This window comes from Acomys russatus, chromosome 8 (assembly GCF_903995435.1).
Source record: "Acomys russatus chromosome 8, mAcoRus1.1, whole genome shotgun sequence".
Taxonomy (NCBI): Eukaryota; Metazoa; Chordata; class Mammalia; order Rodentia; family Muridae; genus Acomys; species Acomys russatus.
In genome coordinates, this window is record NC_067144.1 from 23,203,328 (window position 1) to 23,275,416 (window position 72,089).

The 72,089-nt window shown below is 39.2% G+C and overlaps 1 long non-coding RNA gene across 1 annotated transcript; it reads left to right on the forward strand.

The window, feature by feature from the left end:
- Positions 1-17,990: 17,990 nt before the first annotated feature.
- LOC127193100 (uncharacterized) lies at positions 17,991-47,795 on the forward strand. The gene is made up of 3 exons (XR_007831085.1): positions 17,991-18,049; positions 42,215-42,392; positions 47,700-47,795. It is a non-coding gene; the product is annotated as an uncharacterized LOC127193100 (long non-coding RNA).
- Positions 47,796-72,089: the final 24,294 nt, after the last annotated feature.

The following is a 72,089-nucleotide window of genomic DNA, read 5'->3' on the forward strand; positions in this document are numbered from 1 at the left end:
CTGTTTTCTTTTATGATGACAATTAGTTGATGGGAAAATACAAAACAAGGTTTAGATCTCTCTTACTCTCCTTTCTATTGAAGTGATAAAATATTGACTAAAAACAGCTTGGAAAGGAAGTTCTTTGTTTCTTTGTTTGTTTGTTTGGCTTATACATCCTAGGTCATGGTGCTAAGCAACTCAAGGCAGGAACTCAAATAGTAACCTAAAGGCTGAAACTCAAACAGGGCAGTGGAAGAGTACTGCTGATTGGCTGGCTCTCCGTGGCTTGCACAGCTTGCTTTCTGAAAAATATACAACCCACAGTCATCTATCCAGGGTCCCTCTCACTCAATCATAAATTAAGAAAATGCTCCACAGACGTGTCTATAGGTAAATCTGATAGAAGTATTTTCTCAGTTGAGATTCTCTCTTCCCAAATCGCTGCCTTTTGTGTCAAGTGAATGAGAAATTAACTGGTGTAGGACCCCTTTACATCTCAGATGCCTAAGCCAAGAGCTGACTGTAAAATGGGTGTTGGGTGAGGCAAAGGTGAGTTGTGGGAGTGCCTGGAACAAGCGACTAAAAAGAGTTACCTATCTTCTAAGTAGCATTAAATACCTATCGTTTGCAATGGCAGGTTAAAACATTATTGATAACCCTGTTTCTTCACCACATCATCCCATGGACATGAAGCATCTGATGATGCCAATTCTACTGTCTGTGTCTGGAAGATAACACACTGGAAACCTCATGGCACCCATAAAACTGAAGCTGTTCATGCATAAAAATACATATGCTTATTTTTGCATGACCTTGCAAAACAGCACTGTCATCTACAGAGTTCACATTTGAGAACTGCACAGTTGCATTGAAAACAATCACAACCGAATTGCATAATGATGGAAGTCAACTCAGGATTTGGTGCCACCTTTCATACATAGGTACCCTGGGACACATGCAGCCCTTGGGCTGAGGGCTAGATACCCCCAGGTTACCTAATAGAGGCATTACAGCAGCAGTTATAGCAAAGGGAAGCTACTATCTCTGTGGTTCCTGAATTATAATGAAAAGGAGAGAGAAATAGCTTTTAAGGAAAGAATGATAAGATAATCTAATGAGGAAATCGCTCCAACTGCTCAGCATTCGTGTCTATTAGTCACTGTTTGCTTTGTTTTTGAGTTTGCTTATGATTCAGCTCAATAGTTTCAACCTCTAACCCCATCATCAGTCTTAGTAGTCATCCAGACTAGTTCAGTACTAGAGTCAGAGTGAGCCAACCCTTCCAGGACAGAAGGCAGAGAAGCCAGAACAGAGGCAGAACATTCCTTTATGTGCTTCAGCATACAACAGAAGCTAGTCTGTATCTGTTGGATATAAAAAAAAGTTTAACATGTAAAACATGCCAACAAAAGACACAGATTCACAAATAATTGCGCTTACTGAACCTGTTTCATGAGGAGAAAGTGTTACTTGGCAGGAGACAAGATCCAGTGTACTAGCTACACCCCTAATTAAACTGTCCCCTCCTTTCAGCTCTTAATGAGATCAACTGCCAGTTCTTCTTATTCAGCCAAAACAGAAAGTAATCTGTTCTCCCTGTGTGTCTCCTGGATCATCGAAACTACGCAGTGATAAAACCACAGAGAATGCACAGTGCTACAGCTTTCCAGGTGACCGTTCTCCCACTTCCCACTGTGGGACTTAATCAATAGGGACAAATATCCCACAGAACCTTGCTCTTGATGTCATCTACCAGGTGTCTATGGCTTAGGCTGCTGCAATATCAAGATCTAATATATCGAAAAGGAAGACAGCCCAGTAGCTCCAGCCTGGAAAGGCCCCTCAGTTACCATTACTCGGCTCAGAAATGCTGCCCCATGTGTGTTTGCTTCTTATTTGAAATAAAGCTTTTTCTTGTTGTCCTGTGGTACCTGTCACTAACAAGAAAAAAAAGCCTGAACACAGAGGGTCTGACCACACAGCCAGACCTCATCTACAGCTTGACAGTCACCAAGCAACTTCTACAAGCCAGGAATTTTCAACAACGTTTCAAATGGAAATGTATAACAACTCAGTACTGGCACCTGAAATACTCTTATTCAGGAGAGGTAACAAGTAAAATACACAGATTTGTGATTGAAGGGATGTGATGAAGGCCTGGAAATATAGCTTAATTAGTCCAGGCATGAAGAACTGATATCTACCCCTAGAATTTACATGAAAATCTAAGTACTTGTTTGTAATCCTTGTGCTGAGGGAGAAGCAGCAAGAGGATCTCTAAATCTCTCTGGCTAGTCAGCCCACTTATCAGCCAGCCTCAGCTCCTAGGGAAAGACCGATTTAAAAAACAAGGTGGGTGTAGTCTTCTGTCCTCCTACCCTAGATCTCCCCAGGTCTGATCTCCACCCTTATATCTTTCTGCATTCCCTCTCCTACCTTGTTCCCCCGTTCTTCAACCACTACCTCTGTCTATTTCCTCTTCTGAGTGAGATTTAAGCATCTTCCCTTGTATCCTCCTTTTTTACTTCTTTGGGTCTATGTGTTGTCCTAGTTTTTTCCTGTAGTATTTGGCTGAAATGTGCTTATAAGTAAGTACATACCATGTGTGTCTTTCTGGGTCTGCGTTACCTCACTCATGATGATCTTTTTTTTTTTAGTTCTACCCATTTGCCTGCAAATTTTATGATTTCTTTGTTTTTAAAAGCTAGTGTTACATTGTGTAAATGTACCACAGTTTCTTTATCCATTCTTCGGTTGAGGGATATCTAGGTTGTTTCCAGACTCTTGCTATTACAAATAAAGCTGGTATGAATATAATTGAGCAAGTGTCCTTGTTGTATGGTAGAGCATTGTTCAGGTATATAACCAGGATTGGTATAGCTGGGTCTTGAGATAGAGCTATTCCCAATTTCCTGAGAAAGTGCCAGAGAAACTGTGGGTAGGGACCATATCTGCTAAAAGCTTGATAGGTAAGTTAGAATAGGCCTCTGAGAGGATATGAGTGGAACTATAGCTGAGACTCCTAGTAGCAGGGGGCCATAGAGACTGAAGAGGGCACCCTCTAACTAAACAAGAGTCCTAATAGAGGGAGGGGAACACAAACCTACCCACAGAAACTTTGACCCAAAAATTTCCCTGCCTATAAGATATGCAGGGATAAAGATAGAGCAGAGATTGAGAGAATGTCCAACCAATACTTGGCCCAATCCAAGACCAAACTCATAGGAGAGAGTCAACCCTTGATACTAGAAATGTTACTCTGCTACACTTGCAGACAGGATCCTAACAAAGTTGTCCTCTAAGAGGCTTCACCCAGCACTGCTTTGAAACAGATACAGATACTGAGAGCCAAACACTGAGTGGAAAAGTGGGGGGAAGGAGAAAAGGGCCTGGAGGAGACAAGAGCTCCACAAGAAGACAAACAGAGGCTACTAACCAGGGCCTAGAGGGGCTTGCTGAGACTGAAGTATCAACTAAGGACCATACATGGACTAGACTTAGAACCCCTACAGAGAGGTAGCAGATGGGCAGGTCAAGAATCATATGGGACCTCTAGTAAGGGGAGTGGGGGGCTGTCTCTAATCACTTTCCCCTGGTGGGACTATCTTGCCAGGCCACAGGGGAAGAGGACATGCTCAGTCCTGATAGGACTTAATGAACTGGAGTGGATATGAAGGGGGGCTCCCCTTTTCTTAGGAATAAGGGTAGTGGAGCAGGAGCGAGGGTGAGATTGAGAGGAGAGGAGAGGAGGGATGGACTATGACCAGGATGTAACGTGAATATAAACAAATCAAGAGAAAAGTGGATGGCTCCTGAGGAATGTCATTTCAGACCACTGTTGTCCACATACACATCCACATCTACATGTATGTCTATGGACACATGTACATGGTCACTGCATGAACCCACAAAACAGGCATGCACGAATGCCTATATACACACAGAAACATGCAAACAGATACGCATGCACACATACATACACAAAGAGAGAAAGAACAAGAGAATAGATCAATAAAACAGGAGGAAGAATAGATGATGTAAACTATTGCATATTTGAATACTTAGTCATGAGTCTAAAATCTCTAATCACTGGAAGATATTCTAGAATGATCCACTATAACTCTATATTTTAGAGATGAGAAGAAAGATAAATTGATCAGGATTAAATATCTTGTATTCATTGAGAGAATTTAGAATCAAAACAGCCAATCATAGCTCAGGACATTTTTTTTTTTAATATAAATTCAATAGCCAATAAAAAAATTGGATGAGTGAATGCTAGGAAGAAACGTTACACAATAACAAGTGAACAATTAATCAGAAAGCTCTCTAGTCCCCCTCAGAAGTACAGTTTAGCCAGAGGAGAAGAAAACCTACTTTAAACAATATTTGCTAGTAGGTAATAAAATTTAATGTCGATTAAAATACTTCATTAGGCTGAACTCATTTCAAAATCTGTCCTCAAGAAGAAAAATAAATCCCATAAATCTAAACATTGCAAAATAATAAGGCAACTATTGACCCAATGAATGCAAAAGAGTTTGTAGAAAATTTGAACATGTGCACATGAAGTCAAAGCGTTATTTATCTACAGCTACTGTAATTAGCAGACATGTATTTGCAAAGCCGCTACTTTTGAAGAATGCACAAGCCAAATAAATACCTCAAGGTTGGAAAGGACAACATTATATTGTGCTTGGACATAAAATCTCTGGATTCAATAGTATACACCAAACTCCCTGTGCCTGATATGACATAAATAAGAAAGGGAACTCATTTATGTAGAATTATAAATGACAAATCTTAGTAATTCAGAAACGAATAGTTATCATTGTTCAGATGCCTCCATAACGCAGTGGGTACCTGCATATTCTGTCTGAGCCATCCACATCTTTCCTGTACCCTATACTCTAGCCATAATGAGTTAAAGTTCCCAGAGTCTGTTTCTGTTTGTTTGTTTGTTTGTTTTTTACCACTCCAAGCTGATGCTCAAACCCATTTACTGCCCCTCCACTCCCTTTCCTTCTATCCTGTTGCAAAGCTTTTCTTTTTCCTTTTGTCCTAAAGTCGTGAGTCTCTTCTCACGACTGTTGTCCTGGTCCCTTCTTTGTTCCTGTATTTAGGCTAACTTTTCCTCAGTGATATTCAAGAACACAGAGACATTCCTCCTTTCAATTTTTAAATACTGACCTATAAATTGCTACTTTTTCACATTCATTGACTAGACCCTACATTTTTGTAGCCATTATTTATTTGTGCAAACGGGTTTCTGTTCTATTTCCTAGGCTGTCCTAGGAATAGTCAAATGGTCATCTTGCTTTAGTTTCCTGAGTAACTGAGTTATAAATGTGTGCTACTGTTTCAGGCTTAGTCACTGCCCCTGAAGGGCAGGGCGTACTTCTCATGCTGGTTCTAAGAGGAGGTCATGATGGGTTCTGGTCTTGGGAGAAAGATGGCTATAGTTAATAGGCTAGATCATTTTGAAGCTCCTAAGTCAAGAGGCTACATGTGTAGGTTTATTTCTTTAACAGCCTTAACAGCCTTTGTTAACAATTACATAAAATAACAAAATGATCAGGAAAGAGAGAGAGAGAGAGAGAGAGAGAGAGAGAGAGAGAGAGAGAGAGAGAGAGAGAGACAGAGACAGAGAGAGAGACAGAGAGAGAGACAGAGAGAGACAGAGACAGAGAGAGACAGAGACAGAGACAGAGATAGAGACGGGGCATTCAGAGGAGGGAAGTTGAGGGTCCCCTCCCACACCACACCTCGGCACCTATTCCTTTTTATCATCTGAAATGAAGAGGAGCAATTCTCTTCCCCTGTCATCAAGCTTATTACCAGATCATGTGCTGTGAGCTCTTAGGCATCTGCCTTGGGACCTGTCACAAGCTCTGGAGAACTCACTGTGATGTGTGGGATTCAGGAAGCTTTGGAAAATGTTATGTTATATGGTCGTCATTATCCTTCCAGCGGAATTGATGACACTTGAGAGATGAAAAGGAATAAGAGAAAATGAAAAATAAAATTAAGAGAGATGCGGGGCTGAACTCACTTTTTCAGAGGCAGCAGCGGGCTAGTGATGGACTACTAGTACATGGGTACAAATCACATCTAAATGAAGTGTAGAGCAGAAGTTAAATGGAAAAGTTCCTTCAGCCAACCATAGGAAGAGTCAGAATCCATACTGAAACTCATAAAACCTGAAATAAAGAGAAAGACAAGTAACTAGTATATCTACTAATATGTATCACACACACACACTCATATATATGTATATGTGTGTATGTATATATGTGTGTATATCCATAGGCTTTAAAATGCCTTTAATAACTTCCCAGTTCATATGCACAGTGATTAAAAAAGATATCTCATTGACACTGTAAGAGTTTGAATCATTCCCAATTTTTGGCGATGTTTTATCAATTGTGCATTTTCCATTTTCTATCCTGAGTTTAATCTTTTACTTAGTGGGTGTTCTATTGTTAAAATTTTCCATTTGAGAACATGAAATGTGTGTCAAAGAACAGTTTGGAATGCAACCTTAGTTAGCCAGATAATCTTAAGTGAGTACTCATTCGTGCTGGATACTTGGTATCTATTAGTACATGACACTCAGACTAAGTCATGTGCTCATGGAGTTTATATTCCACTGGCATGTGTATTCATGTATGCCTGTGCTAATGTGGCAAAAAGCATATCAGGGGTAAATCATGATGTGTTTTAGGAAGCGATGTAAGGATTGTATAAAAATGAGGCACGGATAGAGTGCTTGGTAGGGGGTAAATTGCATTACGGATTAGAGTGGTTGGGATAGTTTTATTGATAGATGGCATTTAAATGAAGGTGTCGAGATGACAGAAGACATGTCATGTCAGGCTCTGAGAATATGATGCAGAAATATCTAGAGAGGTGCCGGTGCAAGAGATCTGTGGCAGACGCACCTCTCTTAATCTTGAGGAATGTCAGGGAGGCTAGTATATACAGAATAAAATTAGAGACTGGTGAAAGGTGAGGTCAGAGAGAAAATGGCATTAGTCAGAGGGACCTTACTGGCAGGGGCCTTCAGCTTTTCCTCTAAGTGAACTTGAAAGCCATGGAGTTCTAAGACTGCCTTTATTTAGCACCTCTGGCAATTGGGCTGAGAAAACAAACAAAACAAACATGCAAACAAACAAACAACACAGGAAAAGACTTTACAAGCAAAAGAGCTATCAGGAGGCTGGTATTAGTGTAATAAATTAGCATGAAGATGGCAGCTCAGAACATGATAAATCCTTTGCCTCACAAACTGGAGAGTGCAGAAGACTCTCACCAGCAAGGAATTAAGCAGTAGGTTGTGTTTTTTCTGGAGGCCCTGGGTAGGGTCCATTTCTTTGTGTTTTATAGCTCCAACTCCTGGAGACTATCTGTCATTTGTGGTCCAAGATTCCCTTCCAGAAATTGCACTCACCATAATCTCTACTTCTCTCCTTCATCTGCTCCGACTCCCTAGTGACTAGCTTGGGCCTGCCCAGGCAATCCAGGATAATCTCTGCATCAAAATAAATTTAACTGAATCAGACCTGGAAAATGTCTTCTTTGTCATAACAATGTCACAGGGTGAGAACTCAAGCATCTTTGGGCATTATTCAATCATAGGGCTGTTGCAGAAACCCAGGCACATGATGGTGGTTGCCTAAGCAAGAAAGTCACAATGAAGACAGTGGGGAGGGGGAAGGGCAGCAGTGGTTGGGTTTTTAGATAATATTTTGAAGGCAAAGCCAACATTATTTCTTTATGGATTATAGTGGAGGTGTGGAGTGGTAAATAAAGACATATGCAAACCCTGACACCCCAGTGATCCCTGAGGGTAGTGGTTCACTGCTATCTTCTAACTTCTGGGTTTTTTGTTTGTTTGTTTGTTTGATTGTTGTTTTTTTGTTTTGTTTTGGTTGTTTGTTTTTTGGTTTTTCAAGACAGGGTTTCTCTGTGCCACCTTGGCTGTCCTGGACTTGCCTTGTAGACCAGGCTGGCCTCAAACTCACAGCGATCTGCCTGCTTTTGCATCCCAAGTGCTGGGAAGGCTCTAACTTCTGTTTTTATAAGGCTTTACCCAGCACCCAACACACATTGGATTCCTAGTAAATATTCATGAACCTGAGCCTTTTTATTAAAAATAAGTTAGTTATATAGAAGAAATTTGCACTTTACAGAGAGAAAAACAAAACAACAAAAACATCTCCTAAAACAAGACAAAAATGTATCATTCTTACTTTCACTTTTAAAAGTTATTGGCTTCAAAAACTTATTTTAGGATAAATAATTTATACAATGTACATATACACATTATAGATACATTGTGTACATTATATTTATTTTATTTATATAAAATATATAATCATTGCATAATTATTTTATTATATGTATAAATATACATAGACATAGACATGTATCTATATACACTATATACATATTTGTAGACGCATCTTCATGTTAAAGGTCTTTGAAGTACGTTTTAAATTAAGATTTTGTCATATTTAGAGTCTTAACATCAATTTTAATAATTTTGATAGTTCCTTTAGTAGACACCTTATAATTTATACAATGAATCTCCTATTATTGAGTATTTAAGTAACTTTAAAATCTTTCTAATATAAAGTATGTAATCAGAATATTCTCAAATTCTACAAATATATCAGCTTTGGGAGTTCTCATTTTATATTCTTGGAACACTCAGAGTAGAATTACTGAAAAGAACAGAATATTCTTCATAATTTTGATGCAAAGTACCAAGCTGTTTGTAAAACAGATGCTATAATTTTATGGTTAAAATTCATATTTGAGTGTATAAGCATCTCTGAATTTGCCCACTGATAATGATTGTCACAGATAGGCTTCCCCATTATTAAATCAAAAGCAATGTCTTGTGAGTTTAAAGCTATTGGCCCCTTTTCATTTGTCAGCCATCTGTCATATATCTTTTGTGAATTCTCTTTCAGTATCAATATATTTTCTTTTTTGTATTATCTGAACAGTTTTGGTAACATAAAGTCTCAGTATATAAAATCTCTTTGTACTAAAATTGATTGTAAATTAGGAAAATTCACGCAGCTGTCTAAAAGACAACAACGGTGAGTGGGTTGAGATACATTCATCAGAATCAAGTGAAGTCTGTGGGTCCCCATTGGCAAGTTAGTTTTGTGGAGACTAGCTCTTTGAAACATCTGCACGGACCAGAAAAGAAGCAGAGAAGGTTTTCTAAATATGGTAAGATTGGACTCGTGTGTGTGCGTGCGTGTGTGTGTGTGTGTGTGTGTGTGTGTGTGTGTGTCCATCTGTGTGGCAGCGCATAAATGTATATATGCATGCTGGAGGAGGTGCCTTCCTCAGTTGACTTTCCACTTTATTGTTTTTCAAGCATGGCCTCTCTTTTGTCTGCAGCTTCCTGATCAGCTAGTTTGCCTGGCCAGCAGGCTCCAGTGAGACATGCTTAGCTTTTCATGCATGCACTGGACTCAAACTCAGGACCTCACATACACGCAGCAACACGTTCACCTCATGTTCACTTTACTGACTGAGCCATCTCCCTAGTACCTAAATCAGAGAGTTTGAAGGACTGCTTTCCTAAATAGAATTTACAAACAGAACATTATAAGTATATTTGTAAAGTGAGTATAAATACCCTTTCCCCAGTTTTTTTTTTGGAAATACTTCAAAGGAGATGTTATCATGAACAGTCATAAGTAATAAGTTAAGCATAAGGCAGTGGACTAAGGAATTTGGTAAATTGGAAAGAGAATAGAGGACATTGTGCATGCATGGGCAAAGACTAGCTTCTACTTTTTTTAATTCTTCAGTTAATACCTTTGGAATAGCGGCACATTAATACACCCTGAATTGACGCTATGGAAAGTGGTAAACACAGATAATGACTTAGAAACTTCTTCTCTGCAACTCGAAAAGGTTACAAATATGGACTCAAATCAAAATGAGATTAAACTGGAGAGAAAGTAAACTAGTACATCTGGGAAGAAATTGAACCAGCTTCGTAGTCCTCCTGAGAAATCTGGTGGAAGATCTGGAGCAAGCAAGTAGCTAAATCAAAAGAAATTTACAATATAATATTTGAGCAAAAAAGTCAACCAACGTGGTATAAGCTGCGAAAAGGAGAAATCTTAAAAAGCAAAGGAGAGAAATGAAACAGGAGGCAGCAATCAAGTCTATTCTTACAGTTTGGGAGGCAGCTATTGCATGAGACATTTTGACAATCAAGCCAACTAGTCAGGAAATGAGGGTGGTTATTTGGGAAGAAAAGGCTTTAATAAACAAAATAGACTCAGGGGACAACCCAAAGCCCCCCAGAGAGCCCTGCAAAGTGTGTTGATACTCTCTGCAGCTTGTCCTATTTGATAATTATTTGCTTTGGCCTTTGCGATTCATCCCCACTCCCCACCCCAACCCCCACCCCACCGCCCACCCCCACCCTCACCCCACCCCCACCCCACCCCATCATCCTTGTTTCTGTTGCTGCTGCCATGGCCCAGTTTCCCCGCCTCTTCTTTACGGAGTATCACTATTTAGCTAGTTTATTGGGTTTGTTCATGTTGTTGCTTCAGAGTAAAAGTGCCTAAAAGAATTTCACTCTAAACAGCAAAACATCTAATGGTAACAACAAAGAAAACTGTCCAGTATGCTTCTGTCTTTAAATTCTCCAACTGTAGTTCAAGTGCCATCTGTGCTAACTGCTGTGGACTACTGCCTCTCTGGAATTAGAGCGAGTTGTTTCTCACTTGTAGTTATAGTATTGCTTACATGTACTGTATTAATTAGTTACACTCTCCACCCAGTAAATTTGAAGCTTCTTCATAACCAGAAGCAAATTTTCTTTCATTTGATTTATCACTTCAATTTTCTTTTACAGCTAGCCACTATATTTTGTATATAAGAGGCACTTAATACATGTGTATTATTTGTGTAGCATTTGGTTAAACATGAAAAACTATGTCATTACCTCTACAAACGGAATTCCTCTTTACCAAGAGATTAAGGTCACGGGGACCCACTATTGAGGAGCACACACCTGGAGAGGGCAGAAGAAAAGAGCTACGTTTGCTCTTTGCCAGGCTCTACAGTAGTTTCTTTATATGCCGTTACTTGGGCATCTCTGTCACAGGTGCCCCATGTCATAGACACTGTTTGCCCCGTCTTGCAGATAGAAGCAGAACTAGCAATTAGTGGACAGGCTCTGTATATCGATTTTTCCTGATTCTAATGCCAATGCTTAAAGGAAGCATACTTTTGCTTGTATGTATGTAGCATATTTTATCCAATGCCATCTCTCTTGGTGCTCCATTTTCTGGCCCAGACATCATTACTGACCGTGAAAATGATTCCATTTCGGTGTGTCACCATACCGTAGGTTCTGTGCTTTCTTATTTTCTCTCATATTCTTCCCTGTGAGGTGTTTCCTAGGTTGAATGGGAAATTCACAAAAGATCAATGGAGTGGAAATGGTCATTTCTTTCATCAGTTTACCTGTGAGACAAAGCTCCTGGTAAAACTAACAGACTGAATTAAACTCCATTGAACCGAAATAGTTAAAATATATTAAAAATCTGTAAGAATGGGAATCACTCTGGTAATTTCAGGAATATCTCCAAATGTAGAGAATGAGTGACTTCAAAGTCAAGTATGATGATTTATATGGAAAACAATTTTGAATTAAGGATATCAACACAATCCGTTACTAGAATTTCTCACTCTTCTAAGAGAATTACAAATTAAGGAGCCAGACAAGAGTTTGGCAGCTTCAGACCAGTGCCCACTTGTACTGGGCTAGGGCCTTAAAAATCTTTAAGTTTAAATAATTGTTTTTAGGGCTTTCTCTAAGAATCCCTTCAAAAAATAAGTAAATGTATTGTTTTTCACAGATTTACAAATTGACGCTAGAGAAGGTTATGTAATTCTCATGAGAATCATCTGAGGGCTCATTTATCCAAAACATTGCAGAAATAGATCTTATAGTCATAATCCACTTCATAAGTTACAGAAAATGAATTAAACAAGTACGGTGACTTCCTCCACAAGGTTTGCAGTCTAGTATAATGTCTTCAAAACTGCATGCGATCTATTACTGAACTGTAAAATCAGTTTGGTGGATTTTGTTCATCCTGCTTAGTAATAGAGTATAGTAGAAATATTAGAGTATATTACATATAAAGATGAAAATCATTGGTTTGCAAATGGTTTATTTCAGCTATATGGTTATCATATATTTCTGCACTGTATTTATTTTTTCAGATTATAGTAGAATATAAAAGCTTTTAAAATACACACATGCATGCATATGTACATACATACATACATATATACATACATACACATATATGTACTTTATATAAGCTTATGTTTCCATATGGCTTTTTCAAACATCCTTAGTGTTATTTATCTCTCCTTCCTTATTCATCTATATTACTGTCTTTTCTCCTTCCTGATTTAAAACTCCAATTTTCACTTGTAATTACACCTCTAGAGCTCCGTCACCCCACCCCCTTCAGTGGTCTCTTTGTATTTTCTTGGATTCTATAGTTATTTCAAATTATACATATAAGTCTAAAGTTATAGAGCTAGAATCCACAATTAAGACAAAACAACACAGTGCATTTGTCTTTCTGGGTCTGGCTATACCATGTTCCGGTTCCATCCATTTGCTGGCAAATATCATGATTTCTCTTTTCTTTGAGAATATATATATATTTACATTATTCATTCAACTTAAAGACATATAGGTTGTTTCTATTTCCTAGCTATTATGAACCTAGGAGGAACGAACATCCACAAAACACAGACCATCTAACAAAAATCCCCATGCCAGACAAGAGAAACCTCCATTTGAGTTTTGAACATTAGTGTTCAAGAGACTCCTCAAAGCTACATAAGCTATTACTGTTGCCCTTGGTTGTCTCCCACAATTTGTAGGTAAGACATTATTACTTACCGTGTTATATACTTTAGGCACAGGACTTGGGAGAACTGAGTTCTTTTCCCTGAGAACTAACTCTCACATTATTTGAATGTGTTATGCAAACTGTCAAGGGAGAAAAGCAATCAATAGTCCTACCTAGCTGTAAAGCCTGGGAACCACAGCTTTGATCAGCATGGCAGGATATCTCTAAGGGTGCAAGGGTATCATTTATATCTTGGGGGTTGTTGGGGAAACCTGCTGTTGAAGGTCATCGTCCACCATGTCCAGATTACATTCTGAGCTTGGCACAAAATGGAGGACTCCCTCCTCCATCAGGGGCCTGACCTTGTTTGGAGAGCATCTCTAGGCACAGATGCCTAAGCACATCTGGAATATAACCTTTGACACAGTTCTCTGCAGCCACTCTCCCCTCCTGCCCATAGGATAATTAGGTATTGTGCTTACATTCACATACTAGGTCTGTGCGGCCAAAATGCAAATAAAGCACACGACGGGCACCTATCAGATGATGTACTGCATCTTGTATATTCTCTTCATTTCCTTTGAATAAAGTTGAGCTGTATCACTGAAGCTGCTCCCGGAAGTTATTCCATCACACTCATGCCATAAGAACCCTGTTTGCAGCTTTTGCTCCCTTTGTGCTGGGAACTAGTGGCCAATAACCCCCAGGGGATGGGGAGACCCACAGTGTGCAACCAAAAACTATGCAGTGGGACTTAATGCTCACCCAGTAAAAGGAAATTCCTGCCAAGTATTGTAAACAACTACCTGTGGCTAGAGAGTTCATAGACCCCAGAGGATGAGAACCCACTACCATTGTTTTCCTAAGCCAATGTAATTTCTAATTGTATATTAAATATTTATGCTTATATCCACAGATAAGTGTAGCTCTTCTCATGAAAGAAATATCTTTTGCAGCAGGGGGAGAATATCACAGAGATTCACATTTAGTCAAAATGCATGGCAAAAGTGACTGTGGAGTGCCTAGACACAGTTGATAACATCTATAGACTAGTGTCTATACCTAAGGCTCAGGTAACATTGCAGAAAAAAGAGAGGGGCGATTATAGGAATCCCAAGGACTGGAATGCTTACTGTCAGGCAATGCCTTCTCTACATGACAGAGTATCTGCAGCCATGACGTTTCAATAATATGTTTGCCCAAACAATGCCTGCAGGGAGATATCACCAGCAGACATGCCAACATACAGGGGGGAATTGTGCAATGTCCGACTCTTAGATAAAAATCTACCAGTCATCAATTGCTGCTGAGAGAGGGAGAATCAGTTTTCTTCAAGAAGAAGCCCCTGATAGGTTTATTGAATTCTAAGTGGTAGCCCTGAACACAATGTACATACAAGGACTACTTAAGGGACACACACACATCACATATCAGGGATTTGAAGAAAAAGAAGTCAGAGTGATAAGAGATTACATGGGAGAATTTTAAGAGCAAGGGAGAGAGGTAGAAATAAATGGTTTAATTATTGCACTCATATATGAAACTTTGAACACCAGCAAGAATTTTAAGATAAAAAAGCTTTCTTTGTTTTTCTGGTGGATTTGTAGCTTCAGTTAGTTATTATCACACAGCATCACACAGGTCACAAGCTAACACTTATGCGAGGTTTTCAGTGAGACAAACACAGCTCTATGTGCATTATTTGAAAAATAAAACCCTCATCACTATTCAACGAGGTGGATATTCCTACTTTCAAAGACCTCTTTTTACATTTACTTACCTGTTGCAGAAAATATAGAATGCTAATAATGTTTATTCTTAGAACCTGTAATTATTATGGTGGTATTATCTAGCCTGCTATCATAATCAATAAAAGACACAGATAACTGTTGTATTTTAGAACAAGCCTTATTTTATCTGGGGCTGGTCAGATATTTGCACCTAAGCTGTCTTGTTATCTCCCAGCTCTTATCCCATACCATCTGCTTATATCATTTCTATTAGGGTTACTTCCCATCCATAATTCCATAAATATATGCTTATGGTCTCCATATGGGCCACTTCTCTCTATTTGGATCCTCAGAGTCGATTCTTCCCAGCCCATGTGGTTCTTTATCTATCCCATGGTATCTCTGTCCTTTCTTTTTCTTCTTTTTTTAAACTTTTTTTATTAATTCATTCATATTACATCTCAATTGTTATCCCCTCCCTTGTATCCTCCCATTCCTCCCTCCCTCCTGCTTTCCCCCTACTCCCCTCACCTATGACTGTGACTGAGGGGGACCTCCTCCTGTATATGCTCATAGGGTATCAAGGCTCTTCTTGGTAGCCTGCTATCCTTCCTCTGAGTGCCACCAGGCCTCCCCATCAAGGGGACGTGGTCAAATATGGGGCACCAGAGTTGGTTTGAAAGCCAGTCCCCACTCTCCACTCAACTGTGGAGAATGTCCTGTCCATCGGCTAGATCTAGGTAGGGGGTTTGATGTTTACTGTACATATTGTCCTTGGCTGGTGCCTTAGTTTGAGCAGCACTCTTGGGCCCAGATCTGCCCATCATAATGTTCTTCTTGTAGATTTCTAGGACCCTCTGGATCCTTCTATCTGCTCACTATCTCCATATCTATTCAATATAGTTTTTGAAGTTCTAGTCAGAGCAATAAGACAATACAAGGAGATCAAGGTGATCCAAATGGGAAAGAAGGAAGTAAAATTATTCCTATTTGCAGATGATATAATAGTGTACATAGCCTTCCTATATACAAATGACAATCGCACAGAAGAAGAAATAAGGAAATCTACACCCTTCACGTTAGCCACAAGCAATATAAAATATCTAGGAGTTACTCTAATCAAGCAAGTGAAGAATTTGTTTGAAAAAAAAACTTTAAGTCCCTGAAGAAATAGATTGAAGATGACATGAGAAGATGGAGGGATCTTCCCTGTTCATGGATCAGGAGAATTAACAGAGTAAAAATGGCCATCTTACCAAAAGCAATTTACAGATTCAATGCAATCCCTATCAAAATACCTGCACAATTTTTAAAACACATTAAAAGGTCAATTCTCAACTTCATGTGTCCTTTCTTCTTCTCTGCTACTTGTCTCTTCCTACCTAAGATCCTTCTGTCTCCAAAGCCCTCAAACCTTAGCTCCACCCATCACCCACCATTTCTGCCCTGCCCAGGTGTAGGCCTTTTATTTAGCCAATCAGATAGGAAGGTACACAACACTGCTTAGGGTATGCGAGTGTCTGCTCTTAAAGACAGCAAGCAGACCTCAGGGAGCAGCACAGTTAACAATCAAATACAACGCACCAGACCATACTGTTCCAGTTACTAAAATCCAGTATTTTAGTATTTCATACTAATTAATATATCAATAGAGTTAAGTGCTATATTGCCCTATATGTATATAGCTTTCACTGACCGAATTTAACATCCACTTCCATAACTACTGCCATGCCTTTCCCTAACTTCATTGTAATATTTTATTTTAATTTTTTGAATACATTTTTAATGTCTTTCTGAGGCTAACCTCAAATTCTCAGGCTCAAGTGACCACTATCATCATTTTCCCAAGTTGCTGAGACTATTGATATACCCCATTGTACCTAGCTCTTAACTCCTAGCAACCATTTTACATTCTGCTCAATAATTTTTAAACTTTCCTAAATAGGAGAAATGACATTGTTCTTGTTTTTATGTGTCTGGCCCATTTCACTTAAAATAACGCCCTGCAGTTCTATTCATTTTCCTGCAAATGACAAAAATTAATTCTTTGGCTGAGCAATTTCTCTCTTGAAATATATATTATCTAGGTATCTGTTGTGGAAACCTAGTTTTATTTCAACTTTAGATATTGGAAGACTAAGAGATTCCCAATTCTAGAAACCTATATAGTGGAAGAAATGGGTTCTGAATGCAAGTTTGACTCGCCAGACCATCATTTTAATTATTTCCATGCTTTTTATTTGTTTATGTGATCAGGCCACTGAATGAAATGTTAAGAAGCATGTCCCTCCTTAGGGGGTGTATTTTATGTCTTGTGAGCGGAGAGGGCAAGATAGTTCTATATATGCTTATGTAAATTATAGGGATATTTTGTGATAGCAATGTCTACAGGATGTTGTGTGGACTGGCAGTGGAGCAAGAAGGATTATCTAACTTGAACTTCAGTTATCACCAACCGTGGGATATAAAAGGTGTGTGTGTGTGTGTGTGTGTGTGTGTGTGTGTGTGTGTGTGTGTAGGATGGAAGGTTCTGGTGTGAACTGGAATAAAGACTCCTGCACTCTTACTGATGAGTGGACAGAAACAAGGTAGTTGAGTCCAGGTGCCATGACCCATCATTGAAGAAGAAAAGCTTTGAAAATAAGCTTACTATGTTCCTGCTCAGGGTGACTATCTTCCCTAGGTTTTAGGTTCAAAAGTGCTTCTAGTCTATAGTACCAGTGACTCGGTATGGAACTTCAGGTAACATTCTGTGACTTACCTTTATGCTGTTCCTCTTGTCACTGTGATACTCATTAGAGACTATGATTGAAAGCAAGCTCTGCAAATGACGATGGTGAGATAATTATTGAAAATTCTATGAGGTATCGAGAACATGAGTTCTCAAACTTGACTGAAGAGAAGCATCATCTTGGAAGCAGAGAAGATGCAAAGTATTGACTATATGCTTTGAAGTGTTGCCTAATTGGCATATGCTAGAGTGCAGATAATAAATGAACATATTCTATTTGAATCGAAACTAGTATGGTATAATGAAAAATGACACAGCATGGAGGAAGATGGGTGTAGGGAGGTTGTCCAGTTAAGAGTCTACTCTACTTTTGTTACACAGAAGACAGAGTCTCCACCGTTCTCATGGGTGTTGACTGCAGGGATAATAATGGTTTGCTACAGTGGCATGCTCTTGGTTCATCAGTGTACCAGGAATAAGAGTGAGTAAACATGGACCTAGTTGGGGCACTCCAGGAGATGCAGTCATTGGGAGGTACTGAGACATGTTGACATTTACTGTAGTTGACTTGAAACAGAACATTTGCATTTGTTTGACCTTATCTATTTTTTTTTTTATCTTAGTGTCATCTGCAAAGTGGAATCATCCAGAAAGCTTGAGTCATATCAACATGACTACAGGTAAGGTATATTTCATGATTATAAGGAGATAATAAAGAGTATGTGAGAGAAGAAGGAACTATACATAGAATTTTAGATCATTTACTTAAATATCTCAAGTTTCTTAAAACTTGATCAATAATTCCTTCATCACACAAGCTATCTCCTCTCCACGATGAGCTTGGCCACAACTACCTCAGATTATCCTCAGGTAACCATTGTGGTTTCCTTACTTTAAAACATTCTGAGTACTCTCTCAGGTGAATCTTATGTGATCTCATAGGCTTGGTGATAGGATAGATGGAAATGCGGGTGGAGGTGGAGGTTGTGGAAAGGAAGTGGCAAACTCATCAGAAGATAATGTGAGAAGTCTTTAGAATAAAAAAAAATTACCAACGGAAACGTATAAGTGTAGATTTTTTTCTTTATTATCCATTGCCTTCTTTGTAGCTATAATCCATTTGGAAATATCCATCTTTCACCTTGAAAAAGACAGCTTTGGTTGTGCAGCTCATTGGTGTTCGTCATGCTTTTCATTGGTGTAGATAGGATTCCTGGCCTATTTCCCCTCCAGAATAGTCTCACCACAGATGTCTCAACTTCTGTACTGTTGTCACTTTGGGCTAAATACATCTTTGTTAGGGAAGGAGTATGCCTAATAGGATGTTTAGATGTATTCCCAACATCCATTAGATGTTATCAATATTCTTCATACAGTTGTGACAGTAAAAACGTGTCTTCAGAAATTGTCCTGTCTGGAGACACACAACTTCTTGTGAAGAACTACCACACTGTTGGGTCACTGGTTATTCAGCTAACCATTAACTCACCACTGTGTGCTGCTAACCCAATTGTACCCCTGAAGACTGTCACCACCCACTTGGAAGCATCATATCCATCCATCTGTCTGTCTGTCTATCTATCTATCTATCTATCTATCTATCTATCTATCTATCTATCTCAATACTCTGTTACTTGATGCTATTTATCTTTAACCTATGGCAAAATTCTCAAGATATATATATATATATATATATATATATATATATATATATATATATATATATATATATAACAGTTGTCTGTACTTGCTGAAAATATTGCCTCCAGATATGAGAGTAAATATATATCCTAATAATTATACAGTTTTCTAACAGTTTTTAAAACATGTTATGCATGCATTTTGTTGATGTGGAAGCAATCTTAATGCTCATGAAAACTGAAACCTAAAAGGTTAGTGAAGCCACGAAGCTGCGTCCTCCCCAGGAATGGCTCTCTCACCAGTAACTGCTTTCTTTGTATGGATCAACCTTGTGCTTCTGATGTGTCTTAATGTCGCTACATCTGACACAGCTAAATTAATTTCTTTCTCCTCCTTACAGATTATATTTTTAATTTCTTGGTTATAGGCATTGTTTTGACTCTTTGGTTTTGACGGCAGCTATATATTAATGAGGCTTCTGAATGGGAAATTGTTGATATACTCGTGGGTGTACTTCATTGATAGCTTCTTTGTGAGTTAGTTCAGCTAGGTAAAATACATCTGATTAAGGCTATTCATGGAGAACACTAACTGCTTTTGAGGCTTGAAGGTGACAAAGGCTTAATCCTTGACCAAAGTCTAGAAAGACTCCTCTGTTTCCTCCTTTGATTAGGCCTTGTCCTTGAGTCTTTTGCTCAAGATTCCAATTGTAGCATGGTTCCCTGTGAATCAACACAACCAGAAGCCCCCTCCTCAATACAAGATCTGATTTCCTTCATTCCCACTACTTCACTAAATAATAAAGGGTCACTCTGGTTTGAGCAAGAATCTTATTACCACAGCTGAGCAAGAAGTCACCCCTGGTGTTTGGAGTTGAGCTCCTGTTTTTTTGACTCTTGTTCAAGTTTAAAGACTTGTCACAATTTCTGGCCACTGTCTTAACTCAAGAAATTTTAACAGTTATGACAAGATGGCTTATTGCTGTGAGCAAAAAAGGAAAGGGACTTAATGAAGGATCCAGGCTTAGGGTGGGGAGCTGCATTTAATAAAGCTCAGTAACCTTTTAGGAACTCCTAGAGAAGACAAGAAAAATTAAACATCACTCAGTATTTGGCACACAGGGCTGGAGCAGAGAACACTTTGTTATTATTACATTGTGATAGATTTCAATGTAGAGTAGTGTAGCACAGACTATATGGATAAGCATGAATGGAGAAGACTTAAACTCTTTAAGTTATCTGAAGAAACTTTTTTGTCATAGACAATGCATGCAAAGTTGTACTCATCAACTTCTCATTAGCTTTAAGTCTCCATAACTTTGGTCAGCCACTCTGTGGTTAACACTGATCAATGTGAGAACTTCGTCTCTGCTCTGGCATGTAGACATATCTGCTCCTTACCGAGTCTGTGTGCTAATCAAGGTCCTATTGTGTTTATTGCTAAACCTGATGATTGCCTTACCTTTCTTATGATTTTGTAATGTTATTAAATACTATATAAGGTAAAAACCTTTTATTAAAATACACATAAATATGAAAAGAAATGGACTGTTAACCATAATATCTAAATTAAATGCTTAGGTAACACTTGGTACAGGAAAATATCACTAGAAAGAGAGTAAATGGAACAAAAGTTAGAAGAAAATATAAATCTGTAGGAAGATTTTGTATTTAGGTTGTTTTAAAAACAGTTATCATCATGTCCTGTTTTACTCTATAGAGAAATAGGAAAAACTGAAATAGGAAAGAATATCTAATTCCTGTGCCTGTTGGTTATGAAGAAGCATTTACCCACAATGCCATCAGCAGACGTTCGATGAGCCTTTTCTTCTCTGTGCCAACTAACATATTCCATTTTGGCTTTGTACTGTAAGCCGTACACATTTGTCACTGTTTTAATGCTTTCTTCACTTTGTGAGGTTGTACTTCTAGATGTTGTGTACCCCAAGAAAAGATGCTATAATGAGCATTTTTTTTTGTACACACTGTCCACATCCACACAGGGACCAAAATGGGAAACTTTGCTATTTTCCTCTGAGCCTTATTCTGGGATGAGCATGTGGGAGTGTGGGGTGTTTTGCCCTTTCTTCATGAGACTGAGGCCCTGAAGTCCTCGGCATGGCCACACCCATGTTAACAGCATATGTCCCTCAGGACCTCTCACGCTCAGGGCTTCCTCACACTCTCATACACCCAAAGGACTACAGTTATCTAATGACTACTAGAAAACAAAGAATCAACCTCTCCCAGGGATGAAGCATCTTACTGGTTGTCCAACACAGAGTGGTCGGCCTTGAAACTATATACACACCACCACCAAGAACGGACTCAGCAGGTTGTTGTTACATATATTTGTAGATGCACAGAGTTCGGCCTTGAACTATATACACAGAACGGACTCACAGGTACATATATTTGTAGATGCACGTACACGTTCACATACATAAATATTTATACATGTATACATGCATATGTGTGTGTGGCAGTTATTTAAAAAAGAGGCTCTCACCTTGAAAGTGAGGGGTGTGGGAGAGCTTAGTGGGAAGGTAGTTAGGAAGAGTTGAGGAGAGGAAAAAGAGTAGGAAAGTAATGTAATTCTATTTCAATTAAAAACATATTAAGGTAAACATAAATAAATAAAGTAGCTTATGCTAAAAAAATGTGACATTTCCCAGATAGTTGACTAATGCTATTTTTAATTACAAAATAATACAGCATGGAATCGCGGTGTTAATTGTCAAATGTTTTTTCTCACTGAAATTTAATGTCTGTCATTTAAGTGTTACAGTGAAGTGTTCCAGTTTGGGACCCTCACTCGCTCTCGTGTCCTCATGCTTGGCTAAACGTCCCCTTCTGCCTTATTTCTATTCTGTATGAAAGGGTCTCTTCCTTATACTGGGACATTAGTCATACTGAATCTGTGTGGGGCCCTCCATGGTTTTCTCAGTCTGCACAGGAAATCGCATTGTTCTTGTTGATCGTCTTTTAATTATTTTCTTTTTCTGTTAATGGTGTCTGTCGGAAACCTGCTGCAGCCTTTAGGCCTGCTTGCTTGTGCCTGGAGGACTCTGCCTCCTTTCAGCATTTTTGCCTGCAGGGGAAGTTGTGCTGGCCAATTCCTCTTTCTTTTATCTGGGGAAGAAGTACTGAAACTCCAAACTTTGAGAGAAGAGTTCTATCCATCAAGAATAGTTCATAGTCCCCGATGGAGTCCTCATGACTAGAACATCAGAACCCAAAAACAAAGGCAGCAAATCAAACAGCAGCCCCTGGACTTCACAGTGGCTGTGGAGATGCATGCCTGCAAGCAGAATGATTAGAATGTCACTGGTGTCCTTGGCCATTCAGCATGACTGAGGTCAGTCCAGGCTACCTAAAATCCTGTCTCAACAAAGCAAAACAAATAAAATAATTACCTATCTCGTGTTTGGAAAAATAGGAAAAGCAAGAAACCGTTTGTGCTGCTTGGAATTACTTCTTGGCTATAAATCACCAGGATGTGGTACTCACCAACCATATTTTAGAGCTCTGTAGAAGGATATTTGGAAAGATTTGGGGACTGTTGGTACATTCGGAACTAAGCGGAAGGGGAGGGCATTAGAACAACTATGACTGCCATGAGCAGATTTGCCCTTACCGGAGGTCTGTCTGTGCCACATGGGGAATTTCATAGGTGCATATGCAAGGAAAAAAGAGACCCATACATGAAAAGTATGAATGTTAAGGTATGATGTCCACATTCTACTGATTAGGAGTGAAATATAGTACAAGAATTATTTGGGAGTGGAGGGAATTTGAAACTATATAAAAATACCTTCTGGCTTTAGTCATCAATGGAAATAAGAGATAATTCTTAACATAGAAAAGAGAGACTGACTCAGGAACAAAAGAGCCTGAAATGGACTAGATCCTAGTCAATGACCTTCTGGTCAGCATTGTGGTTTGAAGCCATCACCACCACCACCATCACCACTATCACAGCACCGTCACCACCACCACCATCACCACCACCACCACCACCACCATCACCACCACCACCACCACCACCACCATCACCACCACCACCATCACCACCACCACCATCACCACCACCACCACCATCACCATCATCACCACCATCACCACCACCACCACCACCACCATCACCACCACCACCACCACCATCACCACCACCACCACCACCACCATCACCACCACCATCACCACCACTATCACACCACCACCACTACCCCCGCTACCACAACACCACCATCACTACCATCACCACCACCACGACGACGACCACCACCACCATCACCACCATCACCACCACCACCACCACCGTCACCACCATTACCACCATCACCACCATCACTACCATCACCACCATCACCATTATTACCACCACCACCACCACCACCACCACTATCACCACCACCACCATCACCATCACTACCACCACCACCACAACCCACTACTAGTACTATATCATTGTACCACGCTTCCTTCTCAGTGCTTGCAAGTCTGTCTTTTTCTGAAGACTGGTTTGTCAGTTTCATATACCGTTCTTATACAACTATTTTTCCTGCTAATGCCTAAACTGATTATGAGAAAATGTTTAGCCCAGTTGATGAAGGCCTGTTCACTTCTGGTGATATGGATTCAAATTTAGTATAAGTGCAAGGAGACAGGGAATCATTGTTTCCCATGTCCTATTCCAGTGACTACAAATGGCAGTATGGTAAGACATTCATTTTAAATGATCTGGTCACCAAATGTCTAACTTTTCACATTATTAATCAACCAAAGAAAAAGGTGTTAGGATACAAGTTATCTCATGGTGCAAGAATTTTCTTTTCTCTACAGCCCATGAGCTTAAATAATTCGGATAGAGGCAAATGTGTGCTAGCCACATGATCTCAGTCAATGGCACAATGTTTTTGAGTTATTTCTAAAAATGCATTTCTTTTGACTGTGCTTCAGCTGCTGAGGAGGGCTGACCTTTTATGTCCTCATGTTTATATTCCTATAGCTCCAGGCATACAGATTCCAATGTCTGCTTTCAGCTTGACAGTCTTCTGAACTTTAGAGTGTCTGCCCTGTTATCTGATGCAATCATTTTATGAGATCGACATGCTATGACTGGCTATGGCACTAACATTTTCACCTCTAGGAAATCTACATTTACAAAAATTATGTCTTTATGGTCCTACTTTCAGAGAGATTGCTATCTGAATGAAAATGGAGCAACATGACTAGTCTAATTGGTCCATCTGAAAGCATTTCCTTATGGAATTAAAGAACAGCTAAGGGAAAAATAAATGCAAGGTGGAGCTCACTTCCTTCTCAACAAGAGGCGAAGGTACATATCATTTGTTTTGATCTTATTTGATGTCATTATCCTTGAAAGGACATTATTATGTGTGAGAATGAAATAACTGTTTTACTATGAACTCAGCATACTACTTTTGTTTTGTTTGTATGCAGAATAGGACTTGAGAATGCCAACGCTATGGAGCTGAAGTGAAGACTATTATTTTCTATAAGCAACATTGCTTTTTCAACCCTGCATCCCATGGATATACCATTCCTTTACCACTAGGTTTAGTCTGCACATGTGTGGGTTTCAAGGAACAAGATTTAAGTCACAGAATGACTGGTACTGAGCAATTAGGGTGCGTGAGCATGCGCACACACGTGTGTGTATGTGTGTGTGTGTGTGTGTGTGTGTGTGTGTGTGTGTATGTACACAGTATGATGCTTCGCACCTGTAGTTCTATGGCTCAAGAGGCCAATCAGGATGTTCCCTTTGACTGGGAGGCCAAACTGGACTACATGGTGACCTTGGGACCAGCATGAGTAGACCACAGTATGAAATCCTCTCCCAAACAAACAAACAAAACAAAAAACCCAAACAGATAAGAAATCTTCATACATAAAGTGTAAATTTTATGCCTCAGGTATGTTATAGATGCTAATTAGTGGCCAGGTATAATCTTCAGCTTGAAATAGAATACAAACAAACAAAAAGCCCTAATATACTTTGACCTGGTCTTTGATATGTCCTTGCTGTTGCATACGTGCTTTAATTCTGGCCTTTACTAGGTCTCTGGACCTTCTATACTGCTTTTACATACAGTCATTCTAGCTATTGACACAATTGCCCACTATGACTATAGTGGGGGACTTCGAGCCCAAGCAGCAGTACTAGAATTCTGGATTCAGCAGGGTTATTAGTTGTTCGAGAACGAGAGAGGGTGCTAGAAGCAATTTACATCTCATCACAGTGTCTGTGATTGTTTTCTGTGTCTGTAGCCCCGTGGTGTCTGGTCTTGTTTGAAGTTTTCTATGTCTCTATCATGCTGCCCAGGTTTTCTTCAGTGTCAAATCATATCCCAAGAAGAAAGGATGAAGAGGCTCTGATGGATGAAGGACAAGGGCCCAGTTATTAATGAGGAGAGACAATTCTGAAATTATCAAGCCTTTTAATGAGATTGTCTTCTGCCTGGAATATGGTTAAGGGGGCAACAGTAATCAGAAGGTTGAGTACCAAGAATTTATTTTCCTCTATAGTTTCTGAGGCACATTACAGCAAAGCATTCCGAAGCAGAAGTGCTAGGCCTGTGGCAGTAATTGGAGGCAGCAGTGAAGCCCATGTTAGAGACGCAAGCCAGGGCCCTCCATGTAGACAGCATGCCCTCATCACTTTAAGTGATGCTGCATGCCCACAGAACTGGCCAGCAGTGACCGTGGTCCCTTTGGCAAGCATCACCATCATCATGGCACTGCCTTCACTAGTCATGCCTGCAATAAAGCAGAGTCCACTGAGACTGGCCATATTTCTGCGGGAGGACAAGTCTCTAAAGGGCAGGGGGCATGTGCTGAGGGTGCCAGAATTATTCAGTTTCTTGTGCAGTGATTGAGATGCTTTGTGCAGGATGCGGTGATTGCCTTCTCATATATTTGTTATGCTCATTTATGAACACAGGCATTTGTGAATGCATGCCATTCAAATCAAATCTGTTCACATCTGTTACGTATTAAAATCTATATCAAGTACTACCTCTCTGTGCCTTCTATTCTCAGCCACAGCTTTATATCCGATTCCCTTCCATCATTCCATTTTTGGGTGGGGCAAGGGCTCTACCATTGAGTGTCACCTTTATCAGTTCTCTTCCTTTCACTACAGTTAAAATGATTCTGACCTGAAAATATTGATTGTTATTCTATGGGATTAGTCTCCTGCATTTCTCCTCAAATTACCTTTGACATCCTCCTTCTTAGGCACTTCATATCCTTAGCAGAGATGAGACAGAGGCTAGAACATAAATCAGTAAATTTACACGTATAGTTATGCACGCACCAATATTCATATTTAAGAAACCGGTGGAAGGAGTCTGTATTATCCTTCCTTTAAGGTCTGGTTCTTTTTCTACAACTAGCGGAACAAGGTCAAATTTCTGGAAAATTGATAACCAAGAGCTCCCAGAGTCTGAGCTGACTTTTCCTTTCTCTCATTGCCTTGGAAAATTTTCTTAACTCATTTTAAGAAAGGGTTTTCAAGCTCATGGTATGAACGGTTGCCAGCTGCCTGTCTGTCCCAGCTTTGTCTTTTTTCTCAGGCTTCCAGGGGCATGGAACTGAGGGGCCCTGAATGAACTCTTTCTACCTTGAACTCAGAGCCTACTTACCTGCACTATAATCCAACATGCACCCGTTGCTGTCCAGCTGCTCTTAGCCTCAAATGTTTACCCTCTGTGTCCTCTACAACCATGTAAGTCCTCAGTATCAGGGAGAGTGTCTTGCCTATCTTTGTGCCTCCTGGAGTTTTACATGATTCCTAGAGCACAAAGGGGCTTGAATATGCTTATTACCTGTTTGATTGATTGAAGTGCCCAAGGCAGGGGGAGGGGCTGGTGGGGGTAACTGAAATAGCATTGAGGAAAAAGAGAAATGGCAGGAGGGTTAGAATGTCTTTAGTTTTAACCTCAGGGTTTACTGCCAGCCACAGATAAGCTGTTATTACAGATAAGCTCTTCAGTCCCAAAACTCTTCCTAGGAGCTGCCTTGCCACCATTGATAACGGTTGTAGGGGAGGGGAGGGGAGAGTGAGTGGAAGGAGGGATGGAGATTTAGCCTCTGCCTCCCCCACTGAAGCTTGGCAGGGGACTTCAGTAACCCAGCACTCAGTCAAACTTTAAGCACCTTTGAAATGCTCCCCTGGCCCCATCACTAGATAGGCACAGCCACTGGGATTCACTCTGCTTTTTTTTTTTTTTTAAATTTAATTTTTACAGTTACTTCATTACTTCAGTCTCACCCATAGAGCTCTTTGCTTCATTTTCTGTTTTGTTTTCCCAGCTACTGCTCTGCTTTAATCTCCTTTTCTCCACTGGCTCGTCTTTAAATTTGCAATTTTGCACATGCGGGAGCTGCTTAGTTCTACTGCTGAGGAGGACATTTAAAGGGGTGCTCAGCCTAGATTACCTACCAGGGTCTCAAGGAGTTATGAAATTATATTTTTACTGGAGTGCTATGTTTTGGTAGGAAGTAAAGGAGGTCATATTGGATAAGTGAAGTAGAGATTTGGACATTACCTCCCAGAACTGGGGTGTAGAGAGTGCTAAATGAAGGTCTTCCAGCTCAAAAGTCTCTTTTCTTTCCCCACATCTCACCAATTATATAGTGTAGCTGTCTACGCAGCTTAAATTTATCAGATATTAGTTGCTTCACCAGATTGAATAGATTTATTATCTTACCTACTCCAATCGGGTCCTTGGCCTTGAACAAGACTTCTGGGCACCCTGGAGTTAAGCCACCTAGGACTTAATTGCTTCAGATATTTCCTTTTGTTTGTAATTTGGATTTTGTTTGCTCCTGGTCCCCTGGGAGTGCTTTGGGCTGTTCAGTTAATTGAAAGTGGCTAAAGCTGAAAGAGGCAGCCCCACTATAGGAGGCATCTTTGGGATCAATTTGAGAAGACTATTGAAATCCTCTTGCTTAGTTTAATAATTATCTCTGATTGAGGTAGGATTTTAGTCTGAGACTAATAGGAGATTCCAAAAGTTTCCCATTGGCTTTAGGGAGTAACAATTCCCTGAGCAATTAGCTGTTTCTGGAGGGTGTTTCTATTAAGCTTCACAGTTGGCGATGTTAGAAAGCTAGGTAGGATTGTCACGGATGGGACAGCATATAAGACAAGAGAGAAGGGAAAGGCTTTTGTGCAGGCATCAGAGTGAAAGATAAAAGGGTCATGAAAGATGCCCTACACAAGTCAGTAGAGAGGAGAACTGAAGAGGTGTAGGTGCAAGAAAATGAAGCACAAACATGAAAAACAAGTTGTTTCCAGGAACCCATATGCATTTGTTTTTTTTTTTTTTTTTTAATTTATTCTTGTTACATCTCACTGGTTATCCCATCCCTTGTATCCTCCCATTCTTCCCTCCGTCCCATTTTCCCCTTACTCCCCTCCCCTATGACTGTGACTGAGGGGGACCTCCTCCCCCTGTACATGCTCATAGTTCTTACCTATAATATGTAAAACATTTGATCATGCGAAGGTATTGAGGAGCATGTTTTTCTTACATTTACTTTTTGTAATCATTCACTTAAAGAAAATAGAATGTAACCACATTGTGAGTTTTGTACTGCTTGTGAGATCTTGCTGTGATATGTAAGCTGTGGGAGAAATAATGAAGTTGTTGAAATATTTTTCCATCCAAAAATAAAAAAAAAAAAAAGAAAAAAAAAAAAAAAAAAAAAAAAAAAAAAAAGAAAGTGAAGCACATTTCAGAATCTTACAGGATAATTGTCAGTGTATTACAGAAGACATTCCTTGAGGTAGATATAACCCTGATCATTTTTTTAAAAGAACATAACAGTGAGTCTTAGAAATAACATGGGTGAGGAAAGATGGTAAGAGTTTTTGAAAGAAATATTAATAGAGTAGTAGTGGTTACACCTTTATTATTCAAGTAGGAGAGAGGCAATACTAAAACAAGTGCATTGTCTCCCTGGGGCCTCTCTAAAGCTTGGGTGCTCTATACTATACTGTAGTATTCTGATACCCTGTGGTTTTTGCCTTTTCCCAGCCTACAAAGTCTGGGCTAGAGACAGATTATAATGTTGAAAATTACTAAAGTAACATAGTTTCCTGCTTATTCGTAAAGTTCAGTTGTAATTTGGTAGACCTATCTAGTTCCTAAGTTCCTAAGTGGTCAAGTGAGTTTCACAGTTTGGTTTGGGAATAAGCGAGTCCTTAGAATTTACTGTGTGTCTGCCACTGTACTGATTGTTTACATACAATACTGAGAAGAAGGCACTGAGGGCTTGTGAGGCGGGCACTGCCCCTAAAGCTATGTTATTCATTTCATAATTGCCTTGTGCTGTAGATTCCAAATATATAGAATTAAGAATAGACAATGATATGTACAATTATATAAAGAAGACATCCTCTTAGAAAAAAGAATGTGGGGCACCAATTTGTTGTGGTTAATTTACCAGTATAGCCTAATAATGTTTATTGTTAGGGCTACAATTATTATTAAGACAATATTTTCTAACCTGTTAGCAATCAATCAAGACACAGACACCTTTTATATTTTAAAATAGCCTCAGTTAACCTGGGGTAGGGTAGATATTAATCCCTTAAACTACTTCCCATAGTGGGGCAGGGGTATCTGTCCCAATGCCATGCCAACTGCTTCTAAGAATTTCTACCAAGCTACTTCTCATCCATAATCTCAAATACTTGCTACTTATTATCATCTGGGCCAAATTTCCATCCACTTTGGCCATGTGCTTCTCCTTTACCTAATCCATGGTGCAGCCTTCTTCTTACTCTCCTCTACTTTCCTCCCGCCTCTCCTTCTCCCAAGAGTCTTTTTGTCTCCCCAAGCCTTGGAACCTTAACCATGTCTACCCCATTTGTCCTACTCAGGTGTGATGGCCTTTTATTGGTCAAACAGGTTAGGCTCTTAGGCAAGGTACAGGTGGAGCAGAGAGATAGCAAGCAGTAATAATCAGGCCAACCTCCAACAAGATACATTAAAAATTGTAAAAGCCACAAGATGCCACCAACACCACAAAATTGTAAACATCTTTTTCTCATGTATATGTGATATATATATATACATATATATATATATAATATGTGCTCTCACATGCATTATGTGAGCAACTTTTAAAATTAACTATGTTATTGTTTAACACAGTTTGTTAAGACGCTGTTTGACTGTTGGCATGGGCAAGAAATATCAAAAGGTAAAATTAATTTGAAATCAATACAGATAGAAAAGTGCCTTAACAGATCATGCCAATGCTGTGTTGAGTTTAATAATTGTATGCTCTAATTACTCTTTACTTCCACACACTGATTTTCTCATCAATCTGGACAGAGGGTGGGTCAGCTGAACATCTCTTCCGGTAGTTTTGAGCTTCCGCAGCATTCTTGTTCACTGGTTGATCTCTACGACAGCGTAACGACAGGATGCATCCTTTGTGGTAAGATACAACCCAGTGCTTTAGGATGATGCCATGGACAGCTTCTCATGTTAATGTCTGGAATCATTGTAGCTTTGTTATAGGTATGTGGGAAGTTCAAATTTATTCCCCACTCCCATTTAAAAATGCACCCTATGTTTATAATTGCAAATGCTACATTACTAAATACATTCTGGACAGGCAGCAACTTTTGTTGTGACTAGGCTTCATAATAATTGAATGGACTGCTTAGAATTTCTCACCATTGGTAGCTAGAAAAATCTCCACGGGCTGCCTCCTGGCTGTGAGCATTTCAGCCCTTATTTCTTCTCCATTGTCCTTACTTCCAGGACCAGGAACTCTAGGGCATGTTTATATACTATGACCCCTGATACTGAGCCAGGACAGGGTGAGCGAGTTCACACAGCCAGGGGTACCAGGATTGTGAGATCTCTTCCTGTATTAGATGGCTCACAGAAAGATCCCTGTGCAGAAATGATTGTGAGCAACATCATCTGTATCCAGGTAAACCCAAACAGGGTACATCCTCTCCTGCGAGTTTCTTTCTCAAGATTTGCCATATGTTCATCGTTCAAGTATATAATGAAAAAGCAAACCAGAGCACAAAAGAGAGGAGTTACTGAGAAAACTTTTTTTCCCCTCATTTTACTTAAGTTTGCAGCCATGTGGATGTGTTTTCTATCCCTGCCTAGAGCCTTCTGAAAGCTCTGTGCAAGTGAAAATTCCCTGAATCCAAAAGTCCCATGCACTCGATAATAAATCCATCCCAACACTGAATGATTTATTCAAATTATTCAGGACAGATTTCAATAAAAATATTATGACTCAATTGTCCAATTATAGCTCAACATTTCTGTGTTGCCTTTAAGCATCTTTCCTATTTTTACTCATGGCCTGCAAAATTAAATCTTTTATGAATCATAGTATTGGAGCCATTATGTAATCGTTCCCTGTGCGCTCCTGGAAGGCACTCATTACTAGAAATGCAGTGATTTGCATGGTCAGTAAATACATAGGGAATTGATTAGATGCAAAGCAACAAGAGGAACCAATTTGGCTAGGTTTCCCATTTATATTAAGGGTGTTAGCATCAATACAGGGCTGTTAGGCACAAAAATAAAACAGATGAGCTGCCCTTGAGTATTTGGAACTTCATAGTGCAAATGAGGCAGGACCTCATGGTTCTGCCTTTCCTACATAAGGCTGGTTGAAGATGGGTATAGTTGCTTTTCGGGAGGCTTTGTGGTACTAGAAGTGAAAACAAATACTATTTTTTAAATGCATTTCATTGTGTAAATTTGACATTGCCAAGAAGATGCTATGGGATGCAATTAACTTTTTTTCCCCGATACAGGGTTTCTCTGTGTAGTCTTGACTGTTCTGGAATCACTTTGTAGACCAGGCTGGCTTCATACTCACAGCGATCCACCTGCCTCTGCCTCCCAAGGACTGGCATTAAAGGCATGGGCCACCACTGCCCTGCTGGATACAATTATGTAATGAGATGGTTACCATAATAAAGCATGTTAATGTGTATCACTTCATGTGGTATCTTTTGTGACAAGAGCAAGCTAATAACGACTTATTAAATAAAAATCATATTTTACATTAGAACTACAGACTTGCTCCTCTCATAGATATGCTGTTTTCAACCCACCAAGCTACTCTCCCATCCTTGGCGTTTGGTTGTTTTGCTGGCTAGTTTTTATCTCGACTGGACATAAGCCATGGTCATCTGGGAAGAAGATGATCGATGTGGAAGGGCCTCCTGCTCACTGTGGGTGGTGTTATCCCTGCACAGGTCAACCTGGGTATCATCCTGGGTATTATGTGAAAGTAAGCTGAGCAAGTCATAAGGAGGAAGCCAGTGAAAAGCATTCTCCCATGGTCTCTGCTTCAGCTCCTGCCTCTAGGATCCTGCCTTGACTTCCTGCCCCGAGTTACTTCAATGAGGGACTGTGGTGAGCAGCTGTAAGTTGAAAGAAACCTTTTCTTCTCTATGTTGTTTTTGCTCGTGGTGCTTTATCACAGCAATAGAAACCTTAAATAAGACAGAAGGTAACTATCGTTTAACTCTCAGTGTCTCTGTATCTGAGCAGTTAAAATTGGTCACTGGTTATTTTTCTTACTTTCAGCTTGTTTCATGTAGCATTATGTCCTGATGTCCAGTCATGTTGTGGGAGATAAAAAAAATCTTTTTAATCTGAATATGAGTGTGGTATGCATGCCTGTGTATATGCACATTTGTGTGTGTGTGTGTGTGTGTGTGTGTGTGTATGTGTGTGTGTGTGTATGTGTGTGTGTATGTGCGCGCGCGCAGAGGTTCAAGATTGAGGTCGAAAATCTTCCTTGATAGCTTTCCTAACTTTCTATCTTGAGACAACATCTCTCAACGAAACCCAGACCTCACAGATAGATAGTCATGCTAGCCAGCTTTTGTTCTACATGTCCCCTGTTCATGCCCACTCAAGCTAGAAATACAGGCACACTTCCTCCATGTCCACTGGATATTTACGTGGGCTCTGGAGCATGATCCTCTTTCTTGCAAAGCAAGTGTTTTAAATGCAAGTCCGCCTCTCTGTTCCCAAAATTTCTTTTGAACTTATGGCTACCTTTCCTTTTTATTCATTTGTTCTGTTGTTTTGCTATTTTTCTAGTTCCGTACTATCTTGGTCATTATAGTCCTAACTACAATTTAGAATTAGAAAATAAAATGTCTCCGATTTTGCTTTTTTTTTCTTTGTGTTGTCTGGGATATTTGGATTACATTTGTGCATTCACATTGATTGACGTTTCTGTGTGAGATAAGAATGATATAAGACTTTTGACATACTACTAAATATGTATGTTATGGAGTACAGCACAGACATTTTAAGAATATTAATATTGTTGAATATTAACAATACTTTTGTTTTCACACATAATGAATATTTTCATTTATTTGTTATTTTAATTTTTTATCAACTTTTTGTGGCTTTTAGTGCACAAGTATTTCACACTCTTGGTTGAGTTTACTCCTTGGTGATTTCATATGCTGCATAAGTGAAACTGTTTTCCAGATTTTTCAAAAGATAGGTCATGGTATTGAATGACTACTTTGTGTCTGGCATTATACTAACAGTTCTTCTAGGGTATTAAGGCACTTATTCCTCAGGAGAACTTCACCAGCTCCACAGACCACCTCAGTCTCAGCAGCTGCACGCTCACCACACTGGGGAGCTATGTTCTGGAACATTAAGCTCCACAGCCCAGTGACAATGACATTGTGAAGGAGAAGACCTATGTAGTTCCTATTAGTTCCATTGATCACCCAAGTAAGATAGTGTAGCTGCCTCTGAGTTTATCAAAAATACATATGTCGCCTAGCAGGGGAACTCAGGCCTGTAATCCCAGCACTGACAGGCAGAGGTAGAAGCATCACAGGTTTGGCGACAGTGTGAGGAATGCAGAACTATCCTATTTCACAGAGCAAAAGTAAATATATACAAAATACAAATCTGTCTTTATTTTATCCAAAGTTTTTTTTGCAGTCACCATCGATAAAAATGCAGAGCAGGAATTCACATGAATGAGAAGTCCAGAAGAGAAAACAAACAGGTTTCAGAAGCTAGACAGCAGGCACATCGAACAAAGGGCATTTGAAGGAAGCATGGCCTCTGTCACAGAAGCACAGAAATCTAGTGGCACTGGAGTAAATCTTGAGAAGAAGCAGACACAGAAAGGTAACTGCGTAGCTATCACATAGAGGAAGAGATCTGTTGTATTGTCTCAGTTATCGACAACGATAAATAATAGAAATCAGCTTTGGCAATCACACAAGTTGTAGTCCAATGTAACAAACCAAAAACCAAACCAAACAATAACAACAAACTAAGCATTTCATTTCCTTAGAAACATCAAAGAGCTGAACTTAGGGAAGTGTTAGTTGGGCTCAAATGCTCAAGGTCTACTAAAATTTGTACCTAGAGAAGGGACCAATTCTTGCTACTTCATTTTATTCTTATATTTTAATTACCTTGTTTTATCCTTGTTACATCCAAGTTACCTTGTTACATCCAAGTAAAAGTAAATAAAATCAAATACCAATGTCCCCAGTGATTGGGGGCCTTAGATCTGTTCCCAGGTTTTACCCTTTGAGGTGATTGAACCAAGTGTATGATCAAATTCAAGTTCCAATGACCTGATTTGGAACCCTACATTTTGAGTCTAATGGTATTTTAATTTAACCTTATTCTGTTCCACTTTGGAGATGGAAAGAGAGCTATATACCCTTTTATGATTGTTCATTATATAAATAGTAACTTATACTTAAGATTCTGTTTTGTCTTTGGAGATTCTTTGATTTTATTTTTCTAAATTACATATTATTGAAATCAGTACATATCTGCTTGCAGAGATTTGCCTCATTTTAAATATCTGCATACTATTTCACTATATATATATATATATATATATATATATATATATATATATATATATATATAATAGTGTATCCAGTCACTTTTTTAACAGTTATTTTTTTATTTAAGTAATTTATTCAGATTACATTTCAGTTGTTATCCCCTCACTTGTATCTTCTTGTTCCCACTTCCTCTCCTCCCTCTTTCACTTTATTCCCCTCCCCTAGACCTGTGACAGAAGAGGACATCCTCCCCCTCTATATGATCAAAGCCTATCAGGTCTTATCCTGGTAGCCTGCTTACCTTTCCTCTGAATGCCACCAGGCCTCCTTACGAAGGAGAAGTGGTCAAATAGGGGGTGCCAGAGTTCATGTCATAGTCAGTTCCCACTCTCCACACAACTGTAGAGAACGTGCTGTTCATTGGATTGATCTGAACTGGGGTTCTAAGTTTACTGCATGCATTGTCCTTGGTTAGTACAGTAGTTTGAGCAGACTGCCCTGGCTCCAGATCCACCGCCTTGATGGTCTTCTTGTAGGTTTCTAGGACCCTCTGGATCCTTCTATTTTCCCATTCTTCCATACTTCTCTCACCTGGGGTCCCAATAGGATGTCTCAGCATCTATCCCAATCTCCTGCTAAGTGAAGACTTTCAGAACTCATCCCTGTTGGGCTAGTGTCCAATTATAAGTGAGTATGTACCATGTGTATCTTTCTGGGTCTGGGTTAACTCACTCAGGATGATCATTTCTAGTTCCACCCATTTGTCTGCAAATTTCAGGATTTCATTGTTTTTTAATAGCTGCATAGTATTCCATTGTATATATGTACCACAGTTTCTTTATTTATTCTTTGCTGAGGGACATCTAGGTTGTTTCCAGGTTCTGGCTATTATGAATAAGGCTACTATGAACATGGTTGAGCATATGTCCTTGTGTGCTGGAGCATCTTTTGGGTATATTCCAAGGAATGGAATAGGTGGGTCTTGATGTAGTCCTCTTTCCAGTTTTCTGAGAAAGCACCAGATTGATTTCCAAAGTGATTGTACAAGTTTGCACTCCCACCAGCAACAAAGGAGTGTTCCCTTTTCTCCACATCCCTGCCAGCATGTCCTGTCACTTGAGTTTTTTTATCTTAGCCATTCTGATGGGTGTAAGATGGAATCTCAGAGTCATTTTGATTTGCATTTCTCTGACGACTAAGGACGTTGAGCATTTCTTTGAGCGTATCTCAGTCATTTGATATTGCTCTCTTGAGACTTTTCTGTTTAATTCAGAGCCCCATTGGGTTATTTGGTTTGGTTTGGTGGTGTTTTATTTCTTGAGCTTTTTATATATTTGAATATTAGTCTTTTGTCAGATCTGGAGTTAGTGAAGTTCTTTTCCCAGTCTTTAGGCTGTCGCTTTGTTCTGTTGACAGTGTCTTCTGCCTACAGAAGCTTCTCAGCCCCATGAGGTCCCATTTATTAATTGCTGACCTTAGAGCCTGGGCGGTTGGTTCAAGAAGTTGTCTCCTGTGCCAATGAGTTCCAGGCTTTTCCCCACTTTTTCTTCTAAACGATTTAGTGTCTCTGGTTTTATGTTGAGGTCTTTAATTTACTTGGATTTGAGTTTTGTGCATGGTGACAAATAGGGATCTACTTGCATTTTTCTACATATGGACATCCAGTTAGACCAGCACTTTTTGTTGAAGATGCTATCTTTTTTCCATTGAATAAATTTGTCAAAAATCAAGTGTCTTTATGTGTGTGGATTTGTTTCTGGGCCTTTGATTCAATTCCATTGATCACCCATAATATTGCTATGCCAGTACCATGCTGTTTTAATTACTATTGCTCTATAGTACAGCTTGAGATCCGGTATGGAGATTCCTCTGGAGCCTCTTTTATTGTATAGGATTGTTTTAGCTATTCTGGGCTTTTTGTTTTTCCATACGAAGCTGAGAATTGATCTTTCAATGTCTTTTAAAAATTGTGTAGGTATTTTGATGGGGATTGCATTGAATCTGTATATTACTTTTGGTAAGATGGCCATTTTTACTATGTTAATTCTCCCAATCCACAAACAAGGGAGATCTTTCCACCTTTTGATGTCATCTTCAATCTCCTTCAGAGATTTGAAGTTTTTTTCAAACAAGTCTTTCACTTGCTTGGTTAAAGTTATTCCTAGATATTTTATATTGCTTGTGGATACCGTGAAGAGCTTGGAGCTGGGCTCTTCTCTTTCCTCAATTCCTATTATCCTTAGGTTTTGCCTTTTCATGGTGTCCTTGATTTCTTTTATGTTTTGTGTCAGGAATTTTTGAGATTTAACATTTTCTTTGATGGTTCCATCACATACTTCAATTGTGTCTTTTTCTCCTGAGATTCTTTCCTCCGTCTCTTGGATTCTGTTAGAGAACCTTACGTCTGCACTTTCTTCTCTCTTCTCTTAGTTCTTTCATTGCTGGCTTTCTTCTGTCTGTGCTCTTATAATTGTTTCCATTTTCATCTTCAAATCTTGAGCTACCTTATTATTTCCTTCATCTGATTATTTTTATTTTCCTGAGTTTCTTCCAGTGATTTTTTCATTTCTTCTCTATAGGCCTCTTTAGTATCCTCAATCTGTTTGACTGCATCTTCCTTCATTTGTTTATGAATTTTATTTGTTTTCTCCATTATCATCTTTATTACTAAGGATTTGAGGTCATTTTTCTTCTGCTTCCGTTGTGTTTGAGTTCCCAGGGTTGAATTCTTTGTAATATCTGGGTTTTAGAGATGCCATATGGTTTTGATTTTTGTTGTTTGTGTTTTTTACATTTGCCTTTAGTCATCTTACTGTCTCTGACATTGGGAGGTAGTTTCTGGTGTCTTTTATAGGTCATTGAGAGCTGTTCATTCGTGGGTATCTATAGGTCTAGAACCCTTACCTGTAGGGATAAGGGAAACCTTCTCTTGATCAGGCAGGTGACCTGGTTTTAGCTCCAAGGGGCTTTGCTCCATATCCTGGGCTCTCTACTGGGTCAGCAGAGGCCAGTGCTGGTGCTCGGCAGCACAAGGATCAGTTCCAGGTAGTGTAGGAATAGCCGGTTTTCCTGCCTTTGGCTGGTCTTTCAAAACCCTGCCCTCGGGCACTGGAACTTTGCAGGCCTAGGCTCAGTCCACCCTAGAGTACTAGAAGCCCCCTGGCTTGTGGTGATTTTGTAGGCTTCTGCCTGATCTGTCCAGGCTGTGGGGCCAAGTTCAGTCCCGTCTAAGACAGCAGATACTGCCCTCTGGCTTGTGGTGGTTGGCTCGGCTTCCACCAGATTCGTTCAGGCCATGTAGCCTTAGATCAGTCAACCCGATAGTGTGGCTGTGGAGCTTCAGGTGAAGAACTTGTCTACAGCTGCCTGAGCTCCCTGTGTGGGCCTTGGGTCCCTCCGTGCACTGACAGGATGATCTGAGGTCGTATATTTCCCAGATCCACACTCTCGGCTCCCCCTGTGCCAGCAGACAGTGACTCTGTTTCTATGTAGCTCACAGAGCAGTCAGAGAGGGAGAGAGGAAGAGTGCAGGTACAGCACTGACACAGTAGGCTGCGCTGGACTTTGGATACTGTGCCCATGTGGTCGCTGGCCCCTGGGGCTTTCTGTGGAATGGCGGGACCGTCTAAAGTCAGATCCACCCAGTTTCCTGGGTTCTCCCCAGGTCAGCACATTGAGACTCTGGTGCTTCACCGCCCACAGTCTCAGTCCCAGATACCGAGTCTGTGATATAGAGCATGGCTGCAGCTCACAGGTGGGTATGGGTCTTGACTCTGGGGACTGGGCACACGTCTTTTGTTGGCCATTTGGATGACCTGAGGCTGGACCTACCTGGGCTGTGCACTGTGTGGACCCCTGTCACCTAGGGCTCTCCAGGTCTTGTGGTCTGTAGTTCCCAGCCGCGTCCCTAGTCTCCGTCTTGCAGATCAGATACCTTGCGTGTTCAGCATCACCATCTTTGATCCACTCTTTTTATATGTAGCTACTCAGGTTGTTTTCAAGAATAATTTCAAATAGTTCTGCAGTTCAGTGAATAACCTTCTACCTAGTAAAGCACTCTGAATCCTACCCAGAATTGCACCACTTTGCAGAAAGCTTCTATTTATTTGGTCTGTATATCAGACTGCAATGAAAGAAGCCATCCTTCCTGTGGTTGGATAATGTTTGCTGAGGCCAACAGATCCTCAGTAAGGTCAAAGACTGGGCACACAAATCCATAACATTTCTAGCATCTGGACTGTTCTGTGTTTAAGCTAAGACTGTGATCAGCTCTGTTACTTTAATACTATGTAACCCTCTAAGTTCAGCTTTGCATTAATTCTACTGTAGACTTAGACCCAAATAAAATAGGTCCTAGATAGGAAGATATGTTGAGGAAATGCATCTTATCCATAGCTGTCTACTTCGTTGTAAGTGGTCCCTGATAATCTGAATTTAATCATCAAGATGGACTCGTAGGAGTCATTCTTTGGGTTATAGATACTATACCAATTTGGAGGCATATGTTAATTTTACCTCAACAGGAAAAATATGAGTCATTTTCATACATGCTAATTTCTTACAGCCTTGACAATGGAGCATGTTAGCATACTTGTGCCTTTTCTCTGAGCAGATAGCTTACAAATACACATAGGGTTGTTTTCCTTACTATTTCTTCAACCTGAAGTTACAGTATCACTCACCATGTCTAATGATCACTTCATAACTTTTATGTGAGAATTATCTTCATATTTTTGTGCATCTTTGACAGATATTTTGGGTTGTTTGTCTTCTGATATCTACCAAGTTTCATATATTGGAAATATTATCTACTTGAGATGTATATATCAAAGGTCTTCTTATCTCTATTAGTTGTCCTTGGGTTTTACTTACAAGATTTATTTTGCTATTCAAATATTTTTTTAAAGTATAATCAAATACATTTATTTTCTCCTTTGTTTTCTCTAATTAGAGAAAGCACTATTTTTTACTAATTTTTTTAACATTAATTAGAGAAACTTGTTTCTGTATTAAAGTGAAGTGAAATTCCTCTATTATTTCTTCTATTATATACTTTTAAGATTATATTAATGATACATATTATATACAGGACAATGAGTTTTGCTGTGAAATTTTTATACATGCACATTTACAGATTTTCCCATGTATACCATTTGCATATGATTTAATTTATTTTATTAGAATCATTGGTCCAATGTAGTTTATTCTTGACTATGGTGTGATTATCATATGAAATTTTGTCTCCTCCTAAATAGTTAATCATTTGTTCCAGAAAAACTTCTTTAAATATTTGCCTTGTTGGCCTAATAGCCTAGATTTCCTTGTGAATATCAGATTATTTCTGAGTCTTATATTTTATACTTCTGGTCTATTTGGTGTGTGTGTGTGGGGCATCTTAGTATCACAACATGCTGACTGTTCAAAGCTGATAGATTTTTAATATCTGATGGGGGTGAGTTTACCCTTGTAAGTTTCTACTTTTTGGTGTGTTTTTCTTCCCAGTCTACATACCTGATTTTCCATATGAACTTTATTGAAGATTTAACACAGTATTTTGTTTAATCCAACAAGCATAAGGCTGTCAATATAAACAATGTCCATGATACAGTAGTATATTTTTCAAAATGGAAAGGACATACAACCTCAGAAGACAGATAATTAGCTAGCCTTCTTAATCACTTAAAAATATAGAAAATTTAGGGTATCATTTTACTTTGTCCTTTAACATTTCCTATCTTTGGGTGGTAGATTAATAGTGTTAAAGAAATAACAGTTTCTAAAATAATTGCATTGAAAGATGAGTTTTTAATATGAAATACCACCACACACACTTTTAAATTATTGGAATAGGAGTTGATTAAGATATATCTTCCAGAATTCTGATTCAATATATATTGATGACAGCTCTGACCACTGTGATTGTGTCAAAACCTGATTCTGTATTTTCTACCCTGATTTTAATTTCAGAAGAGAGAGGTAGTTAATAATAAACTTCCATGAAAAATTAAAGAGATACAGCACACATACTTGAAACAGATGGAAATTTCTCAAGAGCACACCAAAATTGCAGTCTCCTTTCATTTTTCTAAAACCTTATATATCAAATATTCACACTAGATTTTTTCCTTGCACACTTTAAATTATGAATGAAAAAATGTGATCCAGTGGTATGCAGTTGCAAATTCAGCTTTATTTCTTACCTTTAAAGTATCCTTTTCTTCCTATGTAGTTTGTCTTTTAGTTACTTTTTAACAGCATTTTTTTTGTTTTGTTTTTTACATAACACTGTTAGGCATTGTTTAAATACTATAGAATTTACCCTTTACAATGTGCAGTTTTGTTGTGTAAGTCTATTTATGGAATTATGGCATTCTTGCTATCTGACTTTTGAACCTTTTATCACCATAAAATTTGTATCTATTCAAATCGTGATCCTCCTTCTGCTCACCCATGAAAACCACTAATCTCTTTGTCTCTGCTTACCTCCCTGTTCCACACACTTCACATGTACGGAGTCATACATTATGTGATCTTTGTGACTGTTTCTTCTTCATTTAACTTAATTTATGAGCATGAGATATATTTTCATTTACTTAGAACTCTCATCTATTCCAATGAATTTATTCCTGTATGTTTCTTATTATGCCCAGTGCTTTTGAAAATGGAATGATTTGTATTTTATTATTTGTAATGATGTGTATATGTGTGGGTGTGGGTTTGTGAGTGCAGGTGGCCATGGAGGGCAAAGGCACCAGACCTTCACCAGAGCTCGAAGTACAGGAGTTTGTGAGCTACCAGATGCAGGCACTCAAAGTGCAAGAGCATCAGTGCTTTTACTTACTGACCCATCTCTCTAGCCCAGAAAATATTCTTTATTCTTTATTTCACTTATGCTTTCTTCTTTCTTTCTTTCGTTCTCTTTCTTTCTTTTTTTTTCCTTTTTTCTTTTCTCTCTGGTTTTTTTTTTTTTTTTTTTTTGAGTTGGGGTTTGCGACAGGGTTTCTCTATGTAGCCTTGGCTGTCCTGGATTCACTTTGTAGACCAGGCTGGCCTCAAACTCAAAGAGATCTTCTTGCCTCTGCCTCTCTGAATGCTGAGATTAAAAGCATGGGCCACCACACCTTGCCCCACTTATGTTTTCTTTATTGCCAACTGAAGTGACTTAAAAAAACTCAACTAACATGAGTGGGCCAGTCTTCACAGGTGAATGCCCTCAGTAGACTTGTTGTTCCTTTACTCGCTGGCTACTTATTCATAGAGCCCTTGGTTGCCCTTACTTCTGAAAAAAATCCCAAGACATATTTTTTTTTTTGTCCCCGCAGGTGGTGATTTGCTATAACTTAGAGAACTCATCACGAAGGGGACAATACTTACTTTTTCACAAAGAGTCAGGACCAGTCAGAAGAAGGCACAGATGGGACAGAGAAGGGCTATCATTGTGCTTCCCCAAGAAACTAGAGCATACTTAATGCTGATGTAGCAGGGAAGCTCACTGAAAAGGTGGGTCAGAGTATGTTTGTTTCATGTAACTACATGTGTGTATGTGTGTATGCTCATGTGTCGGCAGGTACATGCTTGTAGAGGGCTCTGTATTTGTCTGTAGAATATGTGTGCATATACATGGGTGTGAAGGCCAGAGGACAACTTAGGTGTCACCCTCGGGATTACCATAATTCTCCTTTGAGACAGGATCTCTTCTTGTCCTTGAGCTCATCAGTTATGCTCCACTGGTTGGCCATGATCCCAAGGTCATCGTGTCTTTGTCTCCCCAGTGCTGGCCTTACAATTATGTGGCACCACATCTGGCTTTTTTATTTGAGTTCTGGGGATTGAACTCTGGTCCTCAGGCTTATGAGATAAGTGTGTCTGTGGCTCTCGCCATCTCCTCAGGTAAAGTTCAGAATTACTTTTTCGCAGTTCTATGAAGCAAACATGCTTGTTTGAATTCTTTGTCTTGTACTTGGCATCGGCACTGTGACCAGCACTACGGTAGCCAGTGAGGATATGAAATGGATGCATAACTGATTTCTCAAAAAAGTTCATCATGTAGAGAGAAAAAGCCCTGCTAGTTATAACTGTGGTGCTTACTATTGATAATAATGCAAATCATCATTGTTTTCATGCTTAAGAAGAAAAATGAGAGAGAACTAAGTAGAATTAATGATCTCCAAATGAAGTATAGTGAAAGGTAAAATAGCATTTGAAATAAACATCCATAATGTTGGTGAGGAGAACGATCCCAGAAAGTGAGAGAACATTGATTTGGAAAAAGGCAGAAGTGGATGGAAACATTTAGTTAGCTGTGGAAGATTGAAGCTACACTCTCTATAAGTCCTTATCATCGGCACCTGCCTTTCTTTATATGCCATCCAACTCAGAGGCATCACTGTACACCAAGCATTTCCATAGAAAATGAACAAGAGTTGTGCTCAATGCTTAACCAAGGGTCTACAGTCACATGGCTTGAATGTTGTTCCTCTCTGCTTTCTAAATAGAACTGTAGTGATGATGCCTCCTCATATTCTGCGTTTACTACTAATTAGCAAATAATCTTTGACAGCCACCGAAATCCTATTCCGCAGATTTTTAATCTATAAAATGGTAATGACATTGTGATACAGTCGTTGTAAGTATAAATGAAGTGGTGTATATGAAGTAGCAGAGTTTCACCTTTTATATAAATCTTATAAAATGCTACATCTTACTTTGTAAAATTTGATACACATTTATTTCCAAAAATCTCATAGAGTGAAAAAGGAAATTTCTATTAAAGAATGGCATAAAGAGAATTACAGTCAGTTTCAAGGGTATCATATTATAAGAAAGTGTTGGAAATAATAAATTTAGCAACATTTAGAATATACAGCTAACATGCAAAAATCAGTCATGTTTCTATTCAACAATGAGTGTTCATAAAAGAAAATAATGTAGTGCAATGTAAAAAAAAATTTCTTGGGAATAAATTAACTAGATATCAAAAACTCAATGTACACTGACAAAGGAAGACACAGAAAACACAAATAAGTGAACAGAGATTCTGAAGTGAAGGGTTAGAAGACGCCAGTGTTCAAATGTCAAGACTACTCAGAATAATTTACATATTTAATATACCCCATGCTGAAATTCAAAGATATTTTTTCAGAAATGTAAAAAAAAAAAATCTACAATTTCTATGGGATGGCAATATCCTAAATGGCCAAAACAATTTTGAACATAGAACAAGCAGCTTAATAAGGCAGCTTAGTAGAGGGCTCAGAAATAAGCCGCAGAACATACAGCCTTCAACAAGTGAGCTACATTACCCACTTATCACTGTCACAGTGCTTGACAGATGTAGATTTCTTAGGGAAAGAAGAATTGCTTCCACGTACAGTCCAGGGACTAAGATCCATTGTGGCAGGAAAGTAGAAGCATAAGACAGGAGGTGGGCAGCCATATTGTGTCCACAAGAGGGATCAGGAAGCAGCAAGTGTGAGAACTCCGTTAGCTTTCTCCATTTTCCACACTCCTGGGCAATAAGAGTGGGCCTTCCTACCTCAGCGGGACCCAATCTAGCTATTCTTTCACAGATGTGCTCCTGGATTTGTCTCCAAGGTGAGTCCAGATCCTGATAATTTTACATCCAACACAAAGCACTGCTCAGTGGAGAAAGGAGAGGAGAGGCAACAGTTGTGGGGAAACTGCTTCTTCAAAATGTATGTTGGATTCTGTATTATTCAGGCTTCTCTAAGGGACAGGACTGATAGAAAGGACACACACACACACACACACACACGCATGTATATGTACATATACATGTGTGATTTACTAGGATAGCACATTGGCTGTGGTACGAAGAGGTTAACAATGGCTGTCTTTTGATAGAAAGGCCAACGAACCAGTGGTTGTTCAGTCCACAAGCCTGGATGTTGCAGCAGTCATATTCTGGTCATGGAGTCCCTGGCTGGTCCTAGAGAGATGCCAGCTTTCAGTTCACACTGGAATGATGACAAGGTAGATGAATTTGCCAGTGAGAGTGAAGGCTAGGAGGCAGAAAGCCCATGATTCCTTCTTCCATGTCCTGTGTGCTGCTACCAAAAAGTGTAGCCCAGATTTAGGGTGACTCTGCTGACCTCAAATGATCCAGATTTAGGGTGAGTCTCCTACATCAAATAATGAAAAAAAAAAAAACCCTCATAGTTGTATCCCACTGCTCGGGTTTTAGTTATCTCAGAATGCGGTCAACTTGACAACCACGATTAGCCATCATCACTCCAAGATCACATATACTTTTTGCCTTAATGTTAATTAAAACCCTAAATGGAATATTCTAAACTATACTACTTTGATTAAAAATCAAAGGAGCAGATCTCTATGCCATTGATCTTGAAAGCGATCCGTTGGTTCTAACAGGCACAAAAACACATGGAGCAAAATTAATCAAATGGAATTGCATCCACCTTCAAAAAGTTTGCTTGTCAGAGAACATAAGGAACAAAGTGAAAGGACAACCTATAGGGCGGTATACAGGTTTTCAAAGCACTTATTTTTAATATATTTATAAAATACAGAGTTCCTTCAGTCTATAATACAACTCAAATAACCTGATTTTTTAAAAGCGCTTAAAAATGCAATATCTAAAAGATGAAATGCATAAATGACCAAGAAAAAGTGAATATCATGAATTGTCAGTGAAATGCAAACAAAATAACAATGAGAGAGCATTTTATCTCTTCTGTTGTTTACTATAAAGCATGTTCAGAAAACAAAAGGCATCGAAGGAGATTTGAAGTAGTTGAAAAGCTTGAGCACGGATGGTTGGCATTGGAAAATGTTGTGGTGACTGTAGGAAACACTGTAATTGTTCAACAATTAAAACTAGGTTAATTATAGCATCCATCTGCCCCATTTCTGAGTGAATATCCAAAATAGTTGAAGACTGAGTTGCAAAATAGAAAATGTTGCCTTACCCATGTTCATAGGAGCTTACTATCCAAAAGGTCAAATCAACCCAAAGGTCTTTCAACAGATGTTAGGATAAGCAAAATGAGATATATTCTTTAAAACAATGCTATTTTATTCAACATTAAAAAGAAAGAAAATCTTCTCACAAGGCACAACTTGTATGAGCCTGGGGGCCATTATGCTAAATAAAATCAGCCAATCATAAAAGAGGTAGTATTATCAATTCCCATGAGTATGTTTAATAGGTAGAGAGAATTGTTTAATAGGTAGAGTTTCAGTTGCAAACTCAATGGGCTATTAGAAAGTCGGGCTTAATTGAACACTTGAAGGGGTTGTGGTTTTTATGGGTTTGCCTTGGCTCTGCAAGATGGTAGGTCTGAGCATCTACTTCATCCTAGCCTGACTGCACCAATAACTATTGAGATTTATGCTTACAATGAGAAATATGATAGGTGAGATTTTAAAACATTTTTGTTCATTGAAAATTTCATACGTGTGCCGTACAATGTATTTCAGCCATATTGATACAACATCCCCTTCCAGATCCCATCATTACATTTTCCTCCCAAGAGCATGTCCTCTTTTCATAGACCAATGAATGCAATCAGGGTTGTGAGTATGTGCTTGGGTATAGGGCCAGTCACTGGACCATGCACAGTGTGGCATGGACAAATTCTCTGAAGAAAACTGACCCTCCCTACCCCAGCAGCTTTCAACTTCCAAAGCTCCTCAGCTGTATCTTGGATTTTGTGAGCCCTTCTCTCATCTTCATTGGAAGGTTGACTTGCTTGATCCTGTGTATTCCCTGTGCAGACAATCACAACCATGATGAGTTCAAGAATACAATGGCTCGCTCTGATGTATCCAGGACTCAAATCTTGCAGCAGCCCACCTGCAGCCTCATGTGATTAGTGTTAGAGAGTTTAAATTGTAGGCAAAAAATGAGATACAATGACAGAATGTCACTCTATTTTTGTTCAGGTGTGTGTGTGTGTGTGTGTGTGTGCATGTGTGTGTTAGCTTGGATAGGTGTTTTCCCCAAGAAGGCTTATATATTGAACTTTTGATCCTTTCATGTAGGGCTATTCAAAGCTGACTGGATCAGGAAAGCTCAATCTGTTGATGAGTTGCAAACTCAATGGGCTATGAGAAAGTCGGGCTTAACTGAACACTTGAAGGGATTGTGGTTTTTATGGGTATGTCTTGGCTTTGTCCTTCATCCCTTTTTCTTTTCTGGCCACCTGACAGGTTCCATGAATTAACAGATTCACAGTACTAGATCATATCAATAAGGCCAAAGGTTATAGACTAGAACTTCAGAAACCATAAGCCAAAATCAAAATTTTCTCTCTTTAAGTTGTTTTTGTGGGTGTTGTGGGTGTTTTATCAGCACAGTGAGCAAGTGACTAACAGTATGTTAGCTCAGTTGACAAGGAGACAAAGCCTGAGCAGCTAACAGCACAGCCTTGGATTCACAGGAGTTCTAACTATTGGTTCTAGTTTGTCTTAGTGATTAGAATTTTTTCTTTTCATTTTTTTAATAAAAATATCTTAATGAGACTTGGAAGAGCCTTCCTCGGTGGTTGCTATAAAGCTTTGACCTCGAAGTTACAGGGTGGTGCTTTGTCTGCTTGCTCATTAAAGTAAAATCTGAGTGAAAATGATCGCACTGCACATTTCCCATGAGAATCCATCCAGTTTCACCCTGAGTGCCTTAGATTCAGCCAAGTAAGCTTATTGGAAGGAAGTGAAAGTGACAAAGTAGTTATTTGATGACATCAAGTGACAGACAATTTTAAAATAATAAAACTACTTTATGACCTATAAATGCATCTTCAACAATCATAAATGTTTGCTTGGCAGTGACTGGCAGCACTGAAGGCTTTCCAGCACCATAATGGCTGCAATTGTCTCTTTCCTGGCGACTGCCAGGTCTCATTGGTCTTGGCTCCATGCCTGGTGAGTAAGGGCCCCTTAGTTAATTGTTAGATGAATGTGTAGCTTTCAGGATAAAAATACAAGACGATAGTAGAGTGATTAATAGGATGAAGGATGCGGCAAGAAGGTAGGCAAGTCTTGACCAACAAAGTTATGAAAGTGTAAATCAGTGTACAATATCTGCAGCATATCTGAGACTTGGGAACCAAGTTAGATGGAGGAGTAATGGGGAGAAATTGCAAGGTCCACTCTAAGCAGCTAACCCAGGGAAATAATACTAAGCAAACACAAGGTCTCTAGATGAGCCATATCTATTTGCTAGCATGGGCTAACTTTCAATTCCCCAAGAAACTATCTTGGATGAAAGTTTGGGCCTTCTTCATCTACAGGGATTACCAAAGTTAGCTCACTCTAATATGGGTAATGAAAAATAGGGTAAATGGATTCTTACCATAAACTTGGAATTAGAGACTGGAAAAAAATAATGAAAGGAGACATTTGGGACACCTTATAAGGGAACAAATGAAATCCTGGAAGACTTTAGAAATAAACCTGGAAAAAAGGAAAACACCACAGGAAGAGCAGCGAAGAGATGACAAGGTTGTCCAGCATTGTAGATGCTGCAAGCATGGGATACACGGAGAAGCCCAGAATATTATTCAGAGAAAACTCTACAGGAGACACTAATGCTAGGAACAATTTCTTTGACAGCATCCAAGGTACAAAACTATGGAGAAACATACTTGGCAGCTGTGCTGTGAAGGGGTTCTGGAGACCGGAAGGAGGCAGGCAGAATAAATAAACTCATTGCTGGGCAGCTTTCCGAGGAAGACTTTAACGGACTCACCAATCCCAAATTATCTTTTAACAAAGACAGATCAGACGTGCCGGATCACATGCCTGCAAGTGCTAGGAGCGTTCTCCATGTAATTGAAAAACCAGATGAAGATAAATAACTTGGCTGGCTACCATCTATCCTGCATTTTGATTTTCATGAGAAATGCTTTTGCTCCACCTGTCCTTAGATTTACTGCCTAGAATGGCATCTGTTTGCTGCAAGTTGCTCCCGCTGCACAGGTTCAGTACAAATCAAGTTAGCCGTCTGTGAGAAGACCGTGGACCCACTGACCAACTACTTCTGCAGTGTGTGGGGCTCTGCTTCCCCCAGTGTATGTATCTTTCTATCCCTACCTTCTCTAATCCTAGCTGCAGACCATGTGCTCATGTGCACTGCCAATTTTTCTGCTACCATCACCTCCTTCCTCCTCCTTATTCTCTTCTCCCTCCTCCTCCCTCCTCCTTTTCCTCCTAACTCCCCTTCTCCCTCTTCCTCTTCCTGCTTCTCATTCTCCTCCTACTCCATTTCCTTCTCCTCCCCTCCTTTCGCTTTTTTTCTTCCCCAATCCTTCCTTGTCCTGTGTTCCCAGCATCTCTCAGATCCCTCAGGCCCTTTTCTGTTAATGACTTATCAAGAGACATTTAAAGGAACTCAGGAGTGAAATTGTGGAGTCACTGGCATAAATACGCAAGCTGCCATAAACAAGCCACTAAGCTGTGTGATTGTCAAAGTAACTCCCAACAATGACTGAAAAGAGCCCCTTGGGGACCCAGGAGTTACAGACCAGCGAGCTCCATTCTTTGTGGGTTCAGCTGGTGGAGTTTGTGACGAAAGACCCTTCCACTGATGACTAATCTCATGCTGCTGAGGCTTTCCCGAAGAGGATTCAGAGTGGCAGAGTGTGTTGAACAGGTGCACCCTGGGAGTTGAGGGGCAGGCTATGAAGACTGTTGCAACAATAGATTTACATTTATGTTTTCTCTGCCAGTTCCAGTGACCCTTAAAGCCTACTCCATAAAGATTATGCTTCAGATTTATGACTAACGTATTTATGTTTTGGATTCTTGTTTCTGAGTCAAAGATGCAGTGTGACATATTCCTACAATCAATTTCAGGTAGAGGAAAGAGGTGGGGAATTGGACAGCCTGGAATCCATGTCAGTGCGACCCAGCAGAAGAGGAGTCGGGTCTCTCCCAACTTCAGTTGAGCAGGGGTTCCGGATGCTCATCTCTTCCCAGCAAAAGACAGTTGGTGTTGGATGGCTGCATCAAGAAACGGGAAGGTCTGTCGTGGGTGTAAGCAGGACCCACAGCACAGCTGCTGGTTGCTCCCTTGGTGTTCACTCCTCACCCTGCTTTCCCTGCACACACCCAGGGCAAAGCCAGCGAGGACACCTTATCTCATTTCTACTTTTCCTTTTCTTGTTTATATCTAATATTTTCATTTTAAAAGTTATTTTTTATTAGCATACCCACAATTAGGCTTCCTATGGCAGTTTTCAAAGAAAGTCAGAAAGGTTGAATTTATAGATGGTAATAAAAGTACTGAGAAGAGATGAGAGTTAGAGATTGAGAAGAGAGAGAAAAACTTGGTTTTTCTTCAAACGCAGTGGAACTGGCATCTCAGGAAGATGTAGTACACGCAGCCTACAAATGCGTGCTTTGTCTAAACCACTGAAACAAACACAGTATATACTGATCACATACTTGTGGCTGCATGTGTATCTCTGGAGAACTGTGGGCCACAATGTTTAAACAAATACTCAAAGAAGTAAAAAAGAAAAATAGTGTCTTATTTTAAAGCCAGACAAACCATTTGCACTTTGTTCTCTCTCTCTCTCTCTCCTCTCTCTCTCTCTCTCTCTCTCTCTCTCTCTCCTCCTCTCTCCTCTCCTCTCTCTCTCCTCTCTCTCTCTCTCTCTCTCTCTCTCTCTCTCTCTCTCTCTCTCTCTCTCTCTCTCTCTCTCACACACACACACACACTTTTTATGATGGTTCCTATTTTTATAGTTGTTCCCCCATTTATTCCTAGTGAATTGACATAGAATAAGAAATGAAAATGTCAAACTAAAATAAAGAGCACAAAACAGTGTCTCTAAGTCTTTGACAAGATTAATCCCCCCAAAAGCTGTGTGTATACAGTTCTTAATGGAGTAACAATGCTGTTCATTCAGTGAAGACCATCTGTCACTAAACTTCTGAGGAACTGTGCTTAGAAGTTGATCGGACTAATGCCATATAGTGAAAACTTTGATCTTGTTAAACAAATCTCAGACCAAGATTATCATAATCCAGAGCTCCCTAGTCTTACTGTCTGAATTGTAACAATAGGTCCAAGAATCTTGCAATTGTTGTAAACATCAAACACAGTAGAGGGCCCAGGGTGAGGGGAGAAATAGAAACAGTGGAAGTATTTTTTTAGTCTGTGTGAAGTATGTTGACTGATCTAAGCTGATATTTTACTAAACTTAATTTATTAAGGCCAACAATTTATTTTAAAAAGTTCATATGAATCTCTTCATAGGTTTCAAAATGCCAAACATGGTAGGATCCCCTGAGGTAGAAAAAGATTGAGGTATGTCTGACTCATGTGGGCATTATTTTTCTCTGTCTACTTGGGTTCACTGTAGGAAGCAGTTGCTTGCCAAAATAGTCTATTTGTCACTCTGAATGTGTCCTGTAGATAGTATTAACATTTATAATCTGTTGACTTTAGGATACATCACCCTAACATTAATAATGTGAGTGGGTCTATCCCATTGGGTAAGGCTGTAAGAGCCAAAACATTCTACTCAGAAGAAGGAATTTTGCTTCAGAACTTGCACAGAAACATTGCCAGAATTTTCAATGCTTCCTGACCTACCTTCAAAATTTGAACTTTCATCGCCCACCACCGAATGGTGCAAGTCATTAAAATAAATGCCTTTAAAAAAGAGATATCTATATCCTATTGGTTTCATGCCATATGTATTTATTGTGTAAAATTCTGGTATATAGATTTGAAATCAGAAAACATTAAACAAAATAAAACCACCAATGAATTTACATATACTGTATAGTGGAAATATCTCAACCGATTCAATTTCTATCATGTTTTCCTATGGATGTGAATTTCACCAGGGCACCTAAGGCAAGGGGAGAAATTGATATAATGTATACATTTTTTTTTTAACCTAGGGGAGGTATGACGATGAAGTTTGAATTTCATCATGCCCATGGTTGAACCAATGAGAGGAGCCAAGGGAACGGCACCATAGCAATTTGAGTGGCTTCCTTCCATCATCCTATTTTTCCTCTCTTGCCAGATGATCATGACAATGCCACATGAAATTCCCAGAACAATTACATTCATTACTCACCCTATAAGGGGTGATTAGGGATCGACTTTTAATGATCATTTTAAAGGCTGCCTCATGGCAAGTTATATTTTACTTTGTCCCTCAGATCTCCAGCCACATTGATTACATCTAGCCTCTTATGAAATTTGCTCTTACCAGAAACTTTTGGCAGGTTTTCACCCCTGGAGTGCTTTTTCTAGCCCCTTTAACTGTGGAGATGCCTACTTAACACTGAGACGCTTCAGGGTCACTTCATTAGGGAGAATTTCCTGACCTTCACAAGGTCAAACTCCATCATTAATATGCACTCACAATGTAATATAGTATCCATTTGTAGCTATCATGGCAATTCAAAAATTTCAGGTTACGCTTATATTATAAATGCTGCCCTGATGTCCATATCCTCAACTAGATCATAGACTATCAAGAGCATGATTGCTTTATTTTCTATTCACAGCATGTGACAGGTAGCCACTCAATACAGCACTGATGAAAAGTAGATTGATAATCATAGCTTAGAGTGAGGGAAACCAGGGTTGTGAAGGTTACGTCTTAACATCCGAAGTTTAGCAAAATACACCCTGCTGTATTGAGAAGAACATATGCTTCTGATTCCATTCTAGGCAGGAAGTTACGCGTTTAAGTTTCAAGCAGACAGGATGCCCCAACTGTGGGTCAGCTTCAGTTGCCTTTCCCCGGGAGAAGGGAGCTTGGCTTCATCTGATGCTCAGTGGAACAGAGTCATATATTTGTTATGAACTTTTTCTTGGCAATCAGTGGGGAAAGGAAGAAGGAACTTCAATCAATTAGAAAGTTGCTGATTCACAAACTGTAAGAGTTTAATGGAGAATTTGGCCAGTACATGAGATGTTACTAAGTGCGTGACAATGGCATGCTGGGTGGATTAGCTGACTGAGTTCCACTGAGAAATCAGAAGGGAAAAAGGATTTGTCAGGCAGGAAAAAATAAGAAGGTGAGAGCTTTTCTTGCTCTTCAATTATTTTTCATAAATAGATAATAGAAAATATGTATGGGTTCTATAGAAAATCGGATAAAGGCCTCATAAATCTTATATGTGTTAGCATAATTAATAATATAACATCAAATTATAAAAGGCCAGTGAAGGTCACTTGGTTCGATGGTCTGTCTTCCCTTAAGAAGGAGGTTACTAATAAGTTAATTCAGTGATATTATGGCTGGGTTTGAGATTAGGAAGCTCAGTGTTACTTAAAGAAATTGGTTTCAGCTCTGATCTTTCAAAGTTGTTCCTCTTTGCCAACCTAAATCTCCACCTCTGCAGAAAAGACATGGAAAAAGGACGCTTGTGCACTTAGCATGTCCACTCTTTCATTGGCATTAGAACCTATTTCTTTGGGTTTCTAGTGCATTCAGAGGACCAGTTTAACATTCATCCTCATGGAATGAACAACTTCTGGGTACTTGGGGTTTCTGTTCATAGACAGACATTGTTGGACTAGCTGGACTGCAGCCTGTAAGTCATTCTAATAAATTATATATATATATATATATATATATATTATCTATCTATCTATCTATCTATCTATCTATCTATCTATCTATCTATCCTATAATTCTGTTACTCTAGAGAACCCCTAGCAATACAACTTAGCCATGTGAAGACTGTTCATCTAAAAATTGCAGTTGTGATATATTCCCTTGTTTTGTAGTTATCCTTTAAGCCTTCCTTAAAATGAATTCCGAAGATCCTATCGCCCATATGATTTGCTGTTACACTATTTTTCTGGGTTGACGGAAATGAGTCTTTTAGTTCTTTTTTTTCAAAATTTGCAATTTTAAACATTAGAAAATACCTAAATATTGTTCTTTAAAGGACAAACTATAAAATGAAAATGAACTTTATTAAAAGTTACAGTTTAAAATAACTTTAGGACAAAAAAAATTTCGGGCAGATATTGCCTTAAAACTTAACCAAAGAGTCGTGTAGAGAGATATAAGTTGCCCATCAACATAGGGAAAGAAAGACAGTGCAAAGGCCCTGAAGAAAAGCTTTGCTATTTTCTTTTAAGATTCCTTCAAGGCTAGGGAAAATGATCAACCTGCCCTTCCACAGGCAAGAGTCAATGTCCCTCCTTTGCAGACTGATGTTCTCTGGAATGTGCACTTTCTTGGCTGTTTCAATGAGATCCTTTGGAGGGACCATCCCCTGATAAACTTAGGCCTGCTCTGTTCCTGGCCACAGACTTCACTTCGCACTTTCAAGATCATGGTGGTCACTGACCAGACAGTGACAAACATCAGATGCAATATCTTTGATCCTGAACTCCCGTTTTCTTGTTGGTTGAAAAACAGAGTTCAGGGTTCTATTCGTAACTCACCTCTACTCCAAATATGACATCGCTGTCAAACTTTAGTGTTGTGATGATTTCCTGACAGTTGTAGAGTTGATATCTCCATCCAACTCTTGATTCAAGCTGTGGCAACATACACAGATGCTGAGCGCTCTGAGGTCTATGCTTTACCTCTCCAACCTTCTTGGCAGAACTCAAGACAGCAGGGATGCTTACAAACATGGGCCTGGCTTTGGGCTGGTATCTCCACAGGCCCAGTTTCTAGTACACTGCCAGTACAGGGCCTAAGTGCTGAGGCCAGTACACAGCTGGAGACACAGTGGAATTTTCTGGGCTGGTAGCAGCTAATAGCCTTCATGGCTTATGTCCTGTTACTTCCTTCAGCTATTCATTTATACATATAAAATTTCATCCATAGCAGCTCATTTTTCAAGATACTGTATCTCTAAATCTTCATTTAGGTTTATATAATTTGTCAAATACTCAGGATTGTTCCTGTAAAAATTAGTAAGTATGGCATATGTACCTTGATCCAATTGTGATAAAGTGCTGATTGGAACAGAAAATAATGGTGTGAGATCACATTCTCCTTTCAAGTGTGCCGTTATAACTTAGCTACATTCTTTGAGTAATTTTGCCTGTAGTTGGGACCCTCTTTAACTGTACCATCATCCAGCTCATGTGTCCTCATGATTTATCCAACAATGGCAAAAGTTAATTTTACCAAACTCTTAAGATTCAATTAAAAACTATTTTTAAAATTCAATTTTGAATGAAATACCTCTTATGAGTTGTTGATCAGGGAGGTGGCAGGAATTACTGAAATTTGTAGATTTATTTCTATTGTTCTTAATTTCCTATCACAACTAGATCGCAAGATTTTTTTTTAAATGAAAACACTAAATAAAATGGCTCTAGGATGTAGAGAAATAAAGTTGGAACTAAATCGGACATGTCCTTTGTGTTGGGTTGCTTTCATAATGCTGGGAGGTGCTATTGAGGATGCTGAAGTTAGGAAGCCATCAATAGTCTTATCTAGCTTTGGACCTTGTGTGCAACCAGTCCTTTTTTGCTTTTCCTAACCTACAGGAAGAAATTTATGCCTTGAATTATAAAGCTAGTTAAAAGCTCATGGATGTGTCTATGATAGGCTGTAGGGGAAAAATCTGTTACAGTTGTTATTTGTGGTTTTTGCTTTTGTTTTTTTACATGTTTTCAAATTTCCTCAAAATATTTACACTTATAAGCACAGATTAGTGCTGCTCTTAGCCTTCTATAACATAAGCTTCTTTTTGTAATGAGCTGTATTTATTAGGAGGCTTGTAACTGGTCAAAGTGCTGATTATAAGTAACTGTTGATGTGTGCTGGAGCAACTTCTGGGTATATTCCAAGGAGTGGAATAGCTGGGTCTTGAGGAAGCCCTATTCCCAGTTTTCTGATAGCATCAGATAGATTTCCAAAGTGGCTGTACTAGTTTGCATTCCCACCAGCAATGAAGGAGTGTTCCTCTCTCTCCGCATCCTCGCCAGCATGTGGTGTCACTTGAATTTTTGATCTTAGAAATTCTGATGGGTGTAAGATGGAATCTGAGAGTTGTTTTGATTTGCATTTCCCTGATGACTAAGGAGTTTGAGCATTTCTTTAAGAACATTTGCTCAACCATGTTCATAGCAGCCTTATCATAACGGCAAGAACCTGGAAACAGCCTAAGTGTCCCTAAGTAGAAGAATGGATAAAGAAACTGTGGTACATTTACACTATGGAATACTACTATTCCATTAAAAACAAGGAATTCCCAAAATTTGTGGACAAATGGATTGAACTAGAAATGATCACAATGAGTGAGTTAACCCAGAAGCAGAAAGAGTCAAATATACTCACTTATATCTGGACACTAGCCCAAGAGATACGTCCCATGAAAGTCTTCACTTAACAGGAAACTGGGACAGAGGGGAGGACATCCTACTGGGACTCTAGGTAAGAGAAGCATGGGAGAATGGGGAAATAGAAAGATCCTGAGGGCCCTAGAAACCTACAAGAAGAACATTATAGTGGGCAGATCTAGGCCCAGGGGTTTTGCTCAAACTATTACACCAGCCAAGGACAATATGTGCAGTAAACTTAGAACACCTACCCAGATCTAGCCATTGGACAGGACGTTCTCCACAGTTGAGTGGAGAGTGGGGACTGACTTTCACATGAACTCTGGTGCCCCATATTTGACCACTTCCCCTGGATGGGGAGGCTTGGTGGCACTCAGAGGAAGGATAGCAGGCTACCAGGAAGATACTTGATACCCTATGAACATATACAGGGGGAGGAGGTCCCCCTCAGTCACAGTCATAGGGGAAGGGAGTAAGGGGAAAATGGAAAGGAGGGAGGAATGGGAGGATACAAGGGATGGGATAACAATTGAGATGTAATATGAATAAATCAATAAAAATATTAAAAAAAAGTAACTGTTGAGTTAGGCGTAAAGGGGGCATGAGTATTACTGTTCCAAAGCTCAGGTACTGTCATGGAAGAGCAGGCAGAAAGAATGTAAGAGATAGCATGTTAAGAGGAGTTATGTGAATCATCACATCAGACCATGACACAATTCTACCAATGCATGTTGCATCTGTAATTTATGAACATGTTCAACAAAATCCCAATCTGTATGTATTTGCATAAACAAAAAACCAAACTCCTGCTTTGCTCTGATTGGAGGATTTCCAGGACTACTGTCTGTTCCTGAACTTTGTTTTAAGTATGTGTATCTTTGCTTGTATTTTGTATTAAATAATAAGGAAAAGAACCCCTTAAAAAAAAAAGAGGAGTTATGTGAAATCTTGTCTTTTAGATGTGACACAGACATTGTGAACTCACAGTACCTTAGGCTACCTGCACAACAAATAAACAAAATTGGGCCTTTTAGCGTTAAATAATGGGTTAGGGACCCCCCAACCTTTTCTTGAGCTTTTAGCAATTCATGGTTGCTGATGAATTGGAAGCAGTTTCCATCAGTGGTGTACCTCTTGCAAGTTACCCATGTTTCAGTATGCACCCCCCCCCCCATGCTCATGCAAGCTACCTTAATTAAACTTAGTCACAAAGAAAAGGTATGAAAGTAAGAGGGGGTATGCTGGAAAGAAGAAGGCATTCAGAGAGAGTGAGGGACATATAAGAGAGGGTCATTTGTGGTGAATATGATCAACCTACCTTTTAAACTGTTTGAGATTGTCAAAGAACAAATAAAAATTTGAATAATAATTTTGAAGGATAGATACTCTAGTTTAAACTGGTTTCAACTGAAACTTGTAAGTCTGGGCTCCCCTAGCCTTAGAACAGAGGATATGTATGCAAATGTTGTAGCCCATGAAGAGCAGGGAGGAGAACTCTTTCAGCTGCCAGAACTAACCTACTCTCTGTCTGTCTGTCTGTCTATCTGTCTGTCTGTCTGTCTGTCTCTGTCTCCCTGTCTCTCTGTCTCTGTCTCTGTCTCTGTCTGTCTGTCCGCCTGTCTGTCTGTCTGTCTCTGTCTGTCTCTGTTTGTCTCTCTGTCTCCCTCTCTGTCTCTCTGTCTGTCTGTCTCTGTCTCTGTCTCTGTCTCTGTCTCTGTCTCTGTCTCTGTCTCTGTCTCTCTCTCTCTCTCTCTCATTCTTTCTCTTTGTGTATTGTGATCCTTCTGAATTAATCACTGTAGCCTGAGGTATGTGACAATCTCCTTTGTGACAAAGTCAACATAAAGTAATTTATTCCTGACACAGAGGGACAGAGGATTTATCACTTTATTTGATAACAGTACTCTTTCAAGTATGTTTTTCTTTAAATTAAGCCAACTTGCTTTAAAACGATGGGCAAAAAGAATTTTATCACCCGCCCCCTTTGCTTTCTCATTAATCTTTCAAAACATTTTACTATAGGACTTCAAACTTATACGAAGTACCTTAAATCATTTGAGGAACCCTGTGAGCCATAAAGTAATAGAGAAGTTATCAGTTAAAGTCAGTCTAGCTCCATTCCCACCCACATACTCTGGAATATTAGTTTGGAGCTAATTTTAGGCATCCTAGAACTAACATCCTCATTTGTAAATGGAGGAGTATGTCTCTAAAATCTTTATAAAATGGTGACTTAAGTTATAATGGCAAACATATTAAGAATATTTCATTATCATCAAATATCAGTTAATAATCAAAATTTTAATTCTCTTAAAAGTGTTCTATTTTGTTTTTAAAATTTGTTTTACTATCATAATTTTAAGAATTATTTATTTTATTATCTTGGATGTTTTGCTTACATATATATATATATCCATGTACCGTTTGTCTGGCTTATGCCCACGTGACTAGAATAGTGTGCTGAATCCCTTGGGATTGGTATAAGCAGCCATAGGGATGCTGGGAATGAATCCACATCCTCTAGAAAGAGCAGCAAGTGCTCATAGTCACCGAACCATCTCTCCTGCTGCCAACAACACACTTTTCTCAGATACAAATAAGATTGAAAATTTGCAACTGAGTGATGACTTCAGTTTTGTTTTTACATCTCTTCTTCCCATCTACCCCAACATTTCAGTTTTACTTTCCTGTTTCCCACATATTAAAAAAATTATTTATGTGCATCTGATTTATTTTGCAACTTAGCTCCTCATACTCTGGGCTTTGCAGTTTGCTTCCCCTTGGAGGCATGTAAAGGTTCTTTCTTCCCACAAATTGTCAGTTTGACCTAAGGGCTTCATCACATTGAGAATCGATGTTCCCAGCATGACTATTTCACAAGTAAAGTAGCTGTCTTCTTTAGGAGGCACATGATGCCTGGCTGTTAGCTGTCATTGATACGACTGTCAGGATCAATTCTTGGTCTAGTTAGATATTTTGCTCCTGACATTCCCTTTTATAACTATTAGCTACAGTGTTTCCATATGAGGAAACATCCCCCTTTGTCTTGATTTGTTTATTATACAGATTAAGTGAAGGAGAAAGGCACATGTAATTGCTTGGTTCTTTGATTTTGTCAATTCTTTTCCATTCAAATTGAGATAAGGTATACGCCCAGGAGTGGAAAATCTGGCTCTTGAGGTAGCTCTATTTCCAATTTTCTCAGAAAGTACTAGATTGATTTCCAAAGTGGTTGTACAAGTTTGCACTCCCACCAGCAATGAAGAAGTGTTCCCCTTTCTCCACATCCTTGCCAGTGTATGCTGTCACTTGAGTTTTTGATCTTAGCCATTCTGATGGATGTAAGATGGAATGTCAGAGTCATTTTGATTTCCACTCCTTGGCATATACCTGAAACATGCCCCACCACACAACAAGCACATTTTCTCAACTATGTTCATAGCAGCCTTATTTCTAATAGTGAGAATCTGGAAACAAACTGGATGTCCCTCAGTTGAAAAATGGAAAAAAACCATGGTACATTTACACTATGGAATACTACTCAGCTATTAAAAACAAGGAAACCTTGAAATTTGCAGGCAAATGGATGGAACTAAAAATGATCATTCTGAGTGAAATAACCCAGACCCAGAAAGACACACATGCTATGTACTAAGTTATAATTGGATATTAGCCCAACATGGATGTCCTCTGAGAGTCTTCACTCAGCGGGTGATCAGGACAGGTGAGAGTGGTGTGGAAAAAAGGGGAGATATAAGGACCCAGAAGGTGCGGAACTCCACAAGAAGACCATCAGGGCTGGCAGATCTGGACCCAGGGAGGGCCTACACAAACTGTTGTACCAACCAAGGACAATGCATGTAGTTAACCTAGCACACAGAGGAAGGGGAAGCAGGCTATCTGGATGAGGCCTGATAGGCTGTGGTCATATGGTGGGGAAGGAGGTCCCCTTCTGTCAGAGGTCTAGGGGAGGGGAATAGGGTGAAAGAGGGAGGGAGGGTGGGACAGGAAGATACTAGTGAAGGGATAACAATCAGGATGTAATCTGAATTAATTATTTAAAAATTAAAAAAAAACAAATTCGGACAAGGAATGATAAGCATAGTAATCAATTGGGTGTTTGAAGTTTTTAAAAAAATTATTATTATTTAAGTTAATGCCTAAAATATATTTGACACATTTTTTTGACATGAATGGATTTTATTAATTTATTCTTGTTACATCTCAATGTTTATCCCATCCCTTGTATCCTCCCCATTCCTCGCCCCCCCCCATTTTCCCATTATTCCCCTCCCCTATGACTGTTCCTGAGGGGGATTACGTCCCCCTATATATTCTCATAGGGTAATCAAGTCTTCTTGGCTACTTGCTGTCCTTCCTCTGAGTGCCACCAGGTCTCCCCTCAGGGGACATGGTCAAATGTGAGGCACCAGAGTACGTGAGAAAGTCGTATCACACTCTCCACTCAACTGTGGAGAATATTCTGACCATTGGCTAGATCTGGGAAGGGGTTTAAAGTTTACCTCCTGTATTGTCCTTGGCTGGTGCCTTAGTTTGAGCGGGACCCCTGGGCCCAAATCTGCCTATCATATTGTTCTACTTGTAGATTTCTAGGACCCTCTGTATCCTTTTATTTTGCTGTTCTCCCATGCGTCTCTCATTTAGAGTCCCAATAGGATGCCTTCCCCTCTGTCCCAGTTTCCTGGTAAGTGAAGGCTTTTGTGGGACATGCCCCTTGGGCTAGTATGCAGATATAAGTGAGTATATACCATTTGATTCTTTCTGCTTCTGGGTTAACTCACTCATTATGATCATTTCTAGCTCAATCCATTTATCCACAAATTTCGGGAATTCCTTGTTTTTAATAGCTGAGTATACAAATCAAAACAACTCTGAGATTCCATCTTACACCCATCAGAATGGCTAAGATCAAAAACTCAAGCGACACCACATGCTGGCGAGGATTGGGGAGAGAGGAACACTCCTTCATTGCTGGTGGGAATGCAAACTAGTACAGCCACTTTGGAAATCTATCTGGTGCTATCTCAGAAAACTGGGAATAGGGCTTCCTCAAGACCCAGCTATTCCACTCCTTGGAATATACCCAGAAGATGCTCCAGCACACAACAAGAAAATTTTGCTCAACCATGTTCATAGCAGCCTTATTCATAATAGCCAGAACATGGAAACAGCCTAAGTGTCCCTCAGTAGAAGAGTGGATAAAGAAACTGTGGTACATATACACTATGGAATACTATTTGACACATTTTTATCCATGGAAGTTTGGAGTCAGTTCTTGGTAAAATTCTCCATTTTTGATAGTGGAAACTTCAAATTCCTCTGATTTCCACTGAATAATCTTTGATAGTTTTCTTTTGTACACAAAAATATTGTAGGTGCACACAGATCTGAAGCAGTCATTTCTTTCAATGTGACATAGTGTGTACCATAGAGAGACTGCGGTCTGTGCAACAAGATGCTCGCTGATAGTGCTCAGCCTATTGTTTCTAAGACTTTCAGTGAGGAAACTCGGGCCATATTTAGGAGACAAATTACATCATAAACTTACTAAGTTATTTGCATGAGCTGCAAAATGAGGAAACAGGAGCCTTTACTTGTGTTTGCACATGTGCGTGCGCGTGCGTGTGTGTGTGTGTGTGCGCGCACATACACATATGGGTGTGTGATTGTGTAAGCACACGTGTGGATGTGTGTCCATATGGATGCACACTCATATGAGTGCATGTGAATGGGGGTTAGTAGGTTTTTTGTTTTCTTTTTGTTTTTGTTTAAAAGCATGCCCATTATTTCCTAAGACACAATGTCCTATAGTCGGGAGCTTGTTGAGCAGGCCAGTGAGTGCTGGGGTTAGGGATCCTCTTAATTTTGCTTCTCCTGTTGAGCAGGCCAGTGAGTGCTGGGGTTAGGGATCCTCTTAATTTTGCGTCTCCTGTGCTGGGGTTGCAGGTGTGCATGGCTAACCTGCCTTTTTACACAGGTGGTGGGAATTCAACACAGGTCCTCACGCTTGTGTGACAAGCACTTTACCGACGGAGCCACCTCCTCAGCCTTGGTATTTCCTTGCTTTTTATAGCTTCTATCCGTTTCTCTTTTTATGCCATGGTAGGAGTCTCAGTTTTTATTATGTTGAGGGGTGAAGCAGTCCTCAGTTTCAGTGCTGCTATGAATTGTGACCTGCAGAAATAGTTTTAGATTCTGACTATAACTGTTATTTTTTTTTTAATTTCTTTTTGAGGTATATGTGACTTTCTTTGTCTTACAATTTCTTGAATTAGTTATCCAACTGAGTTTATATTTAGGTTCACTTAGTCCAGTTCCTCTTTATTAACTGATAATTTCAATACTGTTAATCTTGTTTGGAGATAGCATTAGAATTAGTTCAACTTCGACCTTTGAAAGACGTATTTAAAGAAGACAGCCATCTGGCAGCTTGAACAAAATTAGGCAATTTCTATAAAAGCCAAATCCTGTATGTATATCACTAGGGAAAGGAAACCAATCTCCACATCAAGATATAGGCAGATTTCAGTATATGTAGACAGTATTCAGAATATTTTCTCTCATAATAACTCAGAATCAACTGTAATATATCCATACATTGGGGCATTATTCAATAAGAGGAACTGACTACAGCATGGGTAAATCTCAAGCATAATGCTAAGTGAAAGATGCCAAACACAAAGGAATGGGTACAGTGTGATTCCATGCTGTGGATATGGATATAATATGTTGCCTAAAGATGCATGTGTTGGTACCAGGGCAATGTTAACAGCTTGGACTATCAGAGTTCTGATGTAGTGGAAGAGCATTAGACTGCAGGGTAGAATGTCCCCATAAGGGATCTTGAGTCAGTCCTGTGAGGATGGAGTTGTTAATAAAAGAACAAATTTGCCCCCCTCAAAAGAAGACAGCCAGCTCTCCTCTCTCACCCCACTGCTGCTTTGTCACAATCCTGCAGAAGGTGATACCTCCCATTTCTGTTATTCTGTTTTTCCTTCATGAGTAATTTTTTTTTCTGTGTGACCCTGAAGGTTACATTTGATACTAATATTTGCTTTATACTAAAACATTTTTAGAGCACTGGAAGTTCCTTTATCCCCAAGTCGTTATCTTCTTTTAGTTCCCATCTATTAGCAATATTGGAGTGAACTACTGAGCACGTCTTCCCATTCGCTTTTTACCCAGCATCGGATCTGAAGTAATATTCTTTCATCCTAGATAAAAGCTACAAGGCGATCAATAAGGCTATCCCACTTTCATATTTCCTTCCTTTTATCTTTTCTTTTTTGATTGTTACATTTTACCTACATTATCAGAACACTCTGCTGCTACATGCTGTTTCTCTTGCAAGCATCATGTCGCCTTAATTCTGCAATTAAGTAAAAAGTTTATACCCATCAACTGTTCTTCACCTTCTCAAAGGTTTGCCTGCCCCATACTACCAATTTAAAATGCTATCTAAATTCTTGTTACATGTTTGCTGTCTTTAAGTATCTTAAATATATCACTGTCTTATCTGCTATTGTAGAGCCTGACCATCAAAATTTGCTGAAAATCTGGTTTCAAGTCTTATAAATACCCTGATATTTCTCTCCTAGATGCCTAGAAATGTTTTTCATGTAATTTTATGTCGATTAGACCAAATCTGGATGCTCATTGTGGCTTCCTTTCCCCCTTGCCTTGTCTTGTCTGGTTTTCTCTTCTCTTTTGTATGTCTTCAGGAGCCCTGTAGAGGAATCTTAATCCAGCAACATCACTACTCTGATCACGTCCCAAGAGTTTCTAGGTCTGTGTGATCCAGTTGCAGACATGCCACACACCTTTAATCCTACTTGCTGGAATATGTTTTAGAAAACAGCGGACATCTGATAGAAAGTCTAAGAGAGGACATTTGCTTGGGGTCATCTCCAGAGGAAACATCAGTTTTTCAAGTTCAGATGGTTATCCAGAGAGACTCTGAAGACTCCAGAGCCATGGGAGCCTTGAGCCCAGAGCAAGGAACAATGCAGGAGCTTCCAATACAGCAACTCACAGTAAGATATCCAAAAAGACAATTTTGATTATGTAGACAAACTTTTCCTGCATTAAGAAATGGGAAACTATTTCAGAGGCCTTAAGACTAAAGGTAGGATTTTGGTTTATAGAAACATTACTTGAAAAAGCCATAGCAGTACTTATTGCAATTGTGACCACTGGAGTAAATCCCTCTGTACTTTTAATTGCAATCTTTACACATTTCCTCTCAAAAAAGATTGTAAAAGTAGCCATACAACAAGAAAAATTAGCTCTATAATACAAAGGCTTGATAGACAGGAGACAAAGGACCAGTAAGTGCTAAGGACCAAGGTGGATGCCCCATTGACCCTAGGGTACTACCTCTTAGTGAAACTGAGGAAAGATGACCACCCCTTACTAGCTTTACCAGTTACCTGGGAACAAATGCCAGAAAATAGTGAAAAATTTAAAAGTGAACAAGTAGTCAGGGATCTTGTTAAAATACAAGATCTTAAACAACTTAAAGGAGCAATAATAACTTACGAAATGCACTCACCCTATGTGAGATAGATGTTACGTATCTGACTAGCCCAAAATGAGATTATCTCCCAAGACTGGAAGATTTAGCAGTAGCTGTACTGAAAACTGGTTCTCAATTACAATGGCAGACATGGTGGCAAGTAGAAGCTGAAATTATAGAAAATTGTAATAGATGAAAAGGTGTTAATATTGAGAACAACCAAGGCTATATAAGAATAGTGCAGAGAGAGAGAGAGAGAGAGAGAGAGAGAGAGAGAGAGAGAGAGAGAGAGAGAGAGAGAGAGAGAGTTGGGTCTAGTCAGAGAGTTGGGAGTCAGTTGAGAGGGAGTGCAGTGAAGTTGAGTTTATGGCATTCAGTTCATAGTTTTCAGAGGCAGTTATTACTAGGACAGTTTTGCAGAGACAAGTTGCAGAAAGAACAAGTTAGACACAAGTGAAGACAGAATGAGCCAGAGAATGGGGAGACAGAAGACTAGAACAGATTACTAGAGTTGGTTGGAGAACAAGCAGAGCAATTCAGTGAGAAGCTGAGAGAAGCCAGTTTGAATCAGTCAGCTTGGAGAGGAGTTTAGGCCAGAAGTGCTGAGTAGGACCAGTTGGCCAGAATTCCGAAAGAGCTACCAAGGATGAGAATATTCAGCAGCAGTAAACCTCTGAGATGACAATTGCATCTGGCAAGTAAAGGATACTTTTACATCTTATGTTCATTGTGGTTGGAAGAAAACCCCAACATCATCAGAGAAGGAGAAAGCCTGCCAATATTGCAGAAAGCAGAGGACATCTGAAAGAAATGTTGCAGAGGACAGGAGACAGCTCCACATCCCAAACTTTTCTAAACACGTTCTAGTAGATTTACTAAACCTTGGCTCAGATTTGGGAACTTCAGTAGATTTTTTTATGCATGTGGTATTCATACCTGAATTGTCAACATAGTATTTAGTTTTGTGACTATATCAGTCCATGCATCATCTCATTTATTCTGTGTCTTCATGTGTGTTGCAATAGATCTGTATATGTGTATGTTCATACCTTGAGTGTTGTTTCTTGTAAACTGCTCTCTTTTTTTTTTTTTCTTTTCCGATAAGATCTGTCACTGGCCTGGAATTTGACAAGTTAACTAGCCTGGCAGAAGAATGAGCTCCAGGGATCTGTCTGCTTCTGGCTTCCCAGAGCACAGATTACAAATGGATTCTTTAAAGGCAGAGATACTGAAGAAAGTGATTGAGGACAGATCCATAATGGAGACCTGATGGGTTGAGCCTAAGGGGAAACCTACTATTAGTATTCCCCTAAATGAACATAATTATACATGACTCACAATGACAAACTGCTATACCCACAGATTAGTGAATTTGGTTACTGTCATCAGAGAAGCCACTTCTTGTAGTACATGACAGTTAACACAGAGATTCTCAACTGGACAATGTTAAGGAAGTGAGAGATTTTAGAAGACTCAGCCATAAATGGGCTAACTTTATCAAATCCCTACCGTCCATGTTAGGGGATCTATGCAGTGCAGGAGGCAAGGAATTGTAAGAGCCAAAGGTGGTAAATGACTCCAAGAAAACAATGTCTTCCAAGGGTCATATGACATTACAACTGTAGCATATACAAGACCTACACAAATTTAAATTAGACAAAGACCCAGCACTGAGAACGGGAAATGAAAACAAATTCTCACGTTAATCAAGAAGCTATTTTCATTTCATACCTTCAGGGAAAGAGAATATCAGTTTTGTCCAATAAAATGACACTGGATATATTCACCACACACCAGGGAAGGCTTCATACCCAGGAGTAGCTGTCCAGCAAATGAATCTATGTTTTTGTGTGAACATTTTTTTGTTTTGTCTTGGTACTTTTGTCATATTGATTCTGCTTGTTTTTCTTTTTCTTTTTCTTTTTCTTTTTCTTTTTCTTTTCTTTTCTTTTTTTTTGAGAGGGAGGAGAGAGAGAGAGAGAGAGAGAGAGAGAGAGAGAGAGAGAGAGAGAGAGAGAGAGAGAAGATGAAATTGAAGCTGGGTGGACAGGGAGGTGGGAAGAATCTGGAAGGAGTTGGGAAAGGGGAAATAAAATTTTCTTAGCCAGTGTTCTATTGCTGTGAAAAGAAACCATGACCAAAAAAAAAAAAAAAAAAAAAAAAAAAAAAAAAAAAAAAAAAAAACCTCTAACAAAGGAAAACATATAGTTGAGAACTTGCTTACAGTTTCTGTACTTTAGCCTGTTATCATTATGGTGGGAAATGTGGTAGCATTCAGATAGGCTCTGGTGCAGTAGCTGAGAGCTATATCCTGATCCATACCTGAGAGACATTGAGAGAGAGAGAGAGAGAGAGAGAGAGAGAGAGAGAGAGAGAGAGAGAGGGAGCTCTTAAACCTGAAATCAAGTCCCAACCCCAGTGATACACTTCCTTCAACAAATCTACATCTTGTAATCCTTTAAAATATTTCTACTTCCTGATGACTAAGCAATCAAGTACAAATGGCCTTTAGGGGTCATTTTTATTCAAACTACCGTATTGCTTAGAATATATTGTATGAAAAACAAACAAAAGCCCAATGGAGGTATTATAGAGGTATTCTTTACTCACCCAGGGCAACCTGTCAGCCCTTCAATCTCTGTTGTTCTCATAGTGATCTGGATATCTGGTTGGAGATGGGGTTTCTCCTTGTTGCAACCTCCCTCTTTTTCCTCAGAAATGGATGTGAGCATTGTAGCTACAATTAGTTTTTCATTGTCTGCCTGTATGTTGACATCTTAGGGACACTGCAGCCATAGTTATGGTCAAATCTCTTCCATGAGCTTTGGGATTGCTATCCTCCTTCCTGTATACATTCTAATGAAGGACTTTGGGCAAACAATAAATCAGCTTTTGCTTCATCATTTCTAGCCCCCTCACAGCCATGAGATCCACTTTTCCCAAAGCAAGGTTTGTATTTTGTACTAACTCAATAATAAAGTGATTTGACATATTGGAAACTTGTTCATTACTATGAAACAGGACATTTATTATCCTTATTAACACCATCAAAAATGGAGGCAACTAATAAAACATAGAGGCATATCATATTCACAGGGGACTGGATTTGACTGAGTTGGACAGTGAAGTGACATTCTAAATTTGGAATATCCTCTGGGTATATGTAAAGCAGAGGTAAATCAAAGCCAAATGATTTACACATACAATGGTAAGACACGGGAATTGCTGTAGCCTTGCCTGGTCCATAACTATAATGAACTTCTGTGTAAATATTTCATCAAAATGATCTTAACTAATTCTGAGATGATTAATAATATAAGATGTGCTCAGTCTAAAGTATATTAGAAATATTCTAAGAAAAGGGAGCATAAAACTAGGAATTATAGATCTGAATAATAAAATAAGAACTAGGAATAATAAATAGTATAAAGGAATTCTAAACATATAATGTACTGCCACAAATAAGAATATTTTGTTAAAAGGTCAGTGTGAATGAAAAAGAAAAACTTAAGGAAGCAATCAAAGATTTAGTATTGAAATACAGGATTTGAAAGATATAGGAAAATATAATAGACCAAGCCTGGGCTGAGAGTACATACAACATTTTGAGGAAAAAAGTAAATTGATCATTAAAATGAAAATCATATTGAAAGTGTCATAAAAACATGATAACAGATACGGAGGGTTAGTTTGAATAAAATTAAAGAGGAAACAGATTATGAATAACAAGAAAAATTGCTATTTTGGAAAAGAGACTATGAAATTGTATGTACTAGTAAATGTTTGTCAACCAGAGAAATAAAATCAAAGGAGCAAAGCCATACATAATTTGAAAAACTTGAATGAATGATGATATTTCTATACCTAGGTCCTATAGATGCTATTAAAAATTGCAATCTGCTCTGTAGTAAGATTATATTGAGGTCTGAATAGCATTTCTATAATGGGTAATCACACTTTCTTTTTTTTTTTTTTATTAATTTATTCTTGTTACATCTCAATGTTTATTCCATCCCTTGTATCCTCCCATTCTCCCCCCCCCCATTTTCCCCTTATTCCCCTCCCCTATGACTGTTTTTGAAGGGGATTACCTCCCCCTGTATATGCTCATAGGGTATCAAGTCTCTTCTTGGTAACCTGCTGTCCTTCCTCTGAGTGCCACCAGGTCTCCCCCTCCAGAGGACATGGTCAAATGTGATGCACCAGAGTACGTGAGAAAGTCATATCCCACTCTCCACTCAACTGTGGAGAATGTTCTGACCATTGGCTAGATCTGGTTAGGGGTTTAAAGTTTACCGCCTGTATTGCCAAGGGGCATATCCCACAAAAGCCTTCACTTACCAGGAAACTGAGACAGAGGGGAGGACATCCTATTGGGACTCTAAATGAGAGAAGCATGGGAGAATAGCAAAGTAAAAGGATCCAGAGGGTCCTAGAAACCTACAAGTAGAACATTATGATAGGCAGATTTGGGCCCAGGGGTCCCACGCAAACTAAGGTAATCACACTTTCTATGTTTGCGTGGGCATAACTTTTAACTTTGTATCTTCTTCAATAAAATATATCTTCATGTTCTATGCCCATTTTCTTTAGATTGTTTAGGTTTTGACTATTAAATTTATTTTAATATTTATTTTATTTTTAAGTGGTGTGTGTGTGTGTGTGTGTGTGTGTGTGTGTGTGTGTGTGTGTGTGCCCATGGAGGCCAGAAGAGGGCATTGATTCCTCTGGAGTTAGAGCTACAGGTAGATAAAGGTGAGCCATCTAACATGGGGTCCTGAGGATAAAACTAAGGTCCTTTCTAAGATCTCTTAGTGTTGCAAACTGCTGAGAAATCTCTCCCAGCCCTTCACCACTTTGAGACACTCCTAGAAAGAACGGCTCCAGTGAAAGTTTCAAGTTTCTAGCTTCCAACTGTCTCTCTGGGTTCCAGTGGCTATGGTTGCAGCCACTTTTCTTGAATTGCTGGTTTGCTGATTAAGGGGTCTGCAGTTATCTGAGGAAGTCAGGCGGAGGTTGCCTGATTATCATCAAATGTTAGTAGAAATTCAGGTCTTCCAATTAGGCTTTGGTAGTCTAGAGATGGACGCCTGGTCACCACTGGGTTGTCCTTGCTTTCCACGTGATGGCCACTGATTCGGTGGTATAGATGGCCTATTTACTTCTGGGTGATGGTAGAAATTCTGCCCCTTCAATAGACCCTCTATTATACCTCAGGCTTTTCTTCATCATTTCTGGTTGGGTAAGGAAGACGTGTGGCTTGCTATGTGCCAATGGATGTGTTGTTAGTGGTTAGTAGAAATGAAAGTCAGCACTGTCATTGCTAGTGGATGTAGTGTGGGGAGGAGTGAGCTGCATTGTTTGGAGTAACAAGACTATTGTTGCATATTTATAATTCCTAGTTGCCTCTTCGTTAGTCATTTGGCTTGACTAGGCTTTTGCTGGAGATTGAAAAATGTTATTTCCATGCTCCTGTGTTTCTTTTGTCCTTCTCTTTCACTCACGTCTGAGACATATATATTGAAAAGATGAGGTTACCCCTCATCATGACCTTTCTCAGGTCCTACAACCCTGGGCTATTCATCTTTTTTTTTTTCATTTTCTAGAATCTTATTTTGCTTTATATAATGACTAGAGTTTATCATTGTACTTCCAAGAAGGATAAGAAAAAAATGTCTACTCAATTTCTGTAGAGGTCAGACAGTTATGTCTTCTAAACACCACATCTTATGTTAGTTTTGAATCTGAAACTAACTTTCTTTCTTTCTTTTTCTTTCTTTCTTTCTTTCTTTCTTTCTTTCTTTCTTTCTTCTTTCTTCCTGCCTTCTGTCCTTCATTCCTTCCTTCTTTCCTTCCTTCCTTCTTTTCTTTTCTCTTTCATTGTTTTCCTTTTTGGTTTTTTGAGATAGTATTTCTCTATGTAGCTTTTGCTGTCATGAACTACCTTTGTCGACAGTCACTGGAGCTCACAGTGATCTGCTTGCCTCTGCATCTCTGACTGCTGGGACTATAGATGTATGTCACTGTGCCCAGTGAACTGGAAACATTTTCAATCTTAGAAGTTCACGTACAGTAAAAAACATCTTTTTAAAACTAAAGTATTAGCAGATATTATTCTTTGTTATCCATAAATACCTTAATACTTATCTCCTACAATCAAAGACATAAAGATACTATTGATTATCAGATTCAACTCAACCTTGTGATTCATTCTATAAAACTTCTCTGAATAAAACCCAAATAATTTATTTAGATGTTATTTTTCTTTATAGTAAGCCAACAGGCCGTCTCAATCTTAGATTTCACAGCAGATACTTTTGAAGACTGCACCCCTTTTGTTTTGGGGCATGGTCTTCACTATGTGTTCATCACATGCTAACTCACCACAGTACAGCTGTACATTCGGGGTAAGAATGATGAAGGGTGGTACTTTACTATTCTTTTCACATACTTTTAGGCTGCTCCTAACTTAAAATTTTTATAATTTTATATTTGGTTATCTGATCAAATTGGTATATGGAATAATTTTCCCACCATAAGTTACAAGCATTACTTTAAATTTTGTTGTGGGTTGCATTTTGAAACTATGTATACATCTTATCCTCACCAAGCTTTCATCTGTAATTTATGTCAATATAGCTTTCTGGATTATCATTATAGAATAACTATAATTGACAAAATAACTTTTTATTCAGTTGCTTAAAGTACGTCAAATTATTTCCCTTTCAACAAGTAAGAACTCTTCAGGCTCGGTGTGCTGGGCTTACATCAGTTTAGATGTCTGTCTTATTCTGTGGTACCAGATACACACGCCTTCATCCACACTCTTTACCTAGTCCTGGGATCAGCAGGTTTCCACAAGGATGCCTTTTTTTTTTTTTTTAATGGTAATTAGAATCCAATATTTAAAGTTGTTTCAGTTTTCTGATTTGGATTGTTTAGATTAAAAACATATACACGTTTTTTCTTTTCTTTTTTTAATTAATTGCTTTTTATTAAAAAAATTTTTTTGGTCATATATTTAGCCAATCCCTGAGTCTTCTTTGATCCCCACCTCCATATCCATTGAACCTCATGTTTTTCCTCACGATTAATAATAAGTTCTCTAAAGGTAGTATTTATTTTTATTTTATGTGTATGAATGTTTGCCTACATGCATGCTTGTGTACCACATGTTTGCCTGAGGAAGCCAGAGAAATCACCAGATCCCTTGGAGTTGTAGTTGTAGACAGCAGTGAGTAGCCACATGGGTGCTGAGAAAGGGAGCCACATCATCTGCAAGATCAGCAAGTGTGCTTCAGCACTGAGCTACCACTAGCCACGCACAGATGAATTATATACGCATGTTTAGCTTGATATTTATTCATGCACACTGAAACTTGCCAGCTTG